We start from the raw sequence: 72,089 nt of genomic DNA, 5'->3' as shown, positions 1-72,089 counted from the left end.
CCACAGAGAACCGCTATAGGGGAGTTGCTGAGAGGACAAACACTGGATGGTAACCCAGAGCTCCATCTGAACCAGTGACATTTTGGCCGGCTGTGGCTCAGTAGGTTTGTCCACTGTTCGCAGGGTTGTCAGTTTGTTCTCTGGCTCCTCCTGCCCACATACCAAAGTGTCCTTGAGCAAAACTCTGAACCCCATGATGGTGAGGCCACACTGCCACATAAACTAAAGTCTGCTACAACAGTGGCTTATATTATTTAGGTTTAAAATGTGTGGTTAACAGGTAAAACTTCTATTTTAAAATCAGTATAATTATTCCTCCTATTAATCATAATAATATAAATAATACTTTGTGATCTTATATGTTTTTACCTTTTACCTACCTATCTTATATGGTCTTATCTCATGTTTTTGTTTTGCCTTTTATTTTGAAGTCTACGCCTCTCGTATGAAATGTGCTATAATAATAAACTTGACATGACTAGGCTAGTGCCTTGCATGGCAGCCAATTGTGTGTGTGTGTATGTGTGTGTGTGTGTGTGTGCGTACGTGCGTACGTACGTGCATGCATGTGTGTGTGTGTGTGTGTGTTTGTGAATAGGTGAATTAGCAAGTAGTAAAGCACTTTGGATAAAAGCGCTACATAAATCCAGCATTTCACTCAGCTCAACATTAGCCTCAACTAAAGATGAATTATTTACTCTACAAGTTGGCAACTGGAAACCAGGGCCCCAGACCCCCAGGGACCCCAGAGGCCCCAGGATCAATTAGTTTGTGGTTTGATTAATTGCTGATTTGTCTGAAAGTTTGCACCAATAAACCAAATATATAGTAAAATGATGAGGATCTTAAGGTTTGAAGATTTTTACCTAATCATAATCCTGTCTTGTTGAAATCTAGTTTCACTGTAAACACTTGTTGAACTGGCCATTACAAATTGACACTGTGTGATTTCTTAAATACAAGACAATTTTCTATTTTGGGAGACAATAAAAGCAACCTTCATCTTCATAATTTTTTGAATGCATGGCTTATTTATTTTTTATTCTAGTAGAGATCCTAAAGTTTACATAGATACCAAACATGTCAGGATGCATTTTAGGTCTAGGCTTTTACCCAGTGTAAACATCATATATATGATACCGTCCCAGAGAGTGGAAGAAGGGGATTTTTTTCCTACATTAAAGTAATGGGAAGAAGAGGAAAACTATGTTACAGAGGACCTTTATTATTTCAGTTGATATTATGCTTACATGGTTCATATTTCCTTCTATACATGTATTGATATTACGACAAACTAACTGGCACACAGCAATCCTCATTGGGTCAGGTTGCATTCCAGGAGTACTGCTTGGTTTGTGGGTCTCAAGCAATCAAATGAAGCTGGCTCACATTATCTGCCATGTGCTCTGTACCTGATGAGTACTTAAAAGCAAAAGGATACATATACATAATTTACAGTGTGGGAGGAAGGTATCTTAGTTCTAGATACTCTATATCACTTCTTTTTAGATTTTTCAGGGACTTTTGGTTCTGTCTTGTGCTCGTTGATGGCTATTTCCCCAGTTAGAAAAAAAGGGGCCCATGGTTCATTTCTGTAACCCAGCAGGTTGATCCCTCCCTGACATCAACATCATTATATAGAGGTGACAGCTGATAATCAATACAGAGTCAGCACCAAGCTATCACACAGATACAAAGGGGCCAGCAGAGAGTACCCCAGCTGAAATACACTCTCAGCAAAATAAAGATTTCATAATCTCTCATTTCAAAATTAAATACTTGAAATAATAACCCGGAGAGCAAAATATTCCTAAGCAGTTTCATCTGCTGCTTTAAAGGGCGAAGTCTTGTTTTATTCACAATCACGTTGTTTAAATTAATGTACTTTTTCAAGATCAAATTCTTTGTCACTGCCTGACCACGTCAAACATAACAATGTAGTATCAGTTGTCAAGGAGTTTTAACATCACTCTGCAGTGACTAGTAAGAAAATGTCAAATCTGGCAAACCATAAACCAAGATAATAGTCTTAGTCACAGTTCCTGATAAAGGAAACATTCTGGTAATAATTTAACTACTTACTGTGTGTGCAACTCTTGCAGATATCTGTTATGATACCCTTGAGCCACCCAAAGCTACAGAATAGTTACTCCTTGGGAAGGTTCCTCTGCATGTAAAGTCAGTTCAAAGGACAAACCCATAGGCTTCCCTCCAAATCAGGCAAATCTTTGCACCTGCTAAACACTCAGGGTGACACCCTGCATTAGCCCTTAAGAGGATACAACAAAACCCTTTTGCTTTCACACATGAAGTGTGGAAGTGGAAGCTTTTTTGTGAGTTCTTATCATGATTTGTGAGAAGAGAAAAGGGTCTGCAGGCTATATATCGTCCATATATAAATACACTTTATCAAAGCTGTTTGCTTACAGTTAACTCCTTGAATATTGGACTGTGCTGAACGCCTCCCTGACCAAACAGCTGATAGTTTCCTCTTGTCTTCTCACATGTTTTATAGTTTCATGGTGGCTGGTGATGAAACACATGTGGTCGCTGTTCGGTTAGTCATACTGTCTTATTACTGGAAGCACACAGATTCAGTCCAACATGACAGTGAGCTGTGAGACTCAATCACTCAAATCTTGACTGAAATGTAAATCTCTGCTGCATTTATTCAGTTTTTTGTGGGTGGACGATTTGGGTTTTGTGATAATGGAAACAAGCAACATATGCATTGGATATGCATATGGTCCCTTGTTTCTTTATGTTCAGTATTTTTTTCCAAATATATTTTATGAACCAGTCTTAATTTTCTGATTTCTAATTCCATGTTGAACCTTAGTACGCAGATGCTTTTGGTCATGAAACAGAGATGGAAATCACATTTTTCTCCTATTCTGTAACTGCACAACATTGCCTTGAGGCAACACATGGAAAAATCACAGTTTAGGAATATATAGGCTATGAAAATAAGATTTGTCTCAAAACCATTGTTATGGTTCGTTTGGGATCCATGCACATGGTTGTCTTGATTTAAAAGTCTAATTGATCTCAACCTTTTCAGGCAGAGCGCCACATGTGGCTCTGCTTTATATTTATAAGTGTTCCCACCACAAAATGCCACATTACACCCACTTCACCTCCTCATTTGATTAATCAGAACCATGTCATCAGCCATCACATAGTGTAAAGCATCACATATTTATAAGTTGGAGAGTGTGAGGGTCAAAAAGACTTTCTGTTTACTGAGGAAAATGATATGCAGTTGAGGGTCGATGACTTGTCATGACACTGATGACTTAAACCTGGGGCTTAAGCACCTGATTGTGCTTTCTTGTGTTATTCAAGGAATCAATTAGTTTTGTTTCAATATAAATCTTCATGGAGAAACCTTTAGTTATTGTTGTAACAAAAACCCATAGTACAGACACTTATAAAATACAATAGTGTCATTGTTAAGTTATTTTTATTTTTTTTAAGTATTTATAATACTGATCGCTCAGTCTTTGGAAGATAAACTCCAAAATTTAAAGTCCCAATGAGACTATCTGACAAACATACCTTGATGTATTTTTATTGAAACATTATGCTCAGGCAGGACATAAATCAGACAGTATTTACAATTATGCACCAGTGGAAAACTGAGGTAGTTATGTTCCAGGAGAGGTGGAGGGTCAGAATTGACCCATTGTTTTCCAGGAAGAAGAAAGCAAGGACATTTTGTCACACAAAAAATACAAAACAATAAATGCATACGATGAGTTGTCTCATTTAATTTTATTGTAATTTATTGTAATTGTAATTATTGGTTTGCATTTAATGTAAAGTCTACATGTACGAGCTCTACTATAAATTAGTTTTTAGCAGTCATTACTAACTCAAACTGGTCACTCAGGTTTGTGCTTTGATTTGAACACTAACATTACTGGGACATGAATGATTTTCAACTTTATTACCAAGCTAAAGGAAATTAGGTTTGCTAAACACAGAGAAACGCAACAATGACAATCTGACATCAATCCAGGAATCAAGCCAGGGGTTGGCATGTTCCCCCAGTCTGTGAGGGTTTCCAACACATGCAGGTTGCATGGATTATAAACTCCACTAACTGACTAACTGACTAACTAACTAACTAACTAACTAACTAGCTAGCTAGCTAGCTAACTAACTAACTAACTAACTAACTAACTAACTAACTAACTAACACTAACTAACTAACTTTAACTAACTAACTAACTTTAAAACAAATTGAGGCCAATTTATAACATTGGGCTGTAAAACAATAAATAAACTTGACTTTACTCCTACTGCCTGTATTAGAGTACGTGTTTATCTGTGTTAGCCCCATGATTAGCAATGTGAAAGGGTTTCTGCTGTTGAATACAAGGTAAACAATCATATAACATAGAAAAATGTCCCCAGAAAAGTAAATGTTTCAGTCAAAGTTGTGCTGACGATGGTCCTACATGTGACACATTTACTTTCCCTTCACATTTCTCACACTTGAGGTTTAAGATGCTGATCATATGGCAACGTCTCCAGTTTGATTACTAGCTGTAATAATGAGTATCATTATCATCATCTCATTTATTTATTCTCTCTATCTATGAACCTCATAAAGGCCCTTAACTTCCTGTATAGATACGTAATACATAAATTAGTACAGATGTGCTGTTACATAGAGATACATATCCATACTGATAGCCCACATTATGACCAGTGATTGCGACAACAAATTAAGATGATGATGATAATGGTGATGTTTGCTATTGTTTGGTAACTGTAAAATGTTCCGCCACATTTATAAATGCCTTCTGCTCAGGGGAAAAGATTCAAATGGAAGGAAAAATGTTTCTATTTGTAACAAACTGAGAGAATCTGGTAATAATCACCCTTTGGTTGGACTGGTGACAACCCACCGACTTGTACAACCTGTGTAGAGACACAGTTGATAGCTTGAATATGTTTTAATGGGTGCAAGTAAAAATGTTGGGGAAAAGTGATTGAAGGAGAGTGCAAAAGAGTCTTTAATTAATAAAATTCCTATAACATAAACCTAAAAGGCAGTTAAACTACTAAGTTACTAAGTTAAAACATACTAAGTCCCCCCCTGACAATTTGCACTACCCTACCCCACCCATACTGTTCTATTTATTTATTTACAGACTGTAATTACACCTATTACATAGCCATATTCTACTGCTCTTCATACTATTCATCCTGCACATACACTTATTCTTACTACTCTTATAATGTTACCACAGTGCACGTTCATTCAGTATATCCATATTTATTCTGTTTCTCTTATTATATATTTTGTTACAGTAATACACTGCATATATCTATATCGATATTATTCTTACTACTAGTATAATGTCACTGCTACTAAATTGCACATATCTGCACGTTATTCATAAATTGTTCATATTACATAGCCATATTTATTCTGCTCTTGCAATATATTTCTTGTCCTGCCTATGCACCACCTGTCTATACTTGTATATCGCATTGCACTTTTCTGCTTTTATTACACTTCTGGTTGGACGTAAACTGCATTTTGCTGCCTTTGTACTACACTGCACAATGACAATAAAGTTGAATCTAATCTAATCTAATCTAATCTAAACAACCTAAATTATCTTGATTTACATTAACAAGACCTATCTATGGGCTTTTCCATTAGCTACAAGAGACTGCATGTCTGTCAGACACACACACACACACACACACACACTGAAAGACATGCAGTCTCTTGTAGCTAACAGAAAAGCACGTGTGAAGCATGTGAATATATGTTACATAATGAAAAGAAGTTCCTATTGCTTGTCCTCACCTTTTTGACCAGTTTGACCAGTTTGACCTGTTTGACCTGTTTGTGTGTGTGTGTGTGTGTGTGTGTGTGTGTGAGTACTACACACGTCCAGGTTGTAAAGTTTTGTGGGTGGACAACCATGCTAGATCCGCTTCATGAAAATAATCAGCCTTCTCTTCCCCTTCTCATTATCCCCCTCCTTCCCTTCTCCTCTCTTCCGATGAGATAAAACATTATCCTATTATATGACGAAGGCCTCTCTCATGCCTGAATCCCCCGTGCTGCAGCCAAAATATCCCCTAACACCTACACACAGTCACTGAACACATGACTGAAGCACACACACATGTAAGGAGGCTAAGACTCACACATCCCCTACCTCGCTGCCCCCTCCTCCCTCTCCTTTCTCTCCCCTTTCTTCTTCAGCAGCTGCACGTCATTTTAACTGTTCTCTATGAAACCTGGTATTCATAACTGCTGGTCATGATTCCACCCTCGAGTCCTACTAACATCATAATAGTAATAGTTTAATCTGTATGGTCTTAAACCCTGTCCTATTGTTTAGATATGACCTGAGTGGGAGACGAGAGGCTCCCTCAGCACACACAAACACACACACACACACACACACACACACACACACACACACACACACACACACACAAACACACACACACACACACACACACACACACTACAGCTGAGAGCCATTGTCTCCATGAAAAAGCAATGGTGAGTCTGACTTATTGTAGCTCTATCTATCTATCTATCTATCTATCTATCTATCTATCTATCTATCTATCTATCTATCTATCTATCTATCTATCTATCTATCTATGCATGCAGAGAAAAGATGGTGAGTCATGGATGAGCAACCACCAGGAAACATGACAGAGAGGTGTTAGATCCCCTCATCCACACACACACCACACACACACACACACACACACACACACACACACACACACACACACACACACACACACACACACACACACACACACACACATGCCGCCTGACTGGAAAAAGACTACATGCAGTCTGCAGAGTTTCTCAACACCTTTGTGTAAAGAACTCATTATTATAGAGAACTAATTAGTGTTATCCTTGCTGCCTGTGTCAAGAGTCCACTCACTGCCTTATCTAGACAGGTTTCTTAAAGGCTGTGTTCATAAATTCATATTTCATGTCAAACTGATTAGCTGCCATTTTCCAAACAATTCTTCTCCAGGCACGTGTACAGGGTTGCAGCCAGAGTATAAATAGAAACATACAGACTGTGGTTAATCATTGTACATATTCAGCTCCTTTCTTCTTTCTTTGACTTACATTTTGTTCTGATCACTTTGGTACTGTTATCATAACTTTATATGATAAAATTTCACAACTCTTAGTACATAACTCAAACAAATTTCATCACACTTGTAACACAACCAGTCTTTCATTTACAGTTTTTTCAATTTCTAAACAACAGTGGGCACAACTGAAGCCACATGTACAAAACTCTAACTACAGTCTGCACAGCAGCAGTTCATGTGGACCAAACTCTAGTTCGTTTTTCATTGCTTGAACACAGTTTTAAAAACTCTACACACTTATCCCATGACTTTAACCACAACGCGCACAACACTGTGGATTTCCAGCACTTTGTTCAAATGCTAACACACTGCTGTCAAAACTGTTAACCACACATTCAAAACAGAATAGATTTCAGTCTGGTGCCTATCAAAAACTGCTGATTGGAATTTTAGCTGAAAGCCTAAGCAGGTGTCTTGTAGTAGACTAGTTAGTGAATATATACGGTCCTTATATAGAGAAAGCTCAGAAAGACTTTTTTTTGTATACAGACACCAAATAACAATGAAACAATTATACACTGTACCATTTGAGAAAAACAGGAAAAAGAGCAAAGATACCAATATGTAAGATGTCTGAGGTTATATACACAGCTATAAAAAAATGTGAAAAACACTATATCTTTACAATAGTAAAACTGCATTCTTACTGTTTTTCAGAAAGCAATGGAAACACCACATTCATTTGTATTTAGAGATGATGCAGACATCCAATGTGATGAAGAAAACTTGCCACATGATGCTGGAGAGAGGCAGGATTACACACTATTTGTTACTGTTATGTACCTTTAGTTTTTTTTCCAGTAATTCCATAAATTACTAGAGACAAAATACTATATTGAAGCAAACTGCTGATTTTCATTCCTTCTTGTTTACCTTATGTAAAAATTGGTATATTACATAAAATCTATATATTTTCTTTAAAGAAACTATTGAGTAGTGTGAAGTCACTCAAATTGTTCAAACTGTAAAGATGAAAAGTTTGTATGTTGTGTATTGGTGTTTGATGCTAGTGTTTTTACTCTCAGTGTGCTCTGAGTGACAGCGTGTGTTATCTCAGTGAGGATTGTTCATAGTGTTTGGCTGCACTGAGCCTGTTTAGCCTGTGTGTTAAGAGTTGTGTTGCTGTGAATGAGTTTTGCAGGAGATGTGAACTGTTAGTTCAGGTGACTGTTGGTAGTGCAGACTGTAGTTTGAGTTTTGCACATGTGGCTTCAGTTGTGTCCAGTGTCTAGCAATCAAAAAAAACTGTAAAACTTTCCATTGTGGATTTATTTGGATTGTAAACATCTCTTACCACACAACCATTGATTAAATATATAATATAATGTTTGTGAAATGTCATGAGAACATATGGTTTACAGGACAAATACATACCCACCCGGACAAAAAAACTCACGTTGATAAAATGAGCTTTTCAAAATTTGATAATTGTGTACAATGGTGCATCTTCCCACAGGTGAGAGCTCATGACACGACACTGACCTCACAAAGCAAAATATCAAAAGAAAACCATAAATATAATTATTACCCTGGTGTCGCTCAGAACGCTGATTACAACATAATGACATACCGTAGAGGTGTGTGTGTGTGTGTGTGTGTGTGTGTGTGAGTGTGCAGAGTTAAGAGCTTGATTGAAAGTGTGGGCTGAGAATGTCATAACCTTGCACACATAGGATGGGTGGAGACTCCAGACATTGTGGAGACAGAGGTTATAAACTTGGGAAATGAAACTCCATTGTTAGTCGGCTTTTACAGTATATTTCAGATGATTAATGTTTTACAATATTGCCATATGTCTGAGTGTTGTTTGCATGGAGATGGTGTGCTTATTGCTGATATGTATAGCATTGACATTACAAGTGGTGACTGAGGAGCTGATATAGCAATGTAGCAGTGACTGTAGAATATATCTTATGTCTTAACCGTCACTTACTCAGCAATTACAGTTTTCTCCTGTCTTCATGTTGGTAAAATAGATTAGCTTGATCAAGACTACAAGCTGAAATGCATTGCTCTCACAATACAGTAACATTGTTTTTCATACTCCAAGTGTTACTGGAGTTTTGACCCCTATCCAAGCACCTTGGAAATAGGTGATGTTGTACCAGTAAATCCCACTCATAATGCAACATAAACTGTATTTCTCCTGTACGCTCTGATGAGGAAGTGCATCTTTTTTTTTTTTAAAACTCAAACTGTACTCTTCACACAACATTGTCTGAACAAGGATTTAAAAGAGTGTCAGGACATTAAAACAAGAAAATATAAGCATTGCTGACATCTTATTAATCCAGCACTGTCCTTAAATACAATCTTGAGTTACTTGTACGTTACTTGAGTAACTCCATTTGTTTACTTGATTAACTCCATTTACTCCATAAGAGTATTTCTACACTGTGGTATTGCTACTTTTACTTAAGGTAAAAATTGGATGAAATACTTTTCCTGCCACTGTTTATTTGTAATTGGAACAGACAAACCCTCACTCTACTGACAGATTGTTTTGCTTGTTTTACTGTAAACCCCCCCCCCCCCCCAAAACAACTATTTGGGGACTCTATGATATCCCGATAAGACGTGCAGTTATTTTGAAGTTCATCTTTCTGTCTGTTCCATTCATTGTCTGTCTCCATTGAGTTCAGCAGAGCTGCTTTATTGGCAGGATGCAGTGATCCCATATAGTGCAATGATAGGAGGTGACATAATCAATTCCACTTACTGCAGATTATAACAATCAAATGAGCACCAATTAACTATTTACAATGTTACAATGTATTGATGCCCATTTCCCCTTATGTGTGACACTCAGTCTGTCTGTCTGTCTGTCTGCTGGTCTCTCCAATGATCAGGCATCTCCTGTGCCTGTCTACCTGTGGGAGCTGTGTGGTGGTTGTGTGAGCACTGAAGACAAGCTGCAGCTCAGTGCTCAGCTGTTTGCTATTGTGTAACTTCTCCACAGGTCTCCCTGTTCTGTAGAAATCATTATAAGTTTTCCTTCAGGCATGAGAGAGAACAGAGCTGCCACGCAGGCCTGCTTCATTCTTCATCACTTGCTCTTCATTCTCTTCATTCTCTCTCGCTCGCACACACACACGCACACACACACACACACACACACACACACACACACACACACACACACACACACACACACACACACACACACACACACACACACACACACACACACACACACACACACACGCTGCTGCTCCACCACACACAGTCAGAGGCAGAAATAATATTTTCACAAAAAAACTTCTTGCAGCTCTGCAGATGGAATAACATGCCACTATTTTTTTGCCAAGCCGCCTCTTCCTGGAGGTTGCTGTTTTTTTTAAAGATTATTTTTTCGGGGCTTATTTTTTTATTAGATAGTATAGACAAATAGGAAAGGGAGAGAGAGAGAATGATATGCAGAAAAGGGCCACAAGTCAGATTTGAAGCTGGGCCGCTAGAAATGACTCCCTGCAGCATGCTCTACAAGAGGTCGCCCCAGAGGTTGCTGTTGAAGTTCAGAAGTGTTTGTAGGAGGTCAGTCATCTATAAGGCGCAACAAATATTTAATTATACAGTCTCACTTTGGTGCTTGGACCAGTTATAATCCATTTATCCTCAGTGGATGATCAATATGCTGATGGTCAGATTGACTTTACCATAATGTGTTTGAGAGAATTGTGATTTGCTGCCCTCTGCTGCTTTTTCCCCTCACATTACATCTATAGTTCAATTTATTGCTAACGTGTAACACAGCAATCTGTACAGACTCTGTAGAGCCATCAGTTACAACATTATATCCCTCACTAATGGCTTGGACTACACTTATAATTTCCCTTACTGATCATATTATGTTCACTACAACAGTTATTAGCGATCCTTTTCTGCTGGAGGACAAATAGCTTCTAATCTTTGTTAAATCACATAATTTTAGAACTGCATTTTCTTCTATATTTTAATCATCTTTATTTATATTGCCTTACATTTTCTTTGTTTTATGTTTTTTTGTGTAGCACTTTCTAAGATGTTTATTTTTTAAAAGTGCTATATAAATTATTATTATAAGTATTATTATTATTATTATTGTTATAATAATAATAATAATAATAATAATAATAATAATAATAATAATAATAATAATAATAATTTAGTACTGTTTGTAGGTTTTCTTTTTTTTTTTTGCATTCTTAGCAGCCTCTAGAAATGGCCTGAAGGTTGATGGTGGTCTTGGATTTGAATCCAGCCCAGGACCGGTTTGTCATTCTCTCTGTCTTAGCTCTTTCCTATCTCTTGTCAGTCAATCAACACCTAACACTTAAAATGCTGTTTTCATACATTCTCTGCAAAGCGAAGTAGGAAGAGGAAATACATAAGTTTGCTCAAATATGTTTGAAAGATGAGTGCTGAAAAATACAGGCTTATTCTATTATATCACTTCTGTTCTAAAAGCTGTTTTAAAAAGTTTTAAATTACCTTACAGAGACATTTGATTTTTTTGTAGAGAAACAGCAAACATTAATTTCTTATATGGTGACAGGCTGCCTTTATTTTGTTTTACTTTACTATTTTATTTACGTTTGGAATAAAAAATAAGGATTTCAGTGAAATACTGATGCTATAAACATTACATCTTATAATACTATGAAGACAGAAAACCATTTGTGTGATGAGTGAGTTTTGTTTATATCATTATTTAGATCAGACTCTCTGATTCAATACACAGTACCACCCACCTTTGCATCAACAATGGGATTTCCCCATGCTGTTTCTCCATGCAATGCAAGTCCAACACATTAAATACTTTCCATAATCACAATGGCATGACATGTGTACCAAACTTGAACATTTATTAGATACTGTGTGTGCAAAATGGTGGCAAATCTACAGAGCTTTAAGTATAGGCAAGACAGAACACAGCGAGTTTTAGCTGGTGAAACGCTGTCAAGGTTTACACATAACATTTTTTATTAGCCACATGTAGCCCAGTTTTAACCTTGACAGCTTTTCAAACCAAAAGAAAAATACTCACAGGGAAGCAGAGAGCATATTCACACACTTCACAACAACATCAGTCCTTGGCAGGAAGCATATCGTGATGAATGCACAAGTGACAGAGGGAGCCGTACACTGCAGAGGCAGTCATTTAAAATTCCATTCATTGGTCAAACAAGGTAAGAAATGGCATGATGACACAGCCCCATCATTACCTAACGGCAATGTATTGTTGCAGGTTAACTGACAGGTTTGGTTCCTTGAATGCTGAAGGCAAAATATCAACATCAAAGTATTGGCAAATATCAGATGGGCTTTTTGGCAGGCCATCATGAAGTAGAACAGTTCTCCAGGTTAACCAACAAGCAATCTCTACAGTAGCAGTGCAGATGCCTCCAGCACATAACAATAAAAAGAACTTTTTAATAGCGGTTGAACACAGAGTAAACACAGTAGTCTTGCATCTTGTGTGTGGATCATTTTGACCAATGAGGGACTGTGGAAGTTATCAAGGCGGGATAGGGGTCAATAAAGGGGATTTGGCATTTTCTTTTTGCTGAAGGGATGGTATTTTAACCATGTTTTAGGAGAACGTGGGAGCGTCTGTTGTGTTTTTCCAAGCGCATAGTTATACGTTATTTCAGCCTTCCCTTGGGAGACATATTATGTATAAAATAAATGGATAAATTGATCATAAAAGTGTGTTTTGCCATATGCAGAGAACAACAGTCAATACTGTTTTATGTACTGTTTTATATAAACTCCATTCCCACCCCAATAATTTCCGTACAGTCCCTAACTATGAACAGGAGACGTGTATCTTTGAGTCTCCTTGCTGAATTAAAAGCTAATGTGGAAAGATAATGCATTGCACAGAAACTTCTTTTATAATCATAGAGGCTTAGTAAACACAGGCTCTGCACTCAAATCAAGAAAAGTAAAGTGAATCTGCGCCTTCCTAGTAACTTCCAATCATGTGCTACAGTGTAAGCTTCTCCAAATCTTCAAAGGAGCATCCACATGTGGTGAGTTTTTAATGAAGACACACATTTACATGACAACCTTGTACAACTCATCACCACACACACTTTGTGAAAGTTATTTGGTCCAGTGTACACCAGTTATTTTTACACATATTATTCCACCCAAGGTTAACATTACATGCACATACACACAATTTTCTGGCGCTTCTGTGAAACTAGATAACACTTTAGCCCACAGTATTTAACATCCTGCAGCCATCATTACAAACCAGAATCCTATGAAGTGAAATTGTTGACTTACAGTTGGCTACCACCTGAACAGTTAAAGTTTGCTTTTGGTGCCTGATCACATTAATATTTATGACAATTTATCCGAAAAATCGTGAACTATGTGACCCTGCATGGTGTTCACTATTTGGTTGCTGAGATCCTAACAACAACAACAAATCTAACTATACTATTACTTGTACAGTGGTTTGATAGCACCCGATAAGGTTATAGAAGTCCATTTAGTGTATGTATATTATTTCAGTAAGTGAATATATTATATAGCAGTTAGTATTGAAGCCCTGAGGTCAGACATTTTTATTCTTTATCACATCCACAGTTAATGACTTAGCATATTAAATATCTTTACTCACTCTTATGACACAACCGCTGGATATAAACACAGAATGCACAGAATGCACAGAGATGGCATACTGGCACATACAGCAGACCACATACATCTTATATACACCACTGCATTTTGTTACCACAAAACAACTGACAGTGAGGGGGATTTACTGTATTTCATGGCATTTTTTTTGCAAGTTTGCAAGTGATTTGGGATTATCATATGTCTGACAAAACTGGATGAAAGACAAATGTTTATGTCATAGCGGTTGCACAGCACCCCGCTTCTTCCCATATTTAGTCCCATTTGCTCATCTGATAAAAATGAACAAGCATAAATGAAAGATATGAGACGTCTCTGCTCCTAGTAAAAGGACACAAGGTAGAAAATGGACAGAAAAACATCCACACGGTTAGATAGTAAGTGACATAATGCAACAAGTCAGTGACATTTTTCTTCTGCCTTTCATATTGGCGGTTATAATTTGTTATAAGGCTATATTTGGTGATGGGATGTTCTGACTTTAGTGGGGCTCACCTCTTTCCTCCAAAATACAAACTAGGTTTCTACATAGTAGTTTACCCATGTAAACAAAAACATACATCACTGGGATCTGCTGTCATTTCTTCTACTGTTATCATGTTTTATGAACAGGTAAAATTACCCAATACATAGGGAAGTTTTATTTGGACATATTTATGTTTTTGAGATGTGTTAAAAACTCACATTAAAGGATGTAGTGTTGACTGCAGTGACACCACTTGTGTGAAAATGTGAAATATTACTTGAGGTAAAAAATTACAACAATGGACCAAGGGCAAAGGGCTGCATAAAAAATTTCTAGCATCTAAAACTCTACTGCAGAGGTGATAGATTTATTTCTCTAGCTTCTATTACTCACCATGGAGGACAGGATTTTGCCATATTCATTTAAAAAAAAAAATGTAATCTGTTCTAATCATTCACATTAACTTCATTTCAGGACATCAAAAACACTAAACCACGGCAATGAGAGTGGGAAAATGAGCAGAAAAGGCACTATAGAAATATCTGATTTATGGCTGGTCAATAGCGCCGACTGGAAAGAATAATCACTTCAGAGATCAACCTGAGAATTTAAAATGAAGCCATGTTTCTGATCTACATGAGCTAAAACGCAACCCTCTTCTGAACTAACCGAACAAAAGCATCATGGGGAGGATCCTCGGCCCTTCTCTTCTGATAGATAAAAAGGAGACGACGCTCAGCTCTCAGTCTGCAGTTGGAGTTAGTTGCTAACTAATCGTGGCCTTGCAGAGTCTCTGGTGCATAATTCCTTCTCATGCGTGGTCTGAGCCAAGCGATATATGCACTACAGACAACCTCTGCTTATGTCACACACATCCTTTGCGGTCTAAAAGGTATATGTGTGACACGTGCTTCCATGAGCTGCAGATTGAACGCTCATTCACAGATCCAGCTCTTTTTTCTATGTATGACAGACTGTAAAGGAAGTATTCCCCCCTAGGATACTCTTGACAGTTATATGTACTTCACAATTTTCTGTGATGCAGTCCAGGGGTTATTTTGCTTTGAAGAGCTGGATTTTATTATTATCAACCTGCCTCATCCATTCCTGCTTCAGTCAGTGATGATCGCATCCATGCCCCTTACTCAGACTACAACATGCCTTGCAGGTACACACGCATGGCTTCTGAGGTTAGTGTCAGTGGTAACTGGTTATACTTTCTGTGTTATCATTGATATTTCAGGAAGCTACAACAATTCTTATATCAAATATCACTGATGTTGCAAGGGACATATGTTGGTTCAACATCTCAGTCTTCACTCAGTTATTAATGGGAATATGAAAAATACACCATAAACCAAATATTGCAGGGATCGATATTGAGTAGATTTGCTGTAAAGAGCAACCAAACACCATCTTAAAATGTTGGCTTTTCTGACCTGCAGTGGGTTAACTTAACATCTCACCTTGCTGCAGTGATGTAGAAGTGCACTCCACCAGGGGCGTAGCACAAAATTCTGGGCCCTGTAGAAAGGCATTTTCTATGGGCCACTCCCCGCATCCACAGCTATTCGTTCTAGCATCTTTTTGGGCCCTCCTCACATGAGGGCCCTGGGTACTCAGTCTCCTTTTTCCCCCCAGTCCGACGCCCCTGCACTCCACTGTGACATCACTGGTGGGTGTGTTACAGAGCACACTTCTGACCACAACCAACATCAGAGGTGATTTCAAGGAAATCAGTAAAGAAACTGCTATTCAATGAGGCATTAAGTAACTCTTAAAATGTTTTAAGAGGTTTTTTTTTAGTAGTAGTGTGGAGTTTTATTTTCTTTCGGACATATTTTGCCATAGAAATGGAAATGGAAATGTAATGGGCAGGATGGATTTTTTGGAATTGTTGCATGTGTTTTTAATACGACCCAATCAATGTCATACTAAACGTGTGTGTAATTAGTCACTAATGAACACTGTCTTAAAATCACGAGTTGATAACTACATGACATGACAGGGGTGCCTCCTAAGATTAACAGTGGTACTTCGAGGTGATTACACGACAAGAGCCACAATGACCACAACGATGCTTTGGATTAGTGAAAAAGTAAAAAGAAAATCACAATCTTAAGTCTCAGTGACAGTGATTATTGACATACACTCAGTACAGTAATTTGTAAACAAAATATACACACACATACTGTACCTTGTACTCTGTATCTACAATGGAAATATTTTCTGTTTTGGTTATAGTCATTCATTTTCAGTCTTATTTTCATTGTAATATTTTAATATAATCCATTTCATTTCTCTACGTATATTTACATAACTTATCTATTCATAATTTCCATATTTTTCTGAGAGCAGTGTGTACTATCATTGGGTTCATAATTAAAAGGATTATCTAGTAAACATGTTGCTAACTTTACAACTTTCCTCGAAGTGCAAGACTGTGTTGGGACAAAGTGCATGAGTCCTGCCAGCGTTCCAATCATTCTACAACTCTACCAGCATAAAAGACCGTCATCTTACTCTATTCACACATCGAACCATGCTGACGGAGCAAGCACACAACAAAACCCTTCACCTAAAATCTTCACAACTTGATACCAGCGTGACAATAACGTTGACTGCATAACATGTTAAGCAAAGCAAAGTGGACTGTAGAGTCCTCATTAAAGCTACAGACAGCAGTGTGGTAAAGTTATATGGTCAGAAGACAGTAAGTGCATTTTAATCAAATAAAAACTTCCACTGGCTGGACACGAGGTGGCAGGTCTAAATCTGTTGGCAAGAAATGTGCCACTGGAAGAAAAAAATGTCCTTGCTTCTATTTCAGATGAGAAAGTATTAGATGAAATTGTTCAGTTCACTTCTGGAGTTCCTGATAAGATTTGGGCACCAATCTGAGCCGTTTATCTACATTAAGATTTGTTGCAACATTTGGTTTTCTGGGACATCTTATGAGCCACCAGTGATTCCGTTTTTTCTTCCTGTACCTAAATCTTGCCAGGCAATACTATCCAAAGCCCTGCTGACTTGCCAAGATTGTACTTGTTGCTTAGCAACACTGGTTTACTTAACATTCAATCAAGCAGATTTTAAACTTGTGGTGCCCTGCAAAGAACAGATAAAACAGACAAATAAGATGAGTTTATCTGCCTTTGAATGTGTTGGTGGTACAAAAGTAGGCTGCAGATTTGACGGCATTTATTGTTAGGTTTATTTTCATTAAAGACCCCGAAAAACCAATTTCATCAATCTGCTTCTTACACGAGGAATGTAATCCTACATGAGCACAGCATTTTCTGCCAAAGTTGGAACAGTTTTGGTTATTTAACATGAGAAATATATGGATTTGTGTTTTTGTCTCTGTTTTGCTCACTGGTTTGAAGAGTGGGGTCATGTATTTTGATGATTTAAGAATTCTTAAATTAAGAAAAAATTGTTGTGGAATTGTTACTTTATGTTGTCAATCAAATCTGATAAAACCACACAGTCCTGATGAAGCAGATTCGCTGACTTTTTAAATGTTAACCTCTTGATAAAAAAATAAAAGAAAGAATGTTTTTTTTTCTGCCAAACTGTAATTGTTGACTTTTTAATAATGCATATTTACCGTTGTAGAGAAATACTCAAAATTGGAAACCAAGTTTTCAGAGGCTGAAAGACATCTGAAAGAGTTGTTTTTTAAAAGTATTTTCTGGGCTCTTTTCAAATGGGAGGCTGTGAATGGGTGGCACACTGCTGTGTGTGGCTGGACATCACCCGACAGTCTTCCTCTAGCGAGTACAGTATGCAGCAACACGACACATCTGGGTCACAATAGCCGTACATTTACATCCTCAACATCAACTCAATGTTGCACACACAAATGGCAGTTCCACTTCCTTAATACATACACACACACACACACAAAAATGTTTCAAAACCCAACTGAAGCAGAAATCATATTCACACCGAACAAGAGAACATCACAATCCACATTCTTTATGCATGCAGCGTGTGAATACACCATTGTCCTGGTTTACTAAGCTTTTGTTATAGGGTCCCAGGTGTTTTTGCAGAGTGTAAATATCGAGCTACATGTAGCCTGACGCGTTTGAACACACCCACGGGTAATTTCAGGCTCATATTGATAACTTCACTCTCTGATAAGAGTTAAGACTCGAAGCTGACATCATTTAAGGGTAAATCCATCCCGGTTTCATTGTTGTCGCCTGCATCTCTGCTTGTGAAATATCTCCTGCTGACAAATCCTTAGTAAAACTGTGGTTAAAAGTTGCAGTTGAGGCATGTGAACTGTCCCATGGCTCACGATTCTCTATTGTATAGTGTGCAGTCCTGTGTTAATGAATATTTACAGTACCACAAAAAACAACTAGAGGAAGAGAGACATGCCAGGCTTGGCACTGCTTCAGTATTATCACACAGACACAGACTGCAGAGTCCGTACAACTATAATGAAGTGTGAATGCATGTGTGGGGATTGTGTTAGTGTGTGTGCGTGTGTGTGTGCGTGCACGCATGTGTGTTTTTGTTGTGCGTGTGTGTGTGTGTGTGTGTGCGCGCTCCTGCTGTCCTCATCCTCTTCCTCCTCACTGTGTGGGGGAGCAGTCGTCTAAATCCAGCAGTTCTCTGACCAGTCTCTCTCCAAACTGCGCTCGGCTGTAGCGTTTCACCGTGTAGGCGTCAGACATCTTGTAAAGGATGTACGCGTTGTTGATGGCGATGCTGATGCTCAACCAAAACACCTGCTGCCAGGTCTTGTTGGGCTTATGGAAGATAAAGTACCTGTGGGAGAAAAACAGCCACTTACTCCAGGGTTTCTATTCAAATATGTACCTATTAATTATTATTTTTCTGAACAGCAAAACATGCTGGCAACAAGACTGTCAAAAGCAGGATAATGGCACAAAAAATGTTATGCTACATTAGACATTACTTTAAAGACGTCCTCATCAGGCTGGAATAGGACCATAAGCAGAAACAAAGTACATACTTGCTGTACTTGTCGTCATATTTGCAGATGTAACTGAGGTGCGCCGCAAAGGCCTCAACAGCCAAGGGACATGGGATCTCCCCGCTTTTCCTCTTAATGATGATACCTGCCACAAACACACAAACCACAAAAGGAGAGTGAGAGACATACAGCAGAGATCCCACTGAAGGGACTCATTTTCTCTAGATTCTGTGGTCACCTGGCCAACAAACAGACAAGGGAGAAGAAAACAAGCGCTCCTTTACATGAGGGAGGCTGCCCAGGTGCCATGTTAATATTTATGTTTTTATTGTTTGCTCACTGCAGGGCTGCTATAGTTAAATGGGCATTTTTTCACAGCAGACAACAGGTGTAACTAATAACATTAACTATGGCTTTGTTCCATTTAAGTCCCAGTTAACTGTGAGCCAGCATGCACAATCTGGAATGGAAACTCATTTTGGTCTCCTTTTTGTACAGAGTGAAGAACACTTGCAGCCAAACACACACACACACACACACACACACACACACACACACACACACACACACACACACACACACACACACACACACACACACACACACACACACACACACACACACACATACCCACGCACACACAGAGGGAAAAGAAAATCAATATTGGATAATAACAGTTTAACTGATCTGGGGCTTCGCTTCCACACTCTTCATTCAGAGAGATTCACACTGCAGCCATTCAACTGAGTTCAAAACCTAACAAAACTGTTTCAACCAGAGTGGATTAGGCTATAAGAGGAGGGGAATATCATGATCCTGTCGCCTCCTGGAAATGGATTATCATGGATTAGAAGCTCTCATTGATTTTTCTTGACACGAATGCTTAACCATGTGCCAGTTTCACCTGATTGTAATGACAGTGAAGCTCATCTTATTCTCAATGAAAAAATTTGTGGTTTCCTGCATTCATGAATAGATGCATTTTGTGCACTAATGTAATGTATATTGTGTGTACTGTCTCCTGTCAGTACTAACATTCTTAAGATTTTTATAACTCAATGAGACAAATACACCTTTAGAGTTTCAGTTCTGGGTGCATCAGAGCAGCTTTTACCTTGTTTTGTTGGGGAATAGCCGTTGGTGAGAAACCTGAAGTGTCCCTTGTTGTACCAGCTGATCAGTGACATGCTGCCTTTCATCATTACTCGTGATTGGCCGCGCTGCGCTGGCGTGGAGCCGCAGACCAGCATGTTTTGTGGTAAGCCTGTACAGTCGCTCTTCCTGGTGCTCAGCAGTCCACAGCAGTAGATATCTGGAGAACGATAAATACATGACATGTTAACATTTGCATAGATAACTCTGCAACAGAGAGACATTCTACTAGTATATACAATGATGTGAGGCACTTAATACCAGCTAAAGACGATTAGTAGATTAGTCGACAGAAAATGAATTAGCCGCCATTTTGATAATTGGTTAATCATTCAAGTTGTTTTTTTTTTTTTTTAAACATTGCAAAGATTTTCTGGTTGAAGCTTCAAATATGGATATTTGCTGGTTTTCTAAGTCTTCTATGATATTAAACAAAATGTTTTTCGCATTTTGCACTGTTGGTTGGACAAAACGAGACATCTGAGTGTGTCAACTTGGGCTTTGGAGAATTGCAATGGCCATTTTTTTCTGATATTGTATACACCATACCATTAATCCATTAATTAAGAAAATAAACAACAGATTAATCAAAAATCAAAAAATGAAATGAAGATAATTGTTAGTTGCATCCCTACTAACTTAAATGATTGGTGGAAATCAATTATTCAAATAATTTTTTAAGCAAAAATGCCCAAAATCATTAGTTGCAGCCCTAGTTTCATCCCTGCAGTAACTCCTGAGCATTTATTGTGCTTTTCATGCATTTTGCTTCTGATATGAACCAAAACTCATTATCTCTCTCTCACAGCTGTACCACTTCTGTGCTTCTTCTTATGCCATTTATGTCTTTCGCTTTTTCTGTCCCCCCCCCTCATTTTCTTTACATGGATGAGCAGCAGTAAAACAATCATGTGGCTGACTGCTGCTCATTTGTTAATGTTCTCAATTTGGAGAATGACTTCTATCTGTTAGTACAGTACACACAGTGTGTGTGTGTGTGTGTGTGTGTGTGTGTGTGTGTGTGTTCACAGTAAGTGCTGCAGAGGTAATTAACTCTGCTAATTAATCCAGCATGATACATTTGAAAGATACATTCCTGACAATAACTTCACAAGCTCAGAACTGAGTTTTTCCGGCTGAATGCTTCATAGTAGAGTTACCCAATTAGGATGAGAAAATACTGATTATATCTCCGGACTTGATTTTTCTTTACGCGGCTCTGCCCGGCTGAGTTAAAAATTTGCTCTTCTGTTATTGTTTAGTGAAAGAGCATTTGTGATAACGGGAATGTAAAAACCTTTCAATTTCCAAGACGTGCTGATGATAGCGTCAAAGGAGCCTGATCTGTTTTGCTGAATATTTGTTCTCTGCATTCACTGATTCGCTCATTTTTAGCCTTTTATGGCAGGATGACATTGTTCCACATTTGCTATTATTACAAAAGAAGAAAGTAGGTCAGGGAAGAGAATTCAAATGTGACTCACTATAACCATAACAGGGTTATGCTTTCATAATAAATTATGCCTTTGGTATAATGAGCATGAGAATCAGAGCTCTGTGGAAACCTGCTTCAAAGACAGATTATCAGCATAAAATTTTGTGCAATTTCCTCCAAAACTATTTCCTGCAGATCTTTTGCAACACCTTCTGATAAAATACCACATATTGAGAATATAAGCTATTAACAGTAGCTTGTTTGGATTCAGAAGTTCTAGTTGTCAGGTGTTACAGAAAGTGGTGTTTCTTTTAAGTGTCCACCAAAGTGTCCACTAGGGGTGTGAGAAAAAATCGATACACTTGAGTATCATAATATTTTATTTTGCAATACTGTATCGATTTTCAAAAACGCAATATAAATTTTTTTTTTTTTGTTTACGTGCAAAAATATTCATGTAAGACAGTGGTTCATGTTTATGTTGTGTTCAAACCCCGTACCGCTAGATGGCCATGCTGAGACGCGCCACTAGTGTCCTTACCTAACAGTGCCTAACAGTGTCTGACTTTTTGCTAGAAGCTAACAATGTAGCTATGGCTGAACTTTGGCCTACTTTAGCATATACAAATGTTCTCACTAACAACCTGTGAACCACAATCCCAAACTGGCAGTTTGATTTTCTGCATTCTGAATTGTTTACCTAAAGTAAACTTCTTTGACTTTTATGCACATCATGTCTTTTTTTAAATATTAGTTTTTTTTAAATTATACTTTAGTGTCCACTTTACCTTACCATTAATGTCTTGGGCTGTGACAAGACTAAACAGGCCCTGCTGAATCTTCCATGATGCATTGTGCATGTGAGAAGACAATTAACTGTCTATTGCAGTGTATCCCGGGGCTGTTATGGTCGATGTTGGTTGAACAGCAAAAGAAACATCCATCTTAACAGTCACTTAGTGTAAGATTTAGTCAATAAGATGCAGAAGAAAACAAATTGTGATGTAATTCCACTTCTTTCCAGCGCAATCTTCCAGTCATGAATGTGAATATTTGGAAACCTGACAGAATAAGGCAACTTTGTGCATTAGTATACAATCACACTTGATTCTACAGCAATCTCAAAACACATTGATTTGTAGCAGGCAGATATGTCACACCAGTGGCAAATATTGTTTTTAGGAATAACATGTAGACAACATGACCATTATTTGCAACGTCGAGCTTTATTCTTTGAGATATTTCTATCTTGTTTTAGAAACAAGTAGGACTTACATGAGTACAGTCAGTCTACCAGCCCTATGTTTTCATCAACATATGACAGAGGCTTGCTGCTTGTGCTATACACATTCCCCATGTGGCTAAAGATGTTTTACTTGGGGTGTAAAGACAGATGACGAAAATAAAATGAGTCATTGTAGCTGCATACTGTAGTGCTGTGAAGTCTTATTTGAAGGTGAAACGCAACAGACTGTCTACCTTTCTGTGCTGTTAAACCTGAAGATGCATTCGTCACAACAAGACTCCAAACAAATAAACAATGCAAAAAGGGAGGAAGATGAGATGAGGAGAGAGACTACAATCTGTAGCAGAAAAGGAAGAGCATGAGAGATGACAGAGGAGAAGCAGGAAGATAGAAAAAGAAAAGTTTGTATTTATTTAGGCAGCATGAGAGAGACAGACCAATGCAGTAGATAGTATATCTACTGTTGCAACTTTTTTGTGTACCTTGTTTGCTGAATTCAGTGAAGAGGCTGAGGCTAGTGATGGACGGCCCGGTGAAGATGATGCTGTTCTTGCCGGAGATGTTCTGGCAGAGCTGCTTGGCCACAAGGCTGTGGAGCTGAGGTTTGTTCTTCAAGGTGGCCAGAGCGTCTGTGCCCTCCTTCAGATGGACTGAGATCTGCAGCATGGGCAGAAAGATACAGGACATATAGATAAAACAGATATAGAACCAGCAAACTTCAATTTTAAGTACCACTTTATTGTCCTCTAGTTTAGAAAATCCTGCAGCTACTACATAAGTCTTAACTCTCTACAAGGCTGCGATTTTCAACTTACAACATTTTGTGATGGAACAGCAAGTTGACGATTTTGTTTTTCTTAAAGTTTTACCAGTAGAGGCTACACATTTTTTCTTAAGTGGCCCGAGAGAAAAGGCCATATACTGTAGTTGCTGAAATCAACATCCATATGCGTTTGGGAGATTTCATAGTAATATGCCGATAACATTTATGGGAAATTAGGGGTGGGAGGAAAAAATCGATACAGTATAATATCACGATATTTTCCGTGGCAATACAGTATCAATACACAGACGCCAAGTATCGATCTTTTATTATATATGTGTTGGTCAGTTTGTCTGCTTGACACTCCCATTTTGCAGCAATAAAATTGAAGTGAGATGAATTGCAATATGTTTAAAATTGCAATAATATTGTATTGTGACATAAGTATCGTGATTATATCGTATTGTGAGGCCTCTGGTGATTCCCACCCCTATGGGAAATATGTCAGGTTAAAATATACCAGCAGCAACCATAAACTGCAACAGCCCTGGTTAAATTCAGACAGGGACCTTTGATGCATGGCATTCCCCCTTTCTTTCTCTCCCCTCATTTCCTTCTCTCTACTGTTAATGCTCTCATAAAAAGGCATAAAATGGCCCCCAAAAATACAGTAAAAATCACATTTGGGCCTGATGTTCGTGCAAGAAGAAATCTCATAAAGTGTTCAAAATTAAAAGAATTCATCCTCTGGAGAAAATGCATGTGCTGAGTAGATTTCATGGTAATCTGCCAAATATAAAAAAATATTATTTTAATTTAGGCCCTAACCTTTGAAAATGTCACAAAATATCTGTAATCTCCAAATAATTGCCACAAATGTTTTAGGAGCGCCCACTGGGACTGTGAATATGAATATTTCATGACAATCTGGTCAGTTGCTGTTGAGATATGGTGCTCTGGATCAAGGTGGACTGAGTCGTGCTCCTTAGCTCAACACACTGGTACACAATGCCCTTGAAGATACAAGTCTCAAAAGAAATATGTCCACTGTCCTTGCACTTATATTCCTGCTGTTGTTCACGAGCTAAACGGCAATAGCCTGATCAGCCAGCATCTATGTCAGGCCTTTGGCTATTACGCTAAGTGGTCAGTCCATGCTTCTGTGTGTTTGTGTATCCCTGTGTAGTGCACTGGCTAATGGAATCTCATTGATTCACTCCATTAACTTGTTTTATTTCTTAGATTTTTTTCTCTCTCCCTCGACACAATTCATTTAAAGAGAGAAGATCTCAGTGCAGACACACATCAGCAGACTGGTAAAGACTGAGTGACTGCCAAATGGCCACACTCAGTGTGAATGTTAATGCTTACTGTATTTGTTAAATGGATGGGATAATGGGATATGGCTAAATGACAGAGTATGCCATGCTTCTTGAACACAACTCGTTTTACACCAGAGATTTTGGATTACAAGAAAAAATATGAATTGATTTTATTTGATATAAACCAATGATAACAAAAGCAGAAAAAAAGGCAAATTAAAATTCTGTTGGTGGATGGTCCTCTGTCCTCTAATGTAATTCTGGACTACATCCAGGCTAAAGAAGGAAACATTTCCCCTGCAGCATACTGCAGATTCATCAATTTATGGGTTCTCTGCAGTTAAAAATGTATTTTTTTTTTACAATGTTGTATTATTTTTGCTGTACTCCGTACCCAGTTTCTCTAAAAGCCTAGTTAAGTTTGTCATTCTCAAACCTGAAAAAAAATTATAGCATGCTTTACTGGCATTCTTTGTTTATTCTGTTTCTGATATCATTTCAGTATTATACTGTATACTGTACTGGACTGAATTGGGTGTTGCTTTTAAAAAAATGAAAGATTATAAGATCCTTCCCATTGCGCCTCCAATGCAAGTGATGGAGGAAAGAATTCACAGTCCTCATTCTGTTGAAACTTAAAAGTTTATCTTTAGTTAAAATGAGGCTTCAGCAGTCTAGACTAGACTAGATGAGATTAAACTGTTAAAGTGGTTATCTTTTAAAGTTACAGCCTTTTAACTACAAAAATCTCCCTCCACACAGAAACTCAAACAGGGATTTCTGTTCTAAAAAGACTAACTCTAAAAGACAACCACTTGCATTGACTAACTTAACACTGCTGAAACCTCATAATAGCTTCAGATAAAAAAATTGTTTTGCCCAGAACAAGGACTGTGGATTTTGTCCCACATTACTTTACAGACATAAAAGAGTGAACTTGGCCTTCAAGGTTAGGGGTAGCCATGTACTACATGATGTACAATCTAGTTATGATTATAAAAGGGTTGGTTGACCCAAAAACATACATTCTCACTTGGAACTGGAATTATGTTCAACCAAAGAAAGAAAAGTCCCTCTGAAAATAGTGATGTAATGACTCTGAGAAACAGGGACACTGTTTCTGGAAAGACATGTTGAATTTTTTATGTATACGTTTCATCTCTATGAGCACCACAAACATAGCTACCTTCAATTCCTTTGTATTGAGGTAGAGGTAGAAATCTTAGAGAGAGATATCTCAAAATCTTTGTTAAAGAAGTCTAGCTGCAAAGCTAGATACCACTGGAGGTAAGTTACGCATTATGTCAGTGAAGTTCCTCTTCAGTATAACAGCGCAAACGTTTGTGTGTGTGCCCGCATGTGTGTGAGTCATGCACAAGATTTATATAGTGATAAAAATTGCTTTAACAACCTGCATCCTGGGGGAAAAAATGTCTGCTTTCACTTACAGTTTGGTTGGGCATTCTGTCTCACAAATACTGGGTAGCAGTAAGGAGGTTGCCTCCATCCCTTGTCACCAATTTAACAATACAGAATAAGAATTGTAAACTCTTGCAGTTGTGGGTTCTATTGTTTTCTCCACCGTCCTCTGTAATGGTACGGGTTGGTCAGGTATGCCAGTCCTCCTGCAGTCCCTGGCCTCAGTTAAATGGTGATGTTACATAAGCAACCGGCGTAGGAGTGGAAGGTTACAGTAAGGACAAGGTTGTTAGTGAGCAGCAGAGCAGCCCTGCCTGCCTGAGACGTGACAACACAGATCAAATCCTGAGCCAGTAGCTTTTCAAATCTAAACATCAAAAGAAAAATCTGATAACAAATATGTTTTGCACAGAAGGTATTCCTCATTTCAAGATGAGTTTAATCTTTTTTGAAAATCAAACTTTGCATGTTATGCGTGTAAATCCCGGAAATGTTTACAATGAAATTCTGAAAAGTGATTTTATTCTTTGTAGTAGTAAAATGATGGAACATCGACAACCTGAGAATGAGATTTGAAACTTGGTGAAGATCAAAGTCTATGATGTTTTCAAGAGAGCCTTTTTGACTTCAGGCAGACTGAAGACTTTTTCTTGCATTTTTGATGTAAAATATTAGATTTCTGCCATGAAGTAACCTCAAAGCAAACACAAAAACACACAAACTTGTACTCTTCACTCTCTCTTGCTTATCTTATTATATTTATTATTATACTCAAATCAGACCTTAAAGTCCTCATATTATGGTCATTTTCAGGTTCATAATTGTATTTAGAGGTTGTACCAGAATAGGTTTACATGGTTTAATTTTCAAAATACACCATATTTTTGTTGTACTGCACATTGCTGCAGCTCCTCTTTTCCCCCTGTGTGTTGAGCTCTCTGTTTTAGCTACTGAGTGAGGCATCTCACTTCTGTTCCATCTTTGTTGGGAGTCACACATGCGCAGTACCTAGGTAAGGACTACTAGCCAGTCAGAAGCAGAGTATGAGGGCGTGCCAAGCTAGCAGCTAGGCGAGCACTATAACGTGTGTTACAAAGTGACGCACGTTTGTCTCTGAAGTAAAGGCTGGACTACAACAGAGCTGTTTGGAGCAGTTTGTGAACAGTGTTTTCTGTTGGAGATGGTAAGTCCCTTTGGGGTGGACTTTGGGCTTTTTCACTTTGAAAACCTATTACTTGCACAAAAAAGATATATAACACAATAATAGCATAATATCAGCACTTTAAACTATTTTGATTTCTGATTGCTGAGTACACTGTATATGAGTATTGTTTGCTGCTACCTGACAGATGAATCCGGTGGAGGTACACTGTCGAACCCAGAGGCTGAACTTCCTCTTCTTCCTCTTCCTCAGCTCTCTTTCCGTACAGGTGGTAATGAACACCGGATCCTCGTCTATCAATGGCTCATGAAGAACCTGGAAACACACAGGCAATGTTACTGTACACATGAGTTTGTCTTCATGGATTTTTACATAACCGTGTCACAAGTAAAGTACACAGTGTGTTCCTGGAAAAGAATAACTTGAAAAGGGAGATAAAAATTCTTTCAAACAAACGGTTTTGTGTGAGGAATAGGAGCGAGTTTGTGTATGATGTAACATTACAGCGAAGGGTTGGAGAGAGAAGGCAGCCCATTGGAGATCATCACAAGTCTTGTATGTGTTTGAGTGTGATACTGTAGAGAGAGGAAACACTGTTCTCAGCAGGAACACGCGCTCAACGGTGCAGATCTGTCTCAAAACCCCTTCAGAAAAAAGTTGTTTCTCGTGCTGCTTTGTCCTTCACTTTTGCATTTATACATTATCCCCTTTAGTATTTCTGTTTGTCTGTCTGTCTACATCTTTCTTTCTATAACCACTAAAAAAAACTAACAAAGTAAAGACAAAACCCCCATAAAAAAGGCATAATTGCCACTTTTTCCAAAGTGGTAAAAATAGAGAAAAATTTAATTTTGCAAATTACTTGTATCACATAACAGTAGTTTAGGAGATTGCTAAATGGTGCAAATTGATTAAAATGTAAACATGGTGGTAAAAATATATATATATATATATATATATATATATATATATATATATATATATATATATATATATATATATATATATAAATGTTAAATCTTTCTCCATCTTTAAAACAAGCACTTCAGAGTAAATAAACGATTATTCAACAATCTATTATTTGAGGGTCAGAAAATGAATCTGCAACAATTTTGAGAATCAAGTAATCATAATTCAGGCAAAGATTACAAAAAATAATTTGTTCCAACTTCTCAAATGTAAAAAACTGCTTTACTTTGTTTCCCATGATGGTAAACTGAATATCTTTGCGAATTGGACGGTTGTTCCCAAAGAAGCCACTGCAGCCACTTTCTGCTGTGGTCATTAATTAAATCAATGAACATAATTGAAGAAAAACATTTAGTCAAAGTATGTTTCATAAGTAGGGCAAACTCTCTAAATAGTTAGGATAGGTCAGATCAGAAACTGAGGATGAATTTCTCAACGGGGATTAAAGAAAATATTCAAAACACATTCACAAATTAAAAAGCAGGGGCAATAACAGAACACACACACACACACACACACACACACAAAACCAAATATTATCTAACCCTTTCTTGGACGATTACACGAGCGCGATACACATAATCCTGGCCAAATAGTTCCCACACAACAAATATTTGCTTTTCAAATGTCTCTCAGCTCTCCCTTCCTCCAGTGTCTTCCACATCTCTTCTCCATCATGATTGGACTAAAGCTGCAGTGAGCAGTGACCAGCAGCTCTCTCCAGCTCAGGGACAAAAAGCAACAAGTAATTTCCAAGTCAAATATGGAATTATGGAAAAGTAATGAGGCTATCTAGCCTCTGGATGGATGACATCACCCAAACCACAATGGCCTTTTGAGAAATATCTCATCCTGTAGCTGCCACATTAGCACAGTTACATTTGCACATGAATGCTTTAAGTAAATCATATGCATGGGGGTCACTCATCGTGTATTGGACAAAGAAAGGAGGAAAATCACTATATCCACTCGCTTGGTGTCTTGCAGTGGATGTTCTGTGAGGGCTGCGACAAATGCTCTCAAAGATTTTACACTTGCAAATCAATACAAAGCAGTGTCAACAGATCATCACAGCAACTGCAAATCTGCCAGACTGACACAGAAAATGTCAAGCATCGCTGTCAAAAGGAGCTGACATAACATGCTAATATTCAGCAACGATTATGTTAGTCACACGTTAGCGATCATACTCACACACACACACACAGACACACACACACACACACACACACACACACACACACACACACACACGTTGAATAATGCAAAGTGGCGGATAAATCCAGGTCACACAGACTTGTAGAGAAATATCCTGCATTTGAACAAAAATGTTGATGATGCAGTTTCCTCCCATTGTTCATTTCTTGTCAATTAAAAATATAACTGAGTTTATTTGTTGATTACAGTTAATGATTAGTTGATCTACAGAAATTATTTTGATAATTGAAATAATCATTTTTTAAGCAAAATTGCCCCAAATTCTCTTGTTACAACCTATAACATTAATATTTGCTGGTTTTCTTCTATAATATTTAACTAAATATTGTTGGGTTTCGGATTGTTGGTACTAAATACTTCAACTTCATTATGGTTTTGAAAACCGCAATGGCCATTTTTCCTGACATTTTATGGACCAAACGATTAATTGATTCATCGAGAAAATAAACACCAGATAAATTAAAACTCAAACGAGTTCATCGACTTCTCTCCTTCCTTCTGTACCAGCCATTATAAATAGGCAGATCACTTTTCCATTATCTATGGAGCAACAGTTTCAGTCTGTGCCACTCTCACTATCTGGGCGCACTCTCTGCCCCTGGCACAGAAAACCAACAGATAAAACAATCTGGCCTAGATACACATGTACCCTGCTACTGCTAACAGCGCACAAGCATGCTGTCTGACAGCCGGTCTGCCCATATTGTTTAGTCATTTTTTTTAGACCTAAGTGGATAGATAGCACTAATGTCAACCCCTTAATTACTTCACAATGAAATAAACTCATCATCAACATTTACATTTAAACTATTTTGACGGTACAATTGCATAGCTGAATGAATGTGGATGTTGATATGAAGAGGGGGTGGGGTGCTGTTAAGAGCCTGTATTCCCAAATGCATCACAGCACTGACATCATCTTTCACAATGAAGATGATGTTACAGCACTTATACGGCAGAAAAGCCATTTAATCAACTACTTCCCGGAAATTCATTAATTTTTAAGAGGGTGCCGGGGTGGCATCAGATCTCACTGGACTATGATTAGCCAGCCCTGTGGCCCTCCTCCTAACCAGATTCTGAATATGTTGGATCATTTTTGTTTGTTTTGTTATTAAGGAAGAATATGTAGCTAAATGAGAAAAGCCCTTGAATGAAGTGGAAGCAACACTATGTCCTGACTCTTACTCTTTATTTTCATCAGATAAAAAAATAAATAAACAAGGTTGAGTGATTGCCACTGGCTCTCTTTGCTTAAGAAGAACACATTTTTGGTTTTGTTTTCTTACAGACAGATTCTACTTCAATCGGTTTGTTCCCTGCCCCTTTAGGAACTTTAGTGCTGCTGCTGCTCATCTGGAGAAAAAAGTAAAGTAGGAGTTGAACAAACTCCAGCCCACCCAAAATAGAGAAGCAAGCGTGGCGCTCCACTGCCCCAGTTGCATACATGTAGCTCTAATGCAAACAGTGCAACTGAAAGCAAGTTGAAGTGAGTCCTCTGGAGGGGAAGTCTGTTAGAAATGACTGCCTTACCCAAATACTTGTACAGTATGCTGTACTGTATAGATAGTTTTCTAAAGTTTTCAAACTGAGACTCATGCAGGAACTATTTATTTGGCCTGCTTCAAGAGCATATTTCCTTTACATTTTTATTTTACAAGGTTAGTAGGGAACTCCTTAACTACTGTATTAAAAGTACATACATATATCTTAAAGTGAAAGAGTACCGACACTGCTAACCAGAAGACAGTGATTCAACAAACTTAAAATGTATCTAAACATTTTGTCTACTGTTTGCCAATTGCAGATCACCTCTACAAGTTGTTTTTTCTTGGAATACTCTGCATTTGTAATGATGAGATGAGTGTATAATGCTTGATGTCAAATCATCAAATCATCAAATTGATGTTAAATCTTGTGGACCACTAAAAGACATTGAGGTTCTGGGTATTTAATAAAAAAATAAAATAATAGCTTTAGACTAATATGATAATAAAAAGTATAATCAGTGTCTCAGTGAATGCTGAGTCAGTATGAGAATAAGATATGTATAAATATGCAGAATGTGGCTCATATATCTCCAAATATATATAAGATGATTTAGGGAGACCCAGGCCCGCAGGAGAGTGCACACACCTGTGTCTGTGAAGGTCTGAAGGTGTAGCTGAACGACTGCTGCAGCGAGTCCAGGAAGGGCTGGATCTTGTACAGGCCCTGGTTGCTTCCCTGTGATGGCCGGAAAGCCACAATGTGGAAGTACTTGAGGATCTTTTCAAAGCGCGCCTGGCTCATCTTCAAGGCGATGCTCCGGTTGCTGAAGAAGCCTGAGCTCCAGATGCTGAGCACCGACTCACAGCGGTGCACACTGGTGGAAGTGACAAAGCCCAGGAAGGCCTTCATCTCCTGGGCTGTGACAGGACGCCAGCCTTCGTCTGAGCCGAAGCGTTCCTGGAACTTCTTGGCATACATGTTAGTCTGGGTGACCATGTTTTGGATGCAATTGTCTGGGACAAAGAGCTGGAAGAAGTCCAAAGCCGTGGCGGTGACCGGCATCTTCTGAGCAGGGCCTGGATCAGGACGGGAAGGGAAAAAAGATTATGACAGAGGAAAACAGACAGATTGACAGATGGAGAGTCCCATATGGGCTAACTCACAGACACAACTGTCACTTAATCCCAGTTTTTAAACTTTGGCACCATGCCTACAATTTGACTGACTGAATGAAAGGTTTCTCTTTTGACAGTGTAAGACACAAAAACATTTGGTTTTGTTGCGCTGTCACTGTCAAGGCTGTGTGGGAGGCATACTAACCATTTCTTGCTTACATAAACTCCATTGTCATAAGAAGAGAGCACAAAGTAATAGAGAGAACATCCATTGAAAAAACAGGCGCCTGGGTAGCTCACGTGGTAGAGCGGGCGCTCATATATATAGAGGTTTAATCCTTGACGCAGCAGCCGTGGTTTCAACTCCAACCTGCGGCCCTTTGCTGCATGTCATTCCCCCTCTCTCTCCCCTTTCAAGTCTAAGCTGTCCTATACAAATAAAGACCTTAAATGCCCAAAAATAATCTTAAAAATCAAGAGAAAAACATACTACTTTCACATATATAATCGCTGTGCTTTTTTTCATAAAGGAGCCACAGAAGTCTTTGGTGTGAATGTCACAAGCCCAGGGCAGCAGTTAGATCATTTACACAACATGACAGCCACCACACGGTGATCCATGTCACAGTGTGGCGTTTCTACGCTTGCCGAAGATTTCAGTGTCTCGTTGGTTTAGTGTTATGGAAGGCAACGAGTCAAAGTCATTTTCTTATAGTCGGGGAGGAAGCCATGGACGAAAGGCGTCTGATATCAGTCAGTAAAGCATCAGCTGATGAGAGATGGGGTGGTTTAAACAGCAAGGTTTGATTTTTTCTTTTTAAACCAAATAATGGATCCACCTAAACCTGTCGATTTGAAAACACACCTAGAATATCTAAGTAACAAAACAGACCTTAAAGTTATGGATAAACAGTTAGCTTAAGGTAATGGATAAACAGTTAAAATAGTAAGGGCTAAAAGTAAATGATAAATAGTTAAATAGTTAGCTTAAGCTAATGAATAAACAGGTAAAAAGTTATCTTAAAGTAAAGGATAAATAGTTAAATAGTTGGCTTAAGATGATGGATAATAATGGATAAACAGTTAAACCGTTTAAAGTTATGGATAAAGAATTAATTAATTTAGCTTAAATTTATAAACAGAAAATAATATTAGTTGCAAGCATAAGGAAACTTTTCTTCCTTTCCTATACAGGTATTTTCCCTATTTATACTTTATATTTTGTAATTTACTATTTACCTCCAATTTATCTCTGTAAGCTTTTAGGTGGTGCATTGAAACCAAACAATCAATGCACAATGCAGTGACTGGCTCGGTGAGTTTGCTCTATTAAATTAGAGATTTTCTCTAAGATGTCTGGATCCGTGAGAGGGAATTTGGACGTTGAGCAGAACAACTTAAGGTTCAATTGAACAGCACAATCTCATTATCTCTGAACAGAGTAGAACAAGGTTTTCACTCTCTCTTTCTCTATCCTTTCTCCACTCCTGAGTAGCTGCAATCACAGTAATGATATACTTCTGCTTCAGTCTTTTAATGCTGAGTTAAAGATAACATGTACAGGGCTAAATCTAAATGGTACACTATTTAATCATCATGTGGAGGACGACTAGAGGGAAAAAAGACAGAGTAGAGTAGAAAAACGCCCACAAAGCTGATGCTTGCAGCCAAGACAGCAGAAGTAGCCAGGCATGGCTCGAAATCCACTCATTTGAATTCCATTAGACTTGAAAGCTGAATGTAAAATCCAGCATGACTTTCTTTGAGCGAGACACTCCTCCATAAAAAACATCAGGCATTCAGATGTAAGGTCCACTGAGGCAAAATGACTCACCTCAGCTCATCTCAGGAGTAAACCATAAATACAACCAGAGGAAGAATTTTTTATTTTTATGGATAATGAGATTGTTTCAGTCTATTTCCTCCATAGAGCTTCTTTATACATCCCTGCCAGCTGATAACGCTGATAAAACTGGATCAAACATTTGCACAATTCTTCTTACAGACTATAATATTAAGTAATGTTTCTCTACAAGGCTTTGAAATATCAATTTCCCACATTACACATTACAAAACTCCACCTAGGTTGCACCTATAGACAGAAGTATAATTCCTCATGATTATCAGCTGTTGTAGTATTTCTACCGGCGAGGGACAAACATCTGCCTCATAGAGCTTTTATAGCCATGAATTTAAGAATGAGAGATTACCGTGTAGTTTGGGGTGGATAAACCCTTCATGTAGAAGAAGCCTCGGAAATTACAGAAGGAGCACATGAATTTGAGAGCAATTTCTGATTTTTTGCTAAGTCAAATCCCAGCAATGGCTAGGCAATATACTATAATGAATACCACAATATTAATAGGAATATATTTATGTCAATATACAGTATATATTTAAAGTGCAGGCCAAAACCCTTCACGTTTAAAACATATAGACTTAACAACTCATTTTGTTAGTTTTTTGCAATGAATCATTAGTTTTGAAAACAGAATTGTGTTTAATATTCACGTAATATGATCATATTAGTCCAATTGGCTTTTGTATTGTGTCAGACAGTACTACTGTATGATGCTTTAAGAGCATCCGTTTATCATGAAATGGCTCGACAAAAGCCTGAAATATTCTGGTGTTTAGATGATAGAAAATGCCTTATTTAATTAGCATTTATTCTGATTCCTCCAGTATTATACAGTACAGTTCATGTATTGAAGTAATGATAATTATTTTTTACTTCATGTAGTATTAGTTATTAATACCATTACAATACAATTTCCCTGTAAGCCAAAATACTACAATGGAAATAAGATAAATTACCTTCCAGTGTTTTGTTCCTGTGTCATGCATAACATATTGTTTGTTTTATATATTATGTATATTTTATTTATCATTTAATTTTGTATTTTTTGTCTCTGCGTATCAGCACTGAATTTGATTTTCTTCTTTTTTTGTTTTGTGAATATTTGGACGACTAATATACCTTACAGTAGACTTCTATATATACAATTTCAATTTGTGTTTTTTTTTTTTCACAATGCAATGGTAAGAGGCAGCATGCAGAAAAGAGGGTCAGGCAGATAAACTGACCTATGAAGAGTTCCAGTAATCTATCAGACATGCTTAGCAAAGTGAATGAATGAATAGCTCTTTAATTCCCTTCAACATCGTGTTAGGGGGGTTATATAATCTGAGATGTGGATGTATGCTTTATAATCCTCGGCTTGGTCCTTTGCTACAACTCCTCACACTGCAGGGGAAACAGTCTCTCGCTGAGATGAACATAACACATCATCACATCATCACCTATAAACCCGACCTTGGGCAAACCACATTGTTATGCAAGCAAAGAAAAACTCAGCGTGGTTCCAAACTTCTGCTACTGGTTCAAAACCAAAGAGGTTCGTAACTGTAAACAAACCCAAAAGACTTGGAGTTTTTGAAAGTTTGTATAAGGTTGACTCTATGCTTTCTGACGGTGGCTGATGATTTATGTACGTGGGGGCACAGTCTCTAAGGAGTGGAGCTGTCACATCAGCACTGTGTCTGCGCTGTCACAGCTTGACAGTAAGACACACAGACAGATAGAGAAATGGACAGGAAGACAGACAGGCAGGTGAGAAAAAGGCAGCCAGACAGTGGGGGCAGATAGGTAGACAGAGAAATCCAGACATATGATAAAAAAATATCACTGATGATATTTCCACTGAGTATACCAAGGGCCGACTAAGTGTCATAAGCAGCTTTCCATTCCATGCCAATCAAATTGGTGGAGAAACATATTTATGTAGATGTGCTGACGCTCAAGATGCAGTCAATCTTTACTGTTCGGGCCGATAAAATCAGAGCACACTCATGGCCAATTGAGGTCTGAAGTGTGATTATGTTCTCTGGCAGTCCTGCTTCCATCCAGGAGTCAGGCAGCTCTTAATCATCTCAACCCTGATGCAAGATGGCGGGACCACACCCACACTGGCTGTGGTTGTGCAAACAGACACTAAACTATATCTTTACAAACAGACCAGACTGTACAAATCAGGCCGACACACCTGCTGCATCCAAAGCTTAGGTCAACAGAGCAAGAAACATCAAACAGAGCAGGACAAAACTGAATGTGGGAGAACAGAACAGCCTGTAACATCAACAAAGAACCTCATATGGTACCCGAGTTCAGCTCAGTTTGGTTCAGATTATTTTGGATAAGTGAAATAGGGACCACTCTATATCTGGGCCCTGTCTCACAAAGCAGGATAACTGAAGTTAGCTAGATAAATGGGATGTCTGGAAACCCTTTAAATCTGGAACATTGACAGAAGTAAGCAGAGCTGTTCTGGGTTTTATTTTGGTGTCCTCCTCAGTAATCCTGCTTTCTGGGACAGGCCAATGCCACCACCTGAAATGTTGGTGCCATACCAACAGCAGACACAATAGTTAAAGACTTTATCTCATTATTATATTGTGTCTTTTGTTAGTAGTGCATTTTTCTGTTGCCATTAAAACAGCTTGTAAAACAAATCTTCTTTGCATACAACCAATCCAGTTTACTTTATTTCCAGTGGTTTCCTGGCACTTTACCTACAGTCAATTTTGAGCTTGTGCTTTTATACATTTGCATACAGAAGGCTCCAATGTGTGTTTATGTGTGAGCAGCTTGGTCCATATCTACTTTAGCTATGTTGGTTCACCTCCAAGGGCACCACAGTGGCTGGCTGTGGCTCAGGTGGTAGAGCGCTCGCCTACCAATCGGAAGGATGGTGGTGCAATCCCTGGCCCTGCAATACCATGTCGAAGTGTTCTTGGGCAAGACACTGAACCCCCACATTGCTCCGTGTATAAATCTGTGTGAATGGTTCTTGTACTATGTAAATGTGCTTTGAGTAGTCATTAAGACTAGAAAAGTGCTATATAAATGCAGTCCATTTACAGTGCAACATGTCACAGTAGATACAGGAGGGTATTCCCAACCATCACTGCTTTTTCAGCTGAGATGGAAGAGAAGGAAAAATCCAAATGAGAAGCCTGACAGAAAGCGTTGCACTATAAACCCAAACCCAACTCCCTGCTGAAAGCTGTACTTAGTGATAGATGGATAAAAAACTGTTCTGAAGAGACAGGAAGAATGACAGCGTGAAAGTGGTAGGCTACATGTTGGCTAGCAGTGGGTATTAAACAGAGTAAGATATTGCTTTTGGGCATTTATCACGGATAGGAAAGACTGAGACAAAGAAAGCCAGAGCAGTGTGGGTGCATAGTCCTGTATTCTGTTTAATTTTCACGATTCTCTCTCTCACACACACACACACACACACACACACACACACACACACAAAGAGAAATTGTGCAACCAGCTTGTGTCTCATGCTAAGTTATAAGGACTTTTAATTAATTTGGTGCAGGAGGGCACAGGCCAGCATGTGTGCATTTGTATTCTGCATAGTACAGTGTGCAGTATGTAATGTGTATATGTGAGTAGAACCAGGACATCATGCTGTTTCTCTAAATTAAACAGAATGTCTCCCTGCCCATGCCATGCAACATAAATACACACACAGGACAGCCTGTGTACCACAACACCAAGGGGTGAAGTGTCAAAGGCTAAGCTTGTGCCATTAACCTAATACACCAATTAACGATGCGGTGTCATGCTTATCTTCTGTCAATCACTCACTAGGATACACACACACACACACACACACACACACACACACACACACACACACACACACACACACACACACACACACACACACACACACAATAAAGCATCCCGTTGTTCCAAAGCAATAGCCTTTTGTGTGCTGTTCTCTGTTTTGGCACCAGAGCTGCAACAACGGCCTGCCTGACCCGCAAAACATGAACGTGGACTACACTATATTTTTGTCTATCACACGCCGAATTCTTCCCCGTAGCACAAATGACCTTATTCATGTTGTCGTGCATCACGTCTCACCATATGTCTCTTTAAACGGCGGCACCGTGACATCCTGCAGAGTCTCCGTCCAGCCCTCCTCCTCTGCCTGACTACGGGACAGAGAGCCCGGGGGACCGGCTCCGATTCTCCCGCTGCCGCCACCTCCTGCTCCCCCGCGTTGCCCGCTGCTGTCCTTGCCGCCCCGTTTTTGGTGGTGGTGGTGGTGCTGGTCCTCCTCGCCTACCTCGGCTATGTAGTTGTCAGAGTCGGAGTCTCCGGAGGTGCTGTAGAAGGGATTGTCGCTGCTGTCATCCCCGGACTCGCCGAACACGTCGTCGGATATCTGCAGGCTCTCGTACCGGGACCGGGCCGCTTCCAGGAGAGACAGCGCCTTTCGCCCGCACTCCGCCATCTCTCTCTGTAGTGATGCTCTGCTCCCTTTCTTCCTCCCTCTTTCTCACCCTTCCACTACGGCTAAAACGGCGTGAAAGTGGTCACGATCTTCCAAGAGCAGGGAGGTGTTTGCCTGTATGTGGCCGCTTTACCCTCCCCTATCTTAGGTAGCTATAAATTATGATCCTGCCTGCTCTCCAGGCTCGGATGCGGAGCCCGGTGGTCAGAAGCGTGGGGATCCGGCAAGAGCTGTCCGCTTCAAGGGTACTGAAATATTTCCGCCCCTTCCTCAGCCTACAGCTCTGCGCACTGGGGAAAATTATCGATAGTTGTGGCACAGCATCCGGGTTGAGGGACCAGTGATTTCTCCACAAAGAAAGAAAATAGAGAGAGTAGTGGCTGCCGCTGCATCACCTGACACGATCACAGCCCTGCCCTGTCATCCAATAAGATGCATTTTCTTATCCAAACTTAAAGAGGAGCGGCTGACGGGAGCTGCTGGAGCTAAAATTTGGGAAAATATGATGGTTAATGCTAAAATAATATCAGAATAAAATGTTAAAAGGATAGTTGGGCAGGATACCGCCCCACTAAAAAAACAATTAAATTAACATCATTAAACATATAATTATGTTTTTCAGGATGCTACACCCAAAAAAAACATTTTTACAAACTCCTTCCATATTAACAGGAATGGAAGTAGCTGACCCACCAAGGTCCATATTCAGAGCTTTTGATCCTACAGTAGGCCACAAGATCGTCCTTAGCAGATGTCAGCTGTCATGGATTCGAATTGCCTTGTCTATTTGACTGGTTTGTCAACTACATTTTTCAGGGTCAAGAATTAACTTTCAGTGTCAAATTTTAAGCCAACAGGGAGAAAGAAGTCCTTAAAGTGCTTGGAAAAATAACAATGTGAACATCTACAATTCAATGACATCTGCACAAAAACTCAATCTGCTGATAAAATTCATGTGAATGTGATACAATCAAAAGCTGCAGAAGAGCTATACTGAATATACTTTGTGGCGAGATTGTTTTGTTAACTTTCCAAGCTCAAGAATGAACATGCATTTTCCACCTTCTATAGCTATTGCTTGTTATTTTTTTTTAGGTTTTTAATTTTACCATTTATTTCCACTGATTAGGCTCAGATACCTTGGTGGACAGAGATTACCATGCATTTTGGAGACCCAACCTTCTGCAGCAGTTATGAGTTAAAAAAAAGGATATGTTATATATGGTTGGCCATGTCATTATAATGCCTGTATTGCCCTTCTGTGGGGGCATATAGTGTGCCTTTGTTTATTCAAGACAGAGGATTGTCTTGATTACAAAGGGCACGACATGTCTTTCTATATTTATTTATTTGTTTGTTTGATTGTTTCTTTCTTTCTTTCAAACGGTCTGAGATGGACCTAACTATTTTGCACTGTTCCAAATGGACTAATACTTTCCAAATATTAGCCTATGACAGCAGCATGTAATGAACTCATCATCCATTTAACCCTCATGTTGTCCTTGGGTCAACTTTGACCCGTTTTCAAAGTTTCTATATAAAAAATATGGGTTTCTTTCAACCAAATTGCCCAAAAATAACTTGGATGGTTCCAAAACAGGCTGATTATCTATCAACATAGGTTTCTCTGATCCTAACTATTAGTCAAAATAATTCATACTTTCTGGGTTTTTTTAATCGAAAATTAGGTATAATTTAATATGGTTTAGGTACGAGGTATGAGGTTTATTGACTATGAATTCCATAAATAAGTGTTAGTGGTAATTATTTGGAATGAAGATGGCTAAGAAGATGTAACACATAATTGGGTGATAATTTATACTTTATGCTTTAAGAACAGGCAAAACAGACAGAGGACAACACAAGGGTTAAAGGAGTCTCATGCAATTGGAAGTTTATTAGACGTATAACTGCGGTGCATTTTCAAAGACGGTTGTTTCAATACATTATATTGACCTCTTCTTGCCTCTAGAGGGCGCTGCAGCATGGCTGTAGTCTTACTGTACTGGTCCTCCTCACTCTTCTTCCTCGTCGGTGCGCTTGCCATGTTTGCGGAAGCTTGGTTGCAGCAGCTAGCTGGCCCCATACTTTGGCTGGACGCTTCTACATTTGTATGTTGTAGCTGTGTTTTATAATCCAACATGAATCTACCAAAGGGACCAGATTCTCTGTGCTTCGACAAGGATGTTTTTATGAAGGTAAGAATCCGTTAAGTTTGTTAACGCGCTAACGATAGCTTATATGCTGTTAAACTAGCTAGCATTAGCTACTACGACTGGAGGCTCCTGTTTCTTAATTCTGTATGACGTTTTTGTCTTTTTGGTCAGTCAGTTTGTAGCTAAGTCGATTTTCTCTCTCGATTTTTTGTTAGTAACACTGGGTGTCATTGTATGCATGGCTGCTGCTATATAAGTGTGTATGACTGTGTCCCTCTGGTCTGACTGATGTTGCTGTCGGTTGTCTCTCTTTCTTACAGGATGACTTTGACGTTGACCAGTTTGTGTCGGGGTGTCGGAAGCAGGTCCAGCTGGAGGAGATGAGGGAGGACCTGGAGCTCTACTACAAGCTGCTGAAAACGGCCATGGTGGAGCTCATCAACAAGGACTATGCCGACTTTGTTAACCTCTCCACCAACCTGGTCAGTTGTTATTAATGTGTTTGTGCATTGTGGACTGGACAACCAACAGCCAGTAGCACTCCCAACAGCTTGTAGTCCAAAGGAGACAGGGAGGGCATCTAGAAATCAGTGGTTTATTGAGAAATATTCTCTTATAATGTCCAAAAGGCAATCTTGACCTTTTAATGTAAACTGTCTTGATGAATATCAACTAAAATATATTCTTATATGCTCTGGAACCTGACCTCTGAATCGGCAAGTCCTTGCTTTTAGTTGATATAATCACAGATATATTGGTATTGTAGTGTATTTTCAGCCTCAAAAGTTCAGTACTGTTAGGTGTGAGAGTAGACCGATTCTAATGTCAGACCTCTGCTCACTCGTCTTAGGTGGGGATGGACAAAGCCCTCAATCAGCTGTCTGTGCCATTGGGACAGTTACGAGAGGAGGTTATGGTATGTGTTCTGATTAGGTATGCTGTAAGCTCTGATTAAGTACTGCTACAGAGTGTTCATGCATGTGTCTGACTCTTATCTGTTGCAGAGTCTGCGGTCCTGTGTGAGTGAGGTGATTCAGGCAATAGACAACCAGCTAACCAAACAGGAAGATCTGCAGAAAAAAAAGGTTTGGCTCTTCGTCTTGTCTGACTTCATAATTTGATCATATTTAGTATTCATCATTAATTAAATATATGATCACATTTACAATGCTCAGTGATAGTCAAGTATGGCATGCCCATGCCAAATTGTGAACATAAATGATGTTTCAACAAGCAATACAGATGATTTATAATTTATTTTGTAATTATTTTATAGCAATTCCTAGTTTTCCAATTTTTAATGTAGAAGAGAATGTGCAATAGTAGATACTGTGGGACGATGTCAATTAATTATCATCTTCCCTTTTATTGTCCCATCCGTCAGGTGTGTGTATTGAGGCTGATTCAGGTGGTGAGTTCAGTGGAGAAGATTGAGAAGATCCTCCACTCACAGAGCTCCAAGGAATCCAGCTCTCTGGAAATCAGCAGGTGGGAAACTGACATGCTGGCTTCACTTGATAGATAACTTGAATGTGGGCAGTTTGTTTACCAAGTAATGGCAGTTTCAATATTTGCATTTCAACATTCTGCCTAACCAGGTATCACAAATAGGATGTCTATCAATAGACAGATTAGATAAGATAGAAAATGTCCTGGTTATAAATTTGTGTATCTATCTTTATTTTAAAGCTGTAGCGTTAAAAGCTATATTTGTGTTTTGTAATCTTGAGCATACCAGAGGTTCAAATAGTTTGAGCTTGATTCTGCAGGGATGTAGTATTCAGCTTTTTGTGTCTGACTTCATGTCTGTCTGTATATGTACAGTCCCTTGTTAGCAGGTCAGATCCTGGAGAGGATTGCTACAGAATTCAACCAGCTGCAGTTCCATGCTGTACAGAGCAAAGGCATGCCCCTACTGGACAAAGTCAGACCTGTGAGTGTTAACGGCTCAATCAGTCAGACAGCTGATGAATTAATAATCACTCAGTTAATGTGTTAAAGTTAAAGTTTGTGTGTCTGGCTGCTCTTCTGTAAATCCATCTGTCCTGTAATTAATTGACAAAGATAATCAGCTTCTGTGCAGTCCTAAATATCTCTAAATATTTGATCCTAGATTTCACATTGATTTACTTGGTCTGTGTGTTTGCTGGAATATACTCTGTTGGAATATTTTCTGATACTTTTTTGTGTCATCTGGCAGCGTATCGCAGGGATCACCTCCATGCTGCAGCAATCTCTGGAGGGCGTGCTGATTGAGGGGCTGCAAACATCCAATGTGGACATGGTGCGTCACTGCCTGAGGACGTATGCCACCATAGACAAGACTCGAGATGCTGAGGCCCTGGTAGGACAGGTGCTCGTCAAGCCATACATGGACCAGGTAAACCTACCACGCATGTTTTGCTAGACCCTCGATCCAAGTGAATTGCTGCTTTTTTTTAACACATTAAATGATAACTTAACAGAATATGCTCTCCTCTTCTTACCTTCTTTTAGGTAATAGTAGCAGAGGTGGTGAAGTCCAGTCCGAATGGTCTCCAGTTGATGTACTCTAGACTGTTGGAGTTTGTTCCTCATCACTGTAGACTGCTTAGAGAGGTGACTGGAGGAGCCATATCCAGGTATTAATGTGATCATGGAGGCAAATTCATTCAAAGCATGCATAGATAAAGCAACACTTGTCTGCTTTCATCTGTTGGAGCTGTTGCATTTAGCACATTGACCACACACTATTGATATTTATTTATTTTGCTTTCATATAATTACCATGCATCATGTACTCAACATATTTGAACATTTTAACGACTACAACTCCTAGATTGTGCACATGAATGAATCACTGGCTGAGTAGAGACCAAAGTAGATGATATCATAACATAATTTTAATATACTCTCTTTCCTCTCTCCTTAGTGACAAAGCTGACGCTGTGCCAGGTTATGATTTTCTGGTGAACTCTGTGTGGCCAGAGATAATCAAAGGGATCGAGGAGAGGTTGGCCTACCTCTTCAACCCTGGAAACCCTGACATATTCTATGAGGTACAGCCAGATTGACACAGTTGCTGTGCGTATGTTTTTGCTGTTAGTAAAAGTTTTGTGTCGCATAATTCAGTGTGAGATTGAGTAGTTTCACCTGTGTGTTTTTTCTGTTGACTCTTTATCTTCTTTTCTAGCGTTACAGCGCAAGTATGGAGTTTGTGCGAAGGTTTGAGCGTCAGTGCAGCTCGCAGGCCAGTGTGAAGAGACTGAGAGTACATCCATCATATACCAGCTTCCACAACAAATGGAACCTGCCTGTCTACTTTCAGCTACGGTGCATATTACCTCAATAGAATCTATACTCTACATACTAACAGCCTATAGATTACACTATGTACAGTACACGGGAGGGCCCCATGTCTCTTTCTAGAGTAAATCATTGTTTTATAAACTGTAGGCTTCACCCTTAATCATGTTAGAAAAATGCTATGTATCCTTTTGAAAAAAGTAAGCTAATGTTAATTTCTTATACTCATTTCTTGAAATTACATAAACGCATTTCTTTTAGGGAATAGTTTGATATTTTTGTAAACACCCTTATTTGCTTTCAGATGAATGTTATATGAGAAGATCGATGCCACTCTCATGTCTGTTTGTTTAATATGAAGCTGGAGCCCGGAGAGGCTTAGCTTAGCTCAGCATGACGACTGGTAACAGAGGGAGACACCTAGCCTGGCTCTGTCCAAAGGACTGAATTGCGAAACAACAGTCTGTGGTTTTCCGGGCTTATGTATACTATTTCTTGGCTGAGACAGGAAGAGCTGGCAGTATGCTTTTTTGGAAGCGCTTGTCAGATAGTTGGAAATCCCCCTCCCCCTACACCCCCTAAAATTGCTTATGGGTGTGAGTTTCATTCACGATGATGACAAGAAACAAAATGTTAGCTGAGGATGTGTGTCAGCGTATTACTAAACATAGCCCATAAACATGACACTGGACCTTGACTGAATGGCCATTGATCCGTTTGAAACCGTAGAGAAGTTGTCCAGTGTTTGTCAACCTCCTCCCGCCCCCACAAACACGCACACACTGTAATGATCAGGATCACAGTTCAGCTTTTCTGGAAAGTCCACAATTTCCAACGCATACAGTGGTGTTTTACGTCAAGTACATCAGAGCTGATGCAAGAAATAAGCTGACCACACATTGCTTGTTTTTTCCCTCCTTGTTTTTCTAGGTACAAGGAAATAGCCGGAAGTCTAGAGAACGCCATCAGTGATGGACTAGAGGCAGCACCAGGTAGTATATTATTCTTTATCATGAACGCCAGTGTGTACCTAATACTTTACCTGCATTAACTGTGTATCTGTGTCTGCTCATGCCCAGCTGGCAGTGCATACCACCTGCAGGTATCTGAGGTGTTGTGGTCCTGCCTAATGAGATGTTGGTCAGACAAAGTCTACCTGTCACCTCTGGCCCATCGCTTCTGGAAGCTTACGCTGCAGCTCTACGCACGATATGCCAAGTTTCTTGACGAGGTACATTTAAATATACCAGAGGAGGACTATAATGATTTTCTGTTTAAGAGCAGTAATTCCAACAGAGCAGAATGCAAATGAATAGGCATGTTGCTGTTGCTTTCTCTCATTCCTCATCTTGATTCGTGTCCGCGCAGGTGTTGACAAAGAGTCCAACCCCTGAGGTGATTAAAGAGCCAACCAGGCCTCTGCCGAGCTCAGCCTCCTCCACTTCCAGCCGAACGTCAGTGGATGAGGGCGGCAGTGAGAGTGGGAGTCCAGCCTCCCTGTCCACCAAACAGCTGGTCTACATCGCAGCTGACATTCAAAAGCTTCAGGAGCAGGTACACACATACACAAAGGAAAAACGTACATATATATTGTAGACTTAATGGGGTCTTTTACATCATACAAAGTGTCTCTTTTTGAGAATTTCATAATAGTTTTCCACTTTATTGTTTCCACACTGGACCCTTGTTCGTCTTTTTCTTAGATATCAGAGGTGTCAGAGATGGTCAGACAGCGGTTAGAAGCCATCGGATTCAAAAACTTTGCTATTGTGGAAGGTAAGCTACCCACACATTGCACATGGAAGACATTTAAGCTTTTCTCTTCCTTTTGCAGTGTTTTAGACTCTTTACTCTGCAGTGTTTTCTCAGGAAATGAGGAAAAAAAATGTGCAGGAAATTTTTATTAAACTAGTATATAACACCTGGATGTTTCTCTGAATAGAAACTGTAATATTAGTTTTTTTTATTAGTAGAATTACTGCACTTTATCTGATGTGGTCTTATTTTTTATGAAGAACATGTCATCCAATCCCCAACAGGCTTTTGAGCATGGCATCTTCAAAGACAACATCTCAGTCACTTAATATAATCAGTCCCTGACTCTTGGCTTTCCTTGCTCACTGTCCCCGGGTTAAGCACCAGGGCTTTAGTACTGTGTGTGTACTTTTGCATTTACTCGTGCTCTCTTCTATGTCAGATGCTCTAACAGACTCCAAGACTTGTCTGTCAAGTAGCATTCCCACTCTGAACACCAGGATGACCCAGCATCTGACTGAACGCAGTTGCCGCTTCCTGAAGAGTGCCTCCGAGGTTCCACGACTCTACCGCAGGACTAATAAGGTCAGTGAAGCTGCAAACATGCATGCTTACGTGTTTCTTGTATGTCATCATATCATATTCTCTCATAACATATCTTGGAGGGAACATTGGGAGCACTGTTGGTGTGATTTAGACAAAACCTGGAGGGCTAATGCACTTGGAACTCAGTTGTGGCATATCCATTTTTTTTTACTGCTGGAAATACCATAATTAAAGGTCAGAATGTGACGTTTTGAAATGCATTGACTGGCATGATTTTAATGAAACTGGAACTCTGAGTCATTATGCATGTGAATACATGAATGGCATTTGATTTTAACATTATTATTAGCTCTAACATGGAATACTAATGAACTAAATAATGTTTCATTATAAGGCTAGGCACGCCTTTAAGAGATTTCTTGTACGTGAAGCACATCATTGAGCTTAAATTATTTATTTATACATTTTTATTTTAATAAATATTAATTTAAAATGTATCCAAATGTTCATAATTGACCTTGGGAATGGCAGGTTTGACATAATGACTTATCCCACTTACTGGACTTACTTTCCAGTTTGTTAAACTTGTGCTAATTTTTCTGTCAAACATGCTCATTCTTTTATTCATTCCTCCACTCACTTGCTCACTCACAGGGAAAACACTGACAGCATACAGCACAGAGATGCACTGATAACCATTTAAAAGGATGTCCCAATCAAGTTGTATTGCCCCTGAATGTCATCTAAGTCCTTACATTACCTATAATACTAAATATATAATACAAAATATCTGCTGATAGTGACTCTGATTCTTTATTCATGTTTTCTTGCCTAATAGAGCTGCACAATTCACAGTTTACACAATTTCGATATTACTGACAACTAAAAAAATGTAGCCCAAAATACAGTTTTATGATGATAGTTTAATAGGCAGGAATATAAGTGGTGGAGCTGTTTTCACAGAAAGGGTTGTTCAGGATATCAACCACCTCTCCCAATCCTCAACATGAACAAAGTGCTTCAAATTCAGCAATCCTTAACACAAGCAAAAATTGAAATGTGTAGCTTTACTACAAACGTGTTTGTAAAATAAAACCTCGCTATTCGTAAAACATTTTACTTCCTCCCTGAACAGGATCTGCCAGTGCGTGCGTCCGCCTACATGGACAATGCCTTACGCCCGTTACATCAGTTACTGACCGACTCTACGGGGCTGGTCACCCCCATTACAGCACAAGAGTGGCTGCGAGTTGCACTGTCTGACTGCACACAGAGGTGAGCTAACACACCTGCAAACATAAATAGACCCAGATACAGTACCAGTGTTGAAGAATAGAAAGTATTGCCTGTGCCTCTGATGTTTACCGAGCTAAGCTTTTCCTTTTGATATAATTGAAATACTATTTCTTTCTGAAAATAGTATTTCTTTTATAAATCTTTCCAGTGGCAACTGACAAAGTTTGTGTTTCCCACTTTCATTTTCCACCTTTCTTGTGTCCAGGTACTATGAGACCATCTCAGAGGTGCTGAGCTCAGTGAGAAAGATGGAGGAGAGTCTGAAGCGATTAAAACAAGCCAGAAAAGGTGCGAGCACAACTACCACAGCGGGAGCAAACGGTGGACCTACAGACGACGGCAAGATCCGACTGCAACTGGCACTGGATGTGGAATACCTGGGGGAACAGGTAGGTTACGTTTGACGAGGGCAGACACGTGTGGAGACGTAATTAAAGGTCCCATGGCACTTTATGAGTTTTTTTTAACATTAATATGAGTTCCTCCAGCCTGCCTATGGTCCCCCAGTGCTAACAAATGGCGATAGATGTAAACCAAGCCCTGGGTATCCTGCTCTGCCTTTGAGAACAGTAAAGCTCAGATGGGCCGATCTGGAATCTTGCTCCTTATGAGGTCATAAGGAGCAAGGTTACCTCCCATTTCTCTGCTTTGCCCGCCCAGAGAATTTGGCCCACCCATGAGAGAGAGACATCATGGCTTTCAAACGAGCAAAGTGGCAGTTGGTCAAGGCCACCACTTGGCCCGGACCAGTCTGCCGCATGGAAAGCATAATGGAGGATAACTCAAACACTGAGTCCGAGTCAACTGGGCAACCTGTGCCCAAAACAAACGCAGTGTCCGTCTGGAAATTTTTTTTGGATTTAGAACAACGTGATTAATTATTGTTCATGTATCATTATCGAGGTAAAATATGCAATTAATCGTGATTTTGATTTTAGGTCATATCGTGCAGCCCTAATATATATATTCTATAGATATACTGTAGACAAATGTTGCTGAAGTTACTAACTGCTACTAAGTTCTGTTACAAATGTCAGTGTCTGAAATGCTTTTGCTGATTCTCTCTTACACTGCTCTGCGTGTCTCAGATCCAGAAGATGGGTCTTCAGCCCAGTGACATCTCCATGTTCTCCACTCTGATGGACCTGGTAAGAGAGGCCCGAGAGCTCGCTGAACACACCTAGTAAAAAGTTGACTCCATAGTAAGTGAAACCTATTAACATGCTGCTTTGCCTGAGGACTTGTGAAGGAATAAAACACATGTGTACCAGTCCGGGCCAAAGTCATGGTCTGGTAACAGTTTATGATGATCAGACCACGAAGAATGTAACAAGAACTGACACTACTGAAATTCCTTTGTACAAAAACATCTCCATCTAAGGCAGACTTTAAAGTCACAGTGCACAAACATTTCAACGACAGGAACCTGCCAGAGTTGCGTCTGATCTGAACTGTAAATTGTTGTTGCAAACTACTGTCTGTAGGTGAGCCTGGATCACCATTGGTTCGGGGGTGAATAAAAGGGACTGCATTGTACTATGTTCATGAAAAGTTTTTCACAAAATGATTGATGCTGGTGATATGCAGAAAATGATTGCGTTGGTCATTATACATTGGGCTAAATGTTGTAAAACAAGCGTCTCAAATCTAAGTTGAGAAGAAACAATGTCAATCAAACAATATTTGGTTACACTTTACTTGAAGGTATCTACATAAGAGTGACATGACATTGTCATGAACGTGTCATAAACGTTTATGACATAACGCTTCTTTTAGTAAGTGTCATTCGGTTTTCTCATGACAAGTTAGGGTTCATGTGTCATGACTGTCATGACGGTGTCATGTGTTCAATGACTGTGTCATTATAGTGTCATGTGTTCAATGACTGTGTCATGATAGTGTCATGTGTTCAATGACAGTGTCATGCCACTCTTATGTAAAAAACTTCAAGTAAAGTGTTACCCAATATTCATCTAATTTTGGATATTTGGTAAAGGATTCATCTCAAATAAAGAAGTCTGTTAGTGTGTAACATGTACATTTTTTGTTAAAATCAAAGTTGTATAATATAATTAACATAATTAACTTGGGAATACAATAAAGAACTTTGAATACGGTGTTGATTTTTGGTGTTTTAATATGAAGGTCAATTTGCACTGCATACATTTTTTTTCCCCTCAGGACTAACGATAAATGCTACATATCGATGAACCACAAATATTTCTAAATCAAAGTCAAACTGGGGTGTTTGAAAACTGAAAATTTGGCCTTAAATAACTGGTTTTAGATTTTTCGGGCATGACAAAAAGAGCTGCTGTCCTGTCACCATTCAGTAAAACTAATATGCCTATTTCCCTGTTATTTTACACATGAATTCATCTTTTTCATGTGTTTTAGATGTAATAGAATGTTGCTACTACAATGACCACATTTGCAATCCGACATAATAGCTTTGTTACAAATTTTATGATTTCAGATGGCTCCATTGTTAAAATACAGACATAGGGTGTTGTAACAGGTAATGCATAGCTCTTTATATCTACTCAACATTCAGTATACACTAAATTGTATTAGGCGGTGATAATAAAATATTAATACTCAACTGAAGCATTGAAATGTTAATGACTTTATCTGAAACCCTGATGGAAAACAATGACATCAATAATAAAACAAAAATAGACTCTTAGTTACAATATACAACGTATTAGCTACTGTACCTACTCTACTGAAAAATACTGTACAGCACTCTGCTATAATACATTTTACAGAAATAAAACAAATTATGATTTTTAACAGGCTGCTTGAAAACATCTTAAAGTAACCGCTTTTCATAAATACACAGGGATCGCCAGTCCGCTCTGTGGTGAAATATAACACTGTCGAATATTGATAGATCCTTCTTGAGCCGGGTTGTTATTCATTCCTCATGAAATGTATGTGGGCATTATTTCTGCTAGAAAACTAATAATCATAATCTAAATGAATTTTTAAGTACTATATAACTTTACAGTGTAGGATTTGTGATCTTGCCCAACATGAGGATGGCGTTAAAATCTCCCTCTATGACAGAAAAGAAGAACGGACGGTTGATTGACAGTTTCACAGGGACGCCCTCTTCCTGGATCATGTCCTGAGGTTCTGCTCCTTCCTCTGACATCTCAAACAACACCTTGTTGACCGCCTGAGAGGACACAGAGAGAGATCTGTTAATGATGCACACATAAAGTGAGTGTTTTTTAAATAAAACGGTAAGATCAACACTGATTTAGCTCACCTTATCTATAGTGAAGGGTTTGATGTTGCTGAGTTGGCTGAACTCAGCCTGGGAGCCCAACAGCTTGGCCTCAATTTCTGGATCCATGTTGGTCAGCAGGTCATGCAGATCAGTCACAGAAGACATTGAGAACTTTGGGAGGGACAGCTCCAACAGACTGGGTGGATGGACAGAATGGGAGACAGATTTGAAGTTTGTGAAATGAAAATGAAAAGTGAAAAGTATTTGAACTGAAATGGGCCTGTAACTGACTCTTTCTGCCCTTAATACCTATAGCCCCATTTGCTCTACATTGATACGATGACATTATTATTATTATTATTATGACTGATAAACTGTTAATAAGGTATTTTAACTTAAAGCCAATAAAATGTTTTTTACTGTAAAACCTGGAACTGCTGGAAATCTTTTTTTTAAGTGATGAAAATTCCAGTTTTGTTTTGGTAAAATGATGGAAAATAGTACAGCCCAAAAACGTTTTTGTAAATATAGATATATGTTGTGTTAATATGATGAATGTAGGTTTAATCACTTATTAATAATACAAACTGCAATTGTAACTAAGACACAAGTATTCTGCCATAAGTTGTAATTACACAAAATAGGCCTAACATTTTAGAATGAGCTAATCATGCTATTTCTTTTTTTAATATAATTTTATGCATATATATAAGGATGTCAAGCATCGGAGGTGATACTCCTGTAGGTCTGGATTTACACAATCCTCACCCCTCCTGGAGGCTCTGGTGCCAGTCAGACATGACATCAGTGCGCGTAGTGAGCTTAGACTCAATATCCTGGAGGCTGGTCCCTTCATGAGGCAGGACCACCAACATGTAGGACCGTTTGCTCAGAGACAGCTTCACAACTGTACACCGCCGTACCTTCATGGTAACAAAAGAGAAAATATCCCAGATGATCGTCCTCACCCGAGTACATTTCATAGTTTACAGCTGCAAATATGTGGTGAACAGAAATACACAGATCAGTCAACAAATATGCATAAAAAAAACAACATTTCCTAAACTAAGATTTACCTTATCATTCAGGTAGTAGTACTGACCCGTGTGGGTCATCAGTGGAGCCATTACTGTTGTTGTTTCATCCACATGAAACTCCTGCAAGGAGGTCTTCTCTGGTTGAAAAGCCGTCCTCCAGTTGCCTAAATAGACACAACCAAAGAACAAAATCAGGTACTACAAAGTGGGGCAGTAGTGGGCAGAACTCTGAACATTATTATCTGTCTCTCTTTCTCTCTCTCTCTGAAATTACTGATTTCAGTTTGGTACATCAGCATTGAGGTCAACTGCACTAATCTAAGTGTGTTTGACTGGCACACGTATAACTGTGTGGCAGTGGTTTTCAAACTTTTTTTCAATAATGTACCCTCTTTGAAATATTTGTACCCCCTGAACAGCGCAAAACATTTTTGGTAGAAAAAAAGGCCTATATAAAGAGGTACAACGCTGCACCTGTTTAGGCTAAACAACAACCTTGTAATTGAAAAACATTTCAATGCTGGTCTACATTTCAAATATTTAGAATCCATCACTACATTAATTTGTTATTATAGTATAATTATTTGAGGAATTATGCATAAAGAAATTTCAGAATGTACCCCTGTACTAGTAGGCTACTTGTTAAAACGTGCTGTATGGTAAATGTACTGAGAAATTAATTCAAATATAATAAGTGGTACCATTGTGATGATGGCATTGTGATAAAGATTTAATGGTATCTATTCTCAGTCCTAATATACAAAGTCAGTTTTGACTTTAAATTATGAAACTCAATGTGCGTATTCTGTAAAATCAATTTAACAGAAGTTTAAACAAAATAGAGAAATAGACTGACCTTGGAAGTTAAAGGAAGAAACAAACAGAAGGTCGCTGCTGGAGTTCAGATCTTTAAAGATGCCCTTCACCCTCCCGTCTGATGTCTTCTCCACAAAGCTGTTCAGCAGCTGCTCGGCCTCTTGAGGTCTGGAGAAGTCCACGCCGCGGATGAACGATGTGTCGGAGAAGTCCTGTGTGCCTTGAACAAAGTCCTCGGACAGTTGCGCGTCCTGGCGAGTGAAGGTCCAGACCTGGGTGGTGATTTCATCTTTCGGCCCGTCGTCCACCAGAGAGTTAATGCCCTGCAGGGTCTTGAGAACCTTGTGTCCGTCCATTAAGGACACACAGTCCTCTCGGTCGGTGTCACTGCTCAGGCCCAGTAGAAGCTGGAAGGAAAAAAGTGAATAGGGAAAGATGAACTTCTTTGAATTAATGTACAAGATCATTCTCTCATTCAAAAATAGTAAAGGATTTTTTTTTTCTTCTCTACAATGAGAAAAAAAAATCAAAAGCAAAGACCTGGAACGAGCTCGCTGTCTTCTTGGAAGCCCCCAGGTAGAAGGTGACGAGGGATCCTATGGTGTTGACCGGAGAGAGGAGGGTGTTAGTGCTGTGCTGCTTGCTGCTGACAGCCTGGTACATCCTCAGGCCCAGAGAGTTCAACAGCTCTGCCAGGACTGCCGTCCTCTCTGAGATATTCTGCCTCTGTGCGTCCACTTTCGACAGGTCTCTACTGTCTGGTGTCAGGACTTCAATATCAAGAGGGGCCACGGGAAGCGTCTTCAGAGGCTTGGACGTCTGGGTCTGCAGGGTCTCGCAGCTGACATTCTCAGCAGCAAATAGATGGAAGGGGTGGACGTAGACGCGGTTAGCTCGGCTTCCTGAGAGGTAGCAGCAGAGTAGGAGGGCTACGAGAGGTGACCGCAGAATCTGCATTTTACCTGGTGTTGGTTGTCACCTTAAAACAATTCCTTCTGTGGAGGGAGACAGATATATTTTAGTTTACAATGAATCACCTTGAGTGTATCAACCCATCAGCATGCCTCTTGAGTCTTAGTGAGCACTACATATTGGGTGGCTTGTGAATGCTAAATCCCTATTAGTGTGGCTTGAAAGGATTGGCTGGCAGGAACATTGGACATAGAGCAGCATGTCAGTGATGAATTGATTGCTCTTTGTATGTCCTCTCTCCTGCTGGTCAGTGAATGAGAGCAAGCATTACCCTGTGCAACAGAAGTCGCATATATAATGAAGACGCATCTACGTGCGTCTGTGTGTGAATTTGTATGTGTTCACTGACTCAAATAAGACAGATGTTTCATTTGGATATTGTTTGTTGTTAATTTGGATTCTGTTGAAGCAGCTTTCAGATTGGAGACACAGATCAAACCAAATTGTCTCCATATATTAAGACAAAACTGTTCACTGTGATTGGAAAATATTATACTTGTGACAAATTTATGCTGTAATAACAGTACAAATAAACACATCATCTAAAATAAATGAATAGATATAAGTTACAAAACCAACTTGTACACACATAAAGTATATAATTAAAAAAGAAAAATCTACAAGTTCATTGATAGTTCATTTCACATTTTATCATTGAAATGTTGTTGCTGGAGCTCCCTAATGAATGCAGAGTAAACACTTTTAAGTACTGCAGTTGAACTGATAACCTTCTCTCCTTCATGAAAACTTATTATGCATTAACCTAAATGTCTGTGAAGGACAGTAACTTGGGTGAATGCTCTTATGCAAAAATAGGACTTTATCCTTTGAGATGAACATGCAGAAATGTGGACTGATGGACTCTTGGAGGAGGTGAGCAAACACTAGATTTTTTGGAAATTCATCACAGGGCATGGCCTTGGTCTATTATCAATAAAACCGGTGTACTCAAATGTTCTTATACACAACCAACCAATCTGTGTACCTGGTGACTTGATGAAGTCAAAAACATTGCGTGATTCATTATCACTGATGTTTTACAACCATACAACTTTTTATTTGATTTGATTCATTATAACCTTGTCTTTAAGTATCAACATTACAGAAATTAGTTGTACTGTTTATTTTTATGAAGTAGATAACCCTCAAATTAAAAAAGAGAGGCAGTTTGACACATTTGAGACATTTCAAACATTGCTTTTTAAGAACATAATGGATTAATCCCATTAGTTATACGAGTCCAAACATTCCCCCTAATCTCTGAATAGTTTGTTGTACTGCACAATCAAAAGGCAATTACTGAGATCAAGTCAAAGTTTGCTCTTACCGTGTGTGTCTGCTGCTGCTGAGTGAGGGGCTGAGTGAGGTGCTGGCTCCTCTGCTCCCTCACTTTAACCTGGCCAGCAGCGCTCCCACCCTGGTTACTGATTAACCAAAGCAGCATTGAGTCAGGGGCTCTGCTGTCATGACTCCGCTTTGTACTGACGCGCTACTGCTATAGATAAAAAAGTCCGTCAGAAAGAGACCACCCAATGTCCCCTCTACATGTTGACTTTAGGAGAATGATGCCAGCACATCCTGGAGGGGGTGAAAAGGAGAGCCAACTTCCACAAAGGACGAGTGGGAAGCAGAGGGACAGCCAGGCTTGTTTGTGTTTGAGAGTGACTCACTGACATGTCACCATATTGTTTATCAGTGAAGAGGGAATGGTGCTAATGATTAATCACACAAAGAACATGTCATGTTCTTTGAAATTTTGCTCAACCTCAGGGACAAACAAGTATCAAGTAAACAAGTCTCAAACCTGAATCACTTAAATCTATATAAGCAAAAAAGAGTGAGTGTAATTATTCTGCTATTATGGTTCCTATGTTACTCATGTTATCCTGTCTTCATCTCTTTACATGTTGTGATATAATGTACATGAATCACTATTGACAATTTATATTATTTTATTCCATGTAATTAGTACAAATTTACTCTTTACTATAAATGTACAATAACGCTCATTAAATCATGAGAAATTCTGTAGACATCCCTATGACTTGCATTTTTAACTTGAGACTTTCAAAAGCCAGAAATAATAAAATGTCTTTTAAATTCAAATGTATAGGATTAAACAATGCAATGTCTCATCCTCAATTTTAGAGTTAGAGAGATAAAAAATCCAATGCTTACTTAGAAAAGAGCAAATGTTCTGTGTAGGCAGGAAAACAAGCTTATTAAGCCATGTGGAGCTCGTATTTACCATTAAAGGGCAACATCCGTGACCTCAATGAGGAAAATCCTTCACACACACCTGATTCAACAGGACAAGGTACACTCGATTTTCTCATCAGAAAGAGAAACATCATGCTATGTTAAGTGTTTTACAACCCTGGTTTTATCTTTTAGAAACATTATAACTGTAATAAAAATTGATAACGGGAAGTTAAGAGTCTGTACAGTAAAAATTAATGACTTTATGTAACGCTGATAGAACGATTCATATCCAAAGTCACTCATCTAACTGGTAACAATGTACAACTAAAAAACTTGCTGTCTTTTTTTGGTCTCTTTTCAACCAATGACATATCAATATTTTGCACTTTTACTGTATTCATATGCATTTGTATGTTGATACTGATATCAATATCAATTTTTGACATTGATATATTATGTCCATTATTCCTAATTTACAGAAGAACCTAACATCAACAAACATTTTTGTCAATGATCACATTTGGTTTTCAAAGAGTTGTGACAATGGTATTTGCAAAGGCAGCACACATACTGGAATAAATAATATACTTAAATAAAATATGCTATCCTAGATGCCAGTAATAGAAAGTGACATTGAGTACATTTTGAACAGTAAACATCATTAATACTTACTGAAGTATATAACCACAAATACACAAAAATACAAATGTAAATAAGATATTTAAAAATGTAATATATAGTATATATCATTTATATTTCAATGTTTAATTAGATTCTTAAACAATCCAACATATAAAACATTTACACTATGTATTAAAATGTTTATTTGCCAACAAATGGTAATACAAAGATTTAAAAAAATCTTGCCTTTCAGTATGCCTCTTGGATGGGAATGTTTTGCAGGTACTGTATTTAGTCATAAACCAAAGTATTGCAGACAGTACAATTAAAACTTTTGACCTGATGATGGCGCCAGATGAAAGGTCAGGGGATCCTCAAAGTTACAATTCACATTGAGGGGGGGGGGGGTATGAATGTCTGTACTTAATTTCATCGCAATACATCTGGAAGTTGTGAACATATTTTATTGAAAACCACAATGTTAACCTGATGGTGGCGCAAGATTAAAAAAAGTAAGGGGATCAGTCACCAAAGTCAGTAGGATTTATCCTCTGGGCACCATAAATGTTAAAAAGTTCATGGTAATCAATCCAACAGTTGTTCAAGTCTTTCAGTCTGGACCAATGTGGCTTTAATGTACAAAATTAAATGTAATGTAATTTGACTTTAACTGCTGATAACCACGACATTATTTGGCGAGACGTGTAAAGATTGTGTGAATCACCAAAAAAAAAAAAAAAAAAAGGATGCATTTCTTTAATCATTAAAAGCATTGATTAATCTGGTTTATATGGTATGTGTGCATGTTTACAAGACAACTATAAGCAACTGTATTGTGAGTTTTTTATTTGGATTTCTCCAGAATTTAAAACACATGAAACTGCATCAGTTTTTTTCTATTACTTTGAAAATAAAAATGTACAAATGTTTGATGTTCACACTGTTTACTGTAAGAGCAATGCAACTGTGCAGCAGGTTTCATGTGGTCAGTCACAATAACTGTAGCAGATGTCAGTTACACATGTAACATAATTACTGTGGATGTTTTATTATCTGCACATTTGCAAGTTCCCAAAAACTCTCATTAAGTTCTATGTATGGGTTAAGCAAATATCTTAAAACACATCCTGAAGCTATGAAGGTGAACAATCTTTGTGTACACTTTATTATAGTTAACCAAGTGTGTTTTTTCTCATGCATAATGATTAATGAGTAATGCATCACTGTCACTGTTGGTGGCTTTAGAAAAGTAATGGGTGCTACATCAAAGTGTCTGGCTATATAAGCTGCCATGTTCAGCATCTGAAGCAGGTTTGGAGGTGAACAAATTCGCCATGTGGACTCTCTTGGTTCTTTGCAGTGTGATCGCCTCACATGGAGTGCAAGGTATTGGCCACTATTTTCTTATTGTTATGTTTGTCTCTTTGGTTTTTTTTCCATTACAGGTTTTTGACAACATGTTTGGCTGTTGTTACCTGTGCTGACTAAGTTTGTTTTTCTCATAATACATCAGGTGCTGGTCGCTTTCAAACAACTGAGGAAATTAATCCAACAACAGATTATCCAGGTACAAAACCCACTAATTATAAAGAATAATGCAACCATGGTTTAATGTTAATTGTCCTGCATACAGCAAACATTTTGTTTGCCTTACCCTGTCTCTATCTGAATGGCTTGATTTATGTTTTTCAATCAGTTTTAGCTAAATCAGAGCCATTTACCAAGTGTATTGAAAGATATGAATAACTAATGTGTCTTTGATCTGAGGCCCATAATGTGGTAATAACTGCATTTAAGTGTTTAAATCTGTCTTTCCATTTAGTGTGTGTTTTTTTGTGTTTTTGTTTTTAATCCATCAGTTGATGCAACGTATGCAGATGGTGTAACGGATTCTGCTGTAGCAGGTAAAATAAGTAACCCATAAATAAGGAGCATGTTCTGGTTTTTATCTAATTAATATCTATTTATTAGTATATACTTCCAATGGTTACATGTTACACAGAGGCTGCACCATTTAAATGAGAGTCACAATGGTGACATATTTTTGCAATTGACTACAAACTGTGAGCATGACTGTCACAGAATCATTGTGAACGGTTTAGTTTTCAGTAACGATAATCCAATTTAAAGACCCAATAAGTCATTTTTTGACTAAATATATTCTAAGTTTTTCATTTGTATATAATTGAAGGCATTGACATGTAGATTAAAAATAAGCACCCGTCAGAAGTCAAAATATAATCTTAACATTTTCTGTATCACACAAAAATGTAATTATTTATTACTGCATTTTTCACTTGTATGATTGCATTCTTTTTGTTTTAAGTTGGCCATTCATTTGTTATTTTTCAGTCACATCTTTTTTTCATAATCCTATGTTTCTTCAGGTGTACGCTGTGGTAGCCAGTTTTATGGCAGCAGGGGCACTTTTTACAGCCCCAACTATCCAGGCCCATACCCGCCCAATGCAAACTGTATTTGGAACATCACACCAGGCAGTCGAATCGTTCAGCTGGACTTCCCTATTTTAAAGTATGCTCTGCATATGCAGGAGGCCATGTGATCTCTAACTACTGTTGCTGTATTGTCTGTAGCTTTAAATTCAAACTTCTGTTCTTCCTTTGCCCTTATCACAGCATTGAGGATAACCCATCCTGTGGTTTTGATGCCATTTACGTCTATGATGGCCCCAGTACCAGTTACAGGCTTCTGGGGAAAGTGTGTGGCACGAACACTACCACCTTCCACTCCACTGGTACTTCTTTGACTGTGCGCTTCAAGAGTGATGGTAGTGTTAACCGCCCAGGTTTTCGTGCGGACTTCCAAGTTGTGAGTAAGTAACAATGGTTAAGACCAAAATGTTTATGTATTTTAGAAAATATGCTGTGTCCCCATTTTAATGATATTTAGGATTTCAATAGGCCTTTTTCACAGCCTACATTTTGACTTGTCATAGGAAAAGCACAGATGTGAATAATTTAATGATGGTTCCGTCTGTCCTATTCAAGTGTCCCAGTAGGAGTGCCAGCACAATGTGAAGACCCTGAAACCAAAGCAGTTAAATGGAATTCAGTAATTGTTCATTTTATTATTTAAACCTGTGATTTTCCAACTGTGACATGTCAAAATGTTGATTATAGGGCCTTAAGCACCAAAACAATATCATTACATGTAGAGAGCTACCAAAACTGTATGTTTTTCCTGTCCTTCTGCAGCTGGAGGTTCCTGCAGATACAACTGTGGCTACCAGGTTGGAAACTGCTCTTGCTCTTCAAGCTGTGGAAGGAACTGTTGTCCAGACTATGAAGGTAAGCAGTGGTGGAAAGTAACTAAGTGCATTTACTCAAATACTGAATTTAAGTAAATTTTTTATTAAGGGACTTGTACTTTATCTCAGTATTTTCTATTGATTGCTACTTTATACTTCTACTACATTTTTTTGACTTGTTTCTTTTCAGATTAAGATTTGACATGAAACAACACCTGATACATTTATAAAATATAATGCATTGTTAAAAGATTAAATGAGTGAATCTCAACCTTTTTGGCTTACACAACAGCAGTGTCTGGTTGGTGCCTCTTGTCATGTTTCAGATGTCTATGAGTTGTTTGCAGTTTGCACCAACTTTTCACATGGTTTAATTTAAAGGTCCCATGACATGGTGCTCTTTGGATGCTTTTATATAGACCTCAGTGGTCCCCTAATACTGTATCTGAAGTCTCTTTCCCAAAATTCAGCTTTGGTGCAGAACTACAGCCACTAGAGCCAGTCCCACAATGAGCTTTCCTTAGGATGTGCCATTTCTGTGTCTGAAGCTATTGAGGAGGAGAGTGGGAGGGGCAAGGTGGAGGGTGGCCTTGACCAACTGCCACTTTTCTCGTTTGAAAGCCATGATGTCTCTCTCTCATGGGTTGGCCAAATTCTCTGGGCGGGCAAAGCAGAGAAAGGGGAGGTAACCTTGCTTGTTATGACCTCATAACAAGCAGATTCCAAAACGGCTCATCTGAGCTTTCCTTTTCTCAAAGGCAGAGCAGGATATCCAGGGCTTGGTTTACACCTATCGCCATTTCTAGCCACTGGGGTACCATAGACAGGCTGGGGAACTCATATTAATGTTAAAAAAACTCATAAAGTGAAATTTTCATGCCATGGGACCTTTAAATACCTGTTTAAACAAAGAGGTATAGAATAAGAAAGTTTAAGTACCGGTAATCCCCCTCAGATTTACAATGTGACCCTTTAGAGTGGGCCCGGCCCTAGGTTGGGAACCACTGGACTAAATAACCTTTAAAATAAAGTAGCTAAAACTAGTTACACCTCAACCAGTAAAATTCTGCTGATGTATTGACCGACAATCATGTAGTATATGACAATAAATTGTTTTACTTTAAATACTTGAAGTGCATTTTACTATGAATACCTGTGAACCTTTTTTAAAAAGGATTATGAATGCAGGACATTTACTTACGTAACAGAGTATTTTTACATTGTTAGATTGGTACTTTTACTTAAATGAAATATCTGAATACTTCTTCCACCACTGGGGTTAAGACCATGATGTAGCAGTAAAATGCTTTTTATTAGAATAAAAGAAAGCATAAAAATAGGGAGTTCATTTATATATTAACCAGTCTAATCTCTCTCTTTTTTTTTTTTTTTTTTTTTTACAGATTACTGTTTATCCACATCTGAACCAACAGTAACCGGTAATTTTATTCTCTCTCAGTAAAAGTTCCATTAAAGAAAAACTTTTAGTTTGAAGTAATCTTGCTATAAAGTAAATGTTGTCTCTCAGATCAGCCCTCATGTCTTTACAACTGCGGCTGGGACCTGGGAAGCTGTTCCTGCACAAGCTCTTGTCAATACTATGGCAGCTGTTGCCATGACTACCACTGTAAGTGCCAAATCAAACAAATCAACAGTGTTAACGAGCTCTGCAGCCCTCCCATGCTGGAAAAATCCGTCTGTCAAATTCCACTGTAATGCTGTGCTGACGACACAGAATTACCTGTTTGTTTAAGACTGCAAAACAAACATGAGGTGTATTATAATTTAGTATGCAGTAAACAAGGATCCCACTTCATTTCTCTCTCTCCTCATATAGATTACTGCCCAACCACTACTGACAGTCCTCCCTCCACAGGTATAAAAACCCTTTAAGCTACAATTTACTCTGAAGTACTTGATATGTAATAATTATGATATACTGTAATGTCAACCTGTGCCTCACAGCTCAGCCCTCGTGTTATAACAACTGCGGCTGGGACCTGGGAAGCTGCTCCTGCTCAAGCTCTTGTCAATACTATGGCAACTGTTGCTATGACTACAACTGTAAGTGCCAAATCTAACAAGTCAACAGCATTAACAGGTTCTGCATCCCTCTCCTGCTGAAGGAATCAGTCTGTCAAATTCCTCAGTGCCTGTCAGTGCATGGTGGGATACAAGGTTTTTATTCACATTTGCAGAATACACAGCAGGTGTGTCATAATGTTTGTCTTACCCAGTAAGAAGAGGTGTAAATATTGTAATCACTTTATTCTCTTATTTCTGTCATGTAGCTACCTGCATGTCAACCACTTCCAGTCCAACCACAGGTATAAAAACCTCACAACAACCTACATGTCAAAGAATAAAACATATAATCAATTAGTGAAATGTTTTAACACTCTCCCGTGTCTCACAGCTCAGCCCTCGTGTTATAACAACTGCGGCAGGCACATGGGAAGCTGCTCCTGCTCAAGCTCCTGTCAATACAATGGCAACTGTTGTTATGACTACTACTGTAAGTATCATGTCCCCCAAGCTCAGTAGAGAAGCCGCTGCACACTACATGGCATGGACATACTATTTGTTCACAGTTTCAGAATAAACTCAAGGTTATCAGTAATAAGAAGTGTAAACAATTGTAATGATGTTATTCTCCTCTCTTTTTTCATGTAGCTTACTGCCCATCATACACCACAGGTATGAAAACCTCTCAAAACCTTGAGTATATGGGAATAAACCTGCCTATCATTTATTCTGCTAGCAGGAAAGATAACTGAAATGTTTTTACACTCTCCCGTGTCTCTCAGCTCAGCCCTCATGTCGTTACAACTGCGGCAGGCACATGGGAAGCTGCTCCTGCTCAAGCTCCTGTCAATACAATGGCAACTGTTGTTATGACTACTACTGTAAGTATCATGTCCCCAACCGTGGCAAAGTCGGTTTTATATTGGACGTTGGCTATTCAACACATTAAAAAAATCTATTATGCAGCTTGCCCTTTTGACCTATTCATGTCAAACCACTTTTGGTGAACTCAGCTAACTCCCCTACACATTGCACAAAGCTTCTTTTCTCATAAAACACACCCTTTGATTTTATAAATATTTTTTTATGTCAAATAATGCTATAAATCTATTATGCAGCTTGCCCTTTTGACCGATTCATTTCAAACCACTTTTGGTGAACTCAGCTAACTCCCCTACACATTGCACAAAACTTATTTTTTCAAAAAAAACATCCTTTGATTTTATAAATATTTATTGGACAAGAGTAAAAAATATTTGTAAAATTAAAGGGTGTGTTTTTTTCACCAAAAGTGGTTTGACATGAATAGGTCAAAAGGGCAAGCTGCATAATAGATTTTTCTAATGTGTCGAATAGCCAACGTCCAATATAAAACCAACCAACTTTACCATGGTTTTTTGTTCACAGTTGCAGAATAAACTAAAGTTGTATCAGTAATTAGAGGTATAAACAATTGTTATGACTTTATTCTCCTCTCTTTTTTCATGTAGCTTACTGCCCCTCAGCTACCACAGGTATGAAAACCTCTCAACAACCTTGAGTATATGGGAATAAACTGTCATTCATTCAAGATTACTGCAATGTCTTACTACTCTCCCGTGTCTCTCAGATCAGCCCTCATGTCGTTACAACTGCGGCAGGCACCTGGGAAGCTGCTCCTGCTCAAGCTCCTGTCAATACAATGGCAACTGTTGTTATGACTACTACTGTAAGCATCACGTCATTTAAAGCACAGCACTTTGATCACAGTTTCCACCGAAAAAGTGATACTGAAACTCTTAATACATTTTTTTTTTCTTTTCAAACAGCCTACTGTTCAGTCACAACTAACATGCCAACCACAGGTAGGATCCTCAGGGTGCAACATGAACCTGCTCCAAATATATTTTACTCCAATGACACTTGTGTTATGTTGTCCACCTTTAGTAAAACCCTGTGGAGGTTCTCTGTTTGGCTCTGGCACCTTCTCCAGCCCAAACCACCCCAACTACTACCACGACAATGCCTACTGTGTCTGGCAGCTCAGGGCTCCGTATGACCAAAGAATCTTCCTGGCATTCACCTACCTGCAGTGAGTGAACAATAACTGCTTTTTTTGGAGATCATTCTAAAACATTAGCAGCATTAGGCCTACTATATGAATTACAAATGGAGAAATGATGTGAAGACAGAAATTACATACAGATCTGAAGAATATTATTAACTAACTAAATTAGGCTCTAAATTGATAATTATCAAATACACACTGGAACAATTTCATGAGTTTTGCTTCAATAAGTCAATTATGGCTTTTTATTATCTTTTTATAAAAACAGATTGGAGAACTGCTGCTCCTGTGACTATATTTCCATCTATGATGGGCCGTCTGTTAGCTCACGGTATCTGGGAAAAGTGTGCAACGACAGTCTGAGTTCTTTCTACTCCACTTCCAACTACTTGACTGTGCTCTTCCGGACTGATGGTTCTGTGGTTGGCCGAGGGTTCAAGGCTGACTTCATAACCTCTCTGCCACCAAGCTCAGGTAGAATTATGGTAGACATCTATCATCTCTGATTTTGTTATTATATGTGTTTAAAATGTTTCTTTTGGACTGACTTAGCTCATGTCAAAATATGACAATATTTTAGCATGCAATATTCAACATGTTAAACATCTCTATTTGCCACAACAAAAAGTAACACAACATACAGCTAAGGCTGATGGGAATGGCATTAGTTTTACAAGTATTTGTTCATAAACAAACGTATTGGACAAAATAAAATGTTGACCTGATGATGGCCCTATGTGGATGACCAAAGTTATTATAGCTCATTCTGATGGGGACATGAATGTCAGAACCAAATTTCATTTCAATTCATCCAATAGATGTCAAGGCATTTTAGTCAAAACCACAAATGTCAACCTCATGGTGGCGCAACAGGAAAATGCAGGGGATCACCACAGTCAGTAGGCTTCATCTTCTGGGGATCATGAATGTCTGTACAAACTGTCATATTAATCCTTTAAATAGTTGTAGAGATATTTCAGTCTGGACCAAAGTGGTGGACAGACCAACCAACCGACGGACCCTAAAATCACACCGCTAGAAAACGTTGACACTGTTGTAAATATCTTGTAAACACCTTTGTCAGGTCGAGTGGACTGTTCCTCAGACAACATGATCATTGTGATCGAGAGGACTTACCTGAACTCCCTCGGATACGACGGCCACAGTCTGTACCTGAATGACCCGCACTGCAGACCCCAGGTTTCCACATATCAGGTGGTCTTCAACTTCGCCATTAACACTTGTGGCAACATTCGAAAGGTACACAACCCATCACCTTCTGGAAAACATTAACAATATACAGTAGACCTACTTTCTGATAATTCTTCCACAAATTACTTTGACGGTAAGAATAGAGAGAGTGTGACTATTTATTTTCCGATAAATTCTACCTTGAACAGTTTGAGAGTGGCAGAGTTGTGTACACCAACACCCTCCGTGCCTACACCTCCAGCTCCGGGGAGATCACACGCCAGTCTCACTTTAAGATGAACGTGGGCTGTCGAATGGAGCAGGACTCAGTGGCCCAGATCATGTATGTTGTCGAACATCATGATAACAGCAGCATTACAGGCACAGGCAGATTCAATACCAGCATGGCTTTCTACACATCAAGCAGCTTCTACTACAAGGTGTGTCCACAGGTGTTTGTACAGAAAGTCCCCATTGTAAATACGTACACACCATGCTGACGTTTTTATATCACACTCTCAGGTTACTCAAGTTCCATACGAGGTGACACTCAACCAGAACTTGTATGTCCAAGTGGGCCTGAGGAGGGGTGACAGCTCCCTGGTTCTCTTTCTTGACACCTGTGTGACCTCACCATCACCCCATGATTTCCAGACCAGATCTTACTACCTGGTCCGCAATGGGTAAGATGAGAGTGTGCCTTGTTTCAGTCAATTTTGAGGTACTACATTTTATACTTCTACTCTACTACATTAGACTGTACTTTTTACTCCAGTACATTTCTTTTAAAACTACAGTCACTAGTTCATTTACAGATTAAGATTTTACATTTAAAACACACATAAGTGAATACACTGCAATAAAAAGACATTTTAAAGCTTGTCAGGTTTGACATGTCAATGAGTTGTTAGCTGTTCCACCATAGAGAAATCTCCCTTGTAAAATCCCCTCAAAAAATACAATATAACTTTGTGTAGCAGAACTTTTTTTCACCAAGCCCAGTAATCATCTCACGACCCGTATAGATTTATCTGGTGACTCTTCCGAGAAGGCCAGACCCTAACATTGCACTGGATTAACTACCCAACTGTTGAAGTAGTTCAAACTTGACCAGCTACAATAGTAGTAAATGCTACTTATGCATTGATGCATGAGTATTAACATTATAATAACATGTAAAGTATTTTTGAAACTTTACTGAAGTAGAATTTTAAATGTAGGATTTTACTAATGGAGTATTTTGCATTTTAGTATTGGTACTTTTACTTAAGTAAAGAAACCAAATATTAAAAAACAAAATACTTGGTGATTACAGGACCTTGCTCGTCCTCACATATTTATAGTACTAGGTTTGTCAAGTAACACTCTGTTTCACCTTTAGCTGTCCCGTGGACAACACCTACGGTAGCTACATCAGTGGCACCCACGCCTATGCCCGTTTCACATTTAAGGCCTTCCAGTTCCTGCGAGCCACAGAGTCGGTGTACATCCAGTGCAAGGTCCTGATATGCCAAGCCTCTGACTACAATTCCCGCTGCCGTCGCGGCTGCAACAAACGTGTGGCCAGAGACTTGGGGTCAGAACACGACAGTCAAACTTTGGTCCTGGGTCCCATCAAACTCAAAGGTCTGTAGCCATTTGTACTTGGTTTTGATACCAGTAGTGGATCAATTAAAAATAAATACTACAATAGCAATGAAAAAGGTGTTGTAATCTCAAGAAAACATTACAATAAAACTTTTTCTCTTTTCCAGAACCTGAGAAAAAGGAAGAAGAGACTCATAAGCAGGACAAGGCTTAACTTGATTCTGCAATGAGCTGCTTCAATCCTCTTAACTAGTCGTTACAGCTCATTCTGTTCTCTGTGACACTAAATTGTCTGCACCATTTTTCTCTTGATCACCTTCATTACCTGATTAAAAGCATCATCAAAAGACAATCTGTTTGTGTAATTCATTGTACCATAGCCTTAAATGAACATTACATATTAACACCCCATAATATTTATATAACTGTTATTGATTTCTGTTCTTGAATACAAAAGCGATGGAGAAAAGGAGGAGAAAAGGAAGACAAAAGACAAAGTGCAGATCAGTTAGAAAACACTTTACTTATAAATTAGTAAGATTAATCCGTCTCACAATAAAATGATTTGCCATCCCAGAGGGAGAGTGATCGCCAACAGGCTTCAACATTCACCATTCCCTATGAACCTACAGTACGACACACTGAGAGAACATGAGGCAGTCATTACTGGATGCCCCTATTACTAGTAAACATGGATGGCGACAAGGAGGTGGTCCTAAAAACAGTAACTATGTTCTCCACGCATGTTGCTAAGCAACAGACAACAGTACCCAGGACAAAGAACAATCTTGCTAATGTAGCAGTCTTACTGCAACATGAGTTTGCTTTTTTGACACTGAACATCTATCCAACGACTCAGAATACAATACTCATTAAATATTCAGAAAAGCACTAGGATCCATTTGATAATGGGGAATCTCAGTGTGTGTGTTATCACAAAGGCTAAACTGTGGCATCCCCGGTGCTACGTGGCAATTCTGAAAAAGTGTTCACATGAGACACAAGACTTGGTGATTCAGTCCTAAATACAGAGATACTGGATATCAAAGTGACTTCGTACAATATCAAAACATCAGAACGTGACATGATGTATTTAAAAGGATAGGCAAAACCCAGTGAAGTTACCATGATGCTGGTTAAGGAAGGGCACTGTGTGAAGGACCTTCAAAACAACCCGACTACTTAGCTGGCTGACTGAAACACACCTATACAAAGTTTGACCAGGTTTTTTCTGTGGTTGCCATCCATATAGTTTTGACTCCAACGTTTCTTAGCAGCATTCATGGAGCAGAGTTTTGGCAACAAAAAAAATCATGGCTACCATAGAAAACTACAATGGCCAAACTTCCTCAGGTTCTGTGACTATTCATTACAGTAGGTAGAGGATATTCTAATAATATCTGCGGATCTTCAAAGTAACAGTCCTCTCGATCTTGGACACATAGGAAAGGGACTATGTTAGGCACTGCAAAGAAAAAAGTATTAATGCACCACGCTGAAAGAATTTCAACAAGGCTCAAGTAAGATCACTCTTGGCCAACAGTTTCACTCCTGTTTCAGTAACATCAGAGCAATCTTTAGATATAGCTCCAGGAGGGTTGAGAATTTATTTTGTTTCTTCTCTTTTTGCATTTTGTATTTTTCTTAGGGACATGCTGTTCAGCCTGATATGAGGCCATATAACCATATAATAAATGGTACTCATTTAATTACGCCTTAGATAGGTACAATGAAAGCCATTATTGTCAGAGTTATCTTGGTGTTGCATTTAAAAGACAGATTTAAAAAGGTTGAGCTCACACAATGAAGAGAAGCTTTGACATAGGAACACTAGTACATCTTCGAGCTATGTCTTTTAAAAAATCCAAAAGGCAAACAAAATTCAAGGAGGAGTATTGTGAATTTGGTAACCTACTACATTAAATAAGGGTAATTAGTTAGGCTAAGTAGGAAAGTTGTTTTTCTGATTTATGGCAGCATGTGAATGTAACTCTCTCCTCCACCACAAATAAATTCTCAACCTGCTGAAAACACTGATCATCCCTTTATAATACACTTGAATGGGCACCTGTAATTATACAATGAAACCATCTGAATGTTGACATTTTATAAGTACAACTTTCAAAGGCTAAGCTACATAAAAGGCCAAGTAAAAGACCAATAAATAAAATTACTATGGAATTAATAAAACAAGGCTGTCCGTTAAAAGTTCTTTCAAAGTTTTCCTCGTTCATCCATTACTTGTGCTGGCCACGGGCAAAGTGGCAGGCAAAGTCGTACTTGCTCTTGCACTTGTGACCGCAGATGTTGCACTGGAATGGGTTCTCGTAGCCATGGCAGCCCATGTGAATAGTGTAGAGGATGTTGTCGGGGAAGAAGATGTCACAGTGCTGGCAGTGATGCAGCATGTGGGGGTCTTGGAGTGGGACAGACAGGCCTGGGGCCGGTGTACTGGGTTGGCTGTTAGAGATACTAGGGGTACTGGTGCGCCCACTGTGCTCGCTGCAGGGTTCCCCTCCTGGGCTGCAATTGCTGTGGGGAGGAGGCCGGGGCTCCGGGGTGATTGGGGAAGAGGAGGAGGCATGGGCCATGCTGGTGACAGCCACGGGAGCTGTGGCCGGGTGGGGCTGCTGGATGAGGAAGGGCTTCTCATCAACTATAGACTCTGCTCCTGGAGACATGGGAGGTTGAGTCTGGGCCTGGGACTCTGAAGGGAGGCTGGCCAACTGGCCTGCCAGGGTGGACAGCTGGTTAAGGGGGTTATCCATAACCATATCATGGTGATGGTGATTTGGATTTGTGGAGTGGCCGTCTTCGACTGCGTGACTCTGATTATCATATGGCTCCTGACGTAAGTGGGGCAGCTCATGGGAGAAGTCGTTCACATTGTCAGCCTTGTGCACCACCATAGAAGGGGGGCTGAAGTTGATGAGGAGTCGGCGGCCATAGCCCAGTGAACTGGCTTTCTTCTGTAAAACACTCAGCATCTTTTTGTGGGAAAGTGAGCGAGCACCTTTCATTGGAAGGAGTTTGTGGCGTCGACGCCGATGGTGCGACAAGTTGCTACGATCACTGCAGCGAAAGGAGCAAAGCTCACACTTATAAGGCTTCTCTCCTGTGTGTGATCGCATGTGGGCCTCCAGGTGGCGCTCATAGGCCGAGGCAAATGGGCAGAGGTGACAGCGGTGAGGTTTCTCTCCTGTTTAATTGAGAAAAACAGGCTAAATAACAAAAACTTGTAAATATCATCCCCTGGAAATGACCTATAAACACTTACCTGTGTGAATTCGGATGTGCTCAATGAGTCTTGCTGTGCCTCTGGTGGCATAGTTGCAGTAACGGCACTTTAGCTTGCCGTCATAGGTCCTCTCAAAACCATCCACCAGGATCCCTGAGCTGTCCTCCAGTGACATGTCCACTGAGGGGTGATCCAGTCCATTCTGACTGCAGTCTGCATACAGGAACATTAGCAAAACTTACACTTTATACAAAGAAAAAAAATCAAATGATATACCATACGACTTCTGATTATATTTTATTATTATCTAAGGAAAATGATTCAGGAGAGGGATATATTATTATCATAAACACTATAGCTGCCTGTAGTGCAATTTTACAGCTGCCACTTCCGTTGATTACAAAAAACATTGCAAATTGTGTTTAACATCTGAAGTCAGACACCAGATAATGCTTATAGGTGCAGCTGTCAGTTTTTTGCCTAAAATGAACTATCAAACTGCACCAAATACAGGCGCCTAAAACATCTAACAGATGAATTCACATGAAAGGGTTGCAAACAGTAAATGACACATAGCTAGTTACCTGGTGGCAGTTCGTCCGCCTCCTTGACGCCGCTGACAGAGCCTGATATCATGTTGACATGTTGAGTCTGTTGGCTCAGATACTCCTGGAAATCCTTCACAAAGTCAAGCGTGTCCGGCTTTTCCTCACCCATTGAAAGAAAGTGATGCAAAACTACAAAGACGTTATGACTTGAATTACTAAAGAGCAAAGATGAATTGCCACGAAAATTAACTATATGACTAAAATATTACAAAAAAGCAAACATTCAACCAGCCACATTTAAAAAAAAAAAAAAAAAGTATCACTACAGTCAACGTTACGACGCTGGTTTTCAGAGATGCACACCTACCTCTTCGAAGATAACTTGTCGGTTAAATGGAACCAGTTTTGTTTGTTTGGTTGAGAAAGCCGTTTTGAGGCTATCCAGACACAGAGACAGGAGAATCCTGTAAATCAGTGATTGACAAGCAGGAAATCGGCGCGATCCGATGTCTGGTCGGTCGCTCCTACACACCGCTCCTTCTCATAGTCATGTTGTTACCGAAGCTACGTACGCTACGCTACGTTAGTCAGACAGCTAACGTTAGCTTATATTGAAGAAGGCATCTTTGTCAACAACAACGCCGGTATCTGGTCGACACGGTCATTATTTAGCCACATCGTCTGTACGCGTTTAAGTAAATCCTCAAGAGTACTACTTGTTTTAGTGTTTTCTTTCCGTCGAGACCACTTGCTACACACGAAAAGACAACCTGTTAAATCAAAACAATAAGCCAGTTGGAGGGGTGAAGGGTGAAAGTTCACTGAGTGTGCACCAGTAAAACCCGTCCCGCCTCAAGCTCAATGTACCCGCGAAGGACGGTTCCCACCAGTAACTCTGTAACTTTGGTCAAATATAAAGTAATACAGTTGCCCACATAGTATGAAATCGAAAAAAACGTTATTATTAAACATTTGTTATATACATAATGAATCGACAACGCACATGCTTGCCATTTTTCTGTGTCTGGAGACCGAAGTTATGTTTTGATAGTCGACAAGGCCTAATAACGTGCTACAGAGGATAGGGTAAGATACAATATATTATAAATAATGTATTGTTTACAAATACACAGGCCTATTCCAGTTTATGGCATATAGTTATGCGTCGAATGAAGGTAGGTCACTCATTTAAAAGCATAATTTAAAAATAAATGTGCTAAGCAATGCTTTCCAAACATCCACAAGCAACCTTTATCCAACAAGCTACTGACCATTATACCATCCCTAAAAAGTTGCAGTGTGTTATTTGCTCTCTAATAAATATGCAACATGTTTTTCCTGCTTATATTCAACATTAATATTAAGACAAGAAACTTAGACTTTAAGTCTATTTAGTGCACAGTTTTAGAGTGGCACAGCCCTTATGGAGGCACTG

General features: G+C 39.0%; 4 protein-coding genes across 4 annotated transcripts; 1 reads left to right on the top strand and 3 right to left on the bottom strand.

Moving 5' to 3' along the window:
• Positions 1–18,852: 18,852 nt before the first annotated feature.
• On the bottom strand, positions 18,853–39,136 carry pgbd5 (piggyBac transposable element derived 5). Its single transcript, XM_028604114.1, has 7 exons — positions 38,457–39,136; positions 32,040–32,470; positions 27,897–28,031; positions 23,533–23,707; positions 20,332–20,529; positions 19,257–19,362; positions 18,853–19,048 (listed from the first exon to the last, which is right to left on the bottom strand). The coding sequence occupies exons 1-7, from the start codon at positions 38,827–38,829 to the stop codon at positions 18,853–18,855; spliced, it is 1,614 nt and encodes a 537-aa protein (XP_028459915.1). The 5' UTR covers positions 38,830–39,136.
• Positions 39,137–40,824: 1,688 nt separating this feature from the next.
• Positions 40,825–49,624, top strand: cog2 (component of oligomeric golgi complex 2). The gene is made up of 18 exons (XM_028603100.1): positions 40,825–41,027; positions 41,306–41,467; positions 41,836–41,901; positions 41,990–42,070; positions 42,370–42,473; positions 42,810–42,918; positions 43,186–43,365; positions 43,482–43,606; positions 43,897–44,023; positions 44,158–44,297; positions 45,201–45,262; positions 45,350–45,501; positions 45,639–45,824; positions 45,974–46,046; positions 46,468–46,610; positions 47,707–47,846; positions 48,073–48,256; positions 48,956–49,624. The coding sequence occupies exons 1-18, from the start codon at positions 40,971–40,973 to the stop codon at positions 49,049–49,051; spliced, it is 2,187 nt and encodes a 728-aa protein (XP_028458901.1). The 5' UTR covers positions 40,825–40,970; the 3' UTR covers positions 49,052–49,624.
• Positions 49,625–50,871: 1,247 nt separating this feature from the next.
• Positions 50,872–53,912, bottom strand: agt (angiotensinogen). The gene is made up of 6 exons (XM_028603099.1): positions 53,496–53,912; positions 52,996–53,362; positions 52,179–52,303; positions 51,871–52,025; positions 51,142–51,298; positions 50,872–51,048 (listed from the first exon to the last, which is right to left on the bottom strand). The coding sequence occupies exons 1-6, from the start codon at positions 53,910–53,912 to the stop codon at positions 50,872–50,874; spliced, it is 1,398 nt and encodes a 465-aa protein (XP_028458900.1).
• A 13,460-nt stretch (positions 53,913–67,372) lies between these two features.
• Positions 67,373–71,559, bottom strand: ikzf5 (IKAROS family zinc finger 5). Its single transcript, XM_028604279.1, has 4 exons — positions 71,022–71,559; positions 70,691–70,843; positions 70,146–70,319; positions 67,373–70,067 (listed from the first exon to the last, which is right to left on the bottom strand). The coding sequence occupies exons 2-4, from the start codon at positions 70,821–70,823 to the stop codon at positions 69,106–69,108; spliced, it is 1,269 nt and encodes a 422-aa protein (XP_028460080.1). The 5' UTR covers positions 70,824–70,843; positions 71,022–71,559; the 3' UTR covers positions 67,373–69,105.
• Positions 71,560–72,089: the final 530 nt, after the last annotated feature.

The sequence above is a fragment of the Perca flavescens genome, chromosome 17, assembly GCF_004354835.1.
Source record: "Perca flavescens isolate YP-PL-M2 chromosome 17, PFLA_1.0, whole genome shotgun sequence".
NCBI lineage: Eukaryota > Metazoa > Chordata > Actinopteri > Perciformes > Percidae > Perca > Perca flavescens.
This window is presented reverse-complemented; position numbering and strand designations above follow the sequence as displayed.

Bases quoted from the DNA above. Each gene is read 5' to 3' on its own strand.
- pgbd5 (XM_028604114.1), bottom strand. From the start codon at position 38,829: ATGGCGGAGTGCGGGCGAAAGGCGCTGTCTCTCCTGGAAGCGGCCCGG. The intron at 28,032-32,039 runs GTGTGTGCACTC...GTGTGTTTCCAG, and splicing joins TCAGACCTTCACAGACACAG to GTTCTTCATGAGCCATTGAT. The intron at 19,049-19,256 runs GTATGTACTTTG...TTTCTCCCACAG, and splicing joins TATGACGACAAGTACAGCAA to GTACTTTATCTTCCATAAGC.
- cog2 (XM_028603100.1), top strand. From the start codon at position 40,971: ATGAATCTACCAAAGGGACCAGATTCTCTGTGCTTCGACAAGGATGTT. The intron at 41,468-41,835 runs GTCAGTTGTTAT...CACTCGTCTTAG, and splicing joins TTAACCTCTCCACCAACCTG to GTGGGGATGGACAAAGCCCT. The intron at 48,257-48,955 runs GTAGGTTACGTT...TGCGTGTCTCAG, and splicing joins TGGAATACCTGGGGGAACAG to ATCCAGAAGATGGGTCTTCA.
- agt (XM_028603099.1), bottom strand. From the start codon at position 53,912: ATGCAGATTCTGCGGTCACCTCTCGTAGCCCTCCTACTCTGCTGCTAC. The intron at 52,304-52,995 runs GTCAGTCTATTT...GTGTCTATTTAG, and splicing joins TTCTTCCTTTAACTTCCAAG to GCAACTGGAGGACGGCTTTT. The intron at 51,049-51,141 runs GTGAGCTAAATC...GTGTCCTCTCAG, and splicing joins AACCCTTCACTATAGATAAG to GCGGTCAACAAGGTGTTGTT.
- ikzf5 (XM_028604279.1), bottom strand. From the start codon at position 70,823: ATGGGTGAGGAAAAGCCGGACACGCTTGACTTTGTGAAGGATTTCCAG. The intron at 70,320-70,690 runs GTAACTAGCTAT...TCCTGTATGCAG, and splicing joins GGCGGACGAACTGCCACCAG to ACTGCAGTCAGAATGGACTG. The intron at 70,068-70,145 runs GTAAGTGTTTAT...TCAATTAAACAG, and splicing joins GCACATCCGAATTCACACAG to GAGAGAAACCTCACCGCTGT.